Raw genomic sequence first — 72,089 nt, 5'->3', positions numbered from 1 at the left:
AAATGTAAGATTCTAGCACAAGGTGTGTGATTAACCTTTAAAGTTCTAAATTCTTATGGTTTTTATATGATCTAGGTCCAAAAGGAAGAGACTTTTAGCAAAAGGAGGTGATATCACACATTCTAATTTTAACCTTGATTTGAGCAAGACTTATGTTGAATGAATTTTTGCATGTTTGTATATGATGGTATGAGAGAATTATTGGCTGTTTTTGATGTTTGATGATGCACAATTTCAAGCCATGAGAAGTAATGTATGATTATGTGTTGAATTGGTGGAATTATGGAAGATTAGTGATGAACTTTTGAAGTGTAGAGAATTGTTGAACTTGGCTAGGTTAGTGAGTTCTTGGCTCACATTTTGGTGGAATTAAAGAGATGTGGAAGTGTAGCCAACATGGTAGTTTCATGTGCATATGAATTGTTTGATGAAAATCTAAAGAGAAAATGCATGCATGAGTTGGCTAAACCCTAATGAAGAAAGGGTTAGAGAAAGGCAGAATTGAAGTAAGAGATTATGGTTGGGTTTAAACCAATTTGTAATTTAGTGCCAAAGAGTTCAGATTGTTATGCCAAAATTTAATATAACACTTGGTCATGTTGTTCCATGAGAGAAATGGCCCTTAGTGCTTGGTTCTAGTTACTTGAACCTTTACTACTTCTTGAAATGCACATGGAAGTGTTAGAGAAGAATTGCAAGTTAAAGTGTTACTTTGATATGGAAGTTGTGATAGTAGAGGATGGTAGAATATGTCATGACATACCATTATGCCATAATGAATTTTCAAGTTTGTATATGTGAACTTGGAAAGCATATTAAAGAATGGGCTTGATCATGCATATATTGTGCACATGGTTAGATATATAGCCTTGATTTAGTAAATGAGAATATGAAAGAATATGTTAGCAAAGAATGAGAAAGAAAGAAAAGAATATGGCTAGTAATTTTCTTTTAAGCTAACATGCAAGTATGTATATTTTCTCATTTACTAACGAATGCAAGTATAGAATTTCCATAGCTTGGAAATTCATGTTGAAATGTATATAGTATCTCTTTCTATTCTCTTTCTATAGCATGCTATGTTATAAGGTTTTTGCGATGGGGAACCTGTGAGTGACAGGGATGCCCACATACATGCCGCCACGAGCGAGCGACATTTGCAAAGAGATACAATATTTGTACAGTTTGTTAGTAGTGTATGTGGATGAGGACTGTACCCAGCAAAGCATACCTACATGCACACCGCCATGAGCAAGTGGGCATAACAGAGAGATACAGTATTTGCACAGTTCGTTAGCAGTGCATGCAGATGAGGATTGTACTCACTCACATGGCCATGGTTCCAAATCCATGCATCAACCTAGTCTGATCGGCAAACTAGAATAGAAGAAAGAAAAGAAAGTTCTTTTCTCAGGAAAGTGTATTATTCTGCATATGTATTATGCTACTTACATGATTCAATATTTCTTATGTGCTCAACGATGTACAATTTTATCTATTGTCTTTGCACGTTGATAAGTAGCAAATTAGAATATCAGAAAAGAATGCAGAATATCAGAAAAGAATAAATAATATTATCAAATAACAAAGTGAGAAAAGGAAATCAGAACATGAGTAACCGAGAAAACACAGTAGTGTAGTTTGGTTTACTTACTGAGCAATTAGTGTTCACTCCATTATTTTACTGTTTTGCAGTTACTAGATGATTTATGACTGGGTAGGACATCAAGAAGCAAAGGAGTTTGGCGACACTGTCTAAGACTACCTTGTACTTATTAAAGTATAACAGCTATTTTGTGTATATATTTAAATGAATTAAAATTAGAATTTTTGGATTTTACATTATGTATATATGTTTATAAAAGTTATTTACTGGATTTTATCAAATATTTCTCAAAGAATTACTAGCTATACAGTATATTACATTTTTGGTATCAAAGCGTCGATTTTGGGAACTTGACAGTGTGCCTCTCCTGCCGCGTTGACGTACCGTGGCCGATCGTTGTAAGTTATTTCCTTTTTCTCACTTGTATTAGCTGACTATTGGTATTGATGCTATGTGTTTTAGATGAGACGGACGACTCGATCCGGTAATAAGAATGCATTGAGTACGGGTGAGCTATCCAACCCGTCCAGATCTACTCCCCCTGTCCTCAATGAAGCGAGGATTCGTAACATTATTCAGCAAGTATTGGCAGAGAGCCAGGGGAGACCTATAACGGAGAGAGTTGAGACCCTATTTGTAGTACTGACCACTAGAGAAGAGAGAGAAAGGTCGGTACCTCTGATAGTATAGAGTCGTCTTGAGCCTATTTATGGGTTACTTAGTTAGCATCAGCCGTTAGAATTTAGGGGTACAACTGATCCATTAGTGGTAGAAGAATGGATTAGATATGTGGAGCGTACAACAACACTTTTTCCTATGACAGATTAGGAGAAGATTCAGTATGCGAGTTTCTTGTTTAAGAGTGATGCCCGGATATGGTGGGAGCTGATGAAGGAGACTCATGATGTAGCCACTATGACATGGGGAGATTTCAGACGACTTTTTGAGGCAGAATATAGGACAGCTGACAGAATGCATGAAAAGATACAGGAATTTATTAGCCTACGACAGGGAATCAGTTTAGTGAAAGAATACTCCCTTAGATTTAATTATTTGGCAAGGTTTGCACCAGGTATAGTAAGCATACCAAAATTGATGATGAACAAGTTTGTGCATGGGCTGAATCCAGAAATAGTTGGAGATGTGATGGCGGGTGCGCAGCCCCCTCAGACTTATAGTGACGCTTTGGAGTGAGCTTTACGAGTTGAAGTATTTGTGAATAAGTTAACTCCATTTACTCCATCAGCAACAATGCCCAATGTTCCACCTCCTGCTCCATAGAGAGACAGATTTGATGCCCCCAGCAATAGAGAAGGGAAGAATAAGAAAAGATTTCAGTCAAAGAGGAACAAGAAGGATGGGAAGAATAAAAGGCCAAGGACTAGTGAGTTTCCCCAATGTCAGAAATGTGGGAAACATCATCCGGGAGAGTGTCTCAAGGGTGTGTGTTTTAGATGCCGACAGCTCAGACATATGATGAAAGACTCTAAGGCCCCTCCTGCACCCACAACGCAGACATCCAAAGGTACTAATGCTCGGGTATTTACAGTTACATAGAGTGAAGCTAAGGCCAGCCCATCTACAGTTACTGGTAAGTTATTATTTCATTCAGTTCCCCTTTATGCATTAGTTGATTTTGGAGCCACACACTCATTTATTACACATGGGATTATAGAGAGTTTGGGTTTGAAACCTATTATAGTAGATCAACCCGTTAAGATATAATTTCTAGATGGTGATAGTGTGGTAACTCGGGAGATGCTTTCAAGGGAGTCCGTAGTGATCCATGGAAGGATGTTAACAGTGGATTTGATTGTATTTGATATGCCTAACTTTGATGTTATTTTGGGCATGGATTTTCTAGGGAGATATGGAGTAGAGATTGATTGCTGAAAGAAGAAAGCAAAGTTTAATCTTGATGATGGTGATAAGTTCAGTTTCGGAGAGGGCCATCAGCTTAGTATGTTAATCAACAGTGTAAAAGCCAGAAAAATGTTAATGATGTGCTGTCGTAGGCAACCAAGATTAAAACCTAAAAACACATGTAGTAGTGTGAGTAAGGATCATTCAAAATCTGGTATGCTGTCGTAGGCAACCAAGATTAAAACCTAAAAACACATGTAGTAGTGTGAGTAAGGATCATTCCCACAGAGAGTGTCTAGTCGAGTTTTATGTTACGTGAACAAGGCTGGGGGGGTTTGAGTAAAACAGAAACAATTTCAGGAAAAAAAAAAAAAAAACAGAATAACAAACCTTGGTCTAAGTCAACATCCACCATCGGAATTTTACAACTGATCATCAATGCAATAATAAATCAATTCATACTTTGAATATTCACCGTTGGAACTATTTCCCCATCTCTCCTTAGTTGTAGTTAATTAGGAAACAAGCGATCTAATTAATCTTACTACTAAACAACCCAAGACAAGCGCTAAAGGTTTAATCTAGTGGCAGCTTTAAGAACTAGAGAGATCGATAAAGATGAACAACACAAACACAAGCGGTTGTATTTAATTCAGTCGAATGTTCTCCTTAAGATTTAACAATTCCTAACGCAGCAAATTCTTAACTCTTATTTACTCACAAATTAGAAGGATCAAACAATTACGGATTTGATATCTAATTAAGCAATAGATTGCAACAAATAATAAACTAGTAGGCCTCCTAGTAATTAAATGAAACAATCATGAAAATAGGCACAGAAGAAAATCCAATACTCAAAGCATATATTGAACACTAAAAACATATTAGATCTCACAGTTTTATTGATTCTGAGGCCTCCGTTTCCTTCGACCAAGTTATAAATGTTTTAGCCGCTCATGGCTATAATCAAAACTCAAAAGAGAAATTTTAGAAGAGAAGAAGGAGAGGCGTGTGTAATTCCCCTAATCTGATCTCTCTCCCTTTTAAAAATATACAATTCAAGTCTTTGAATTCTACTCAATCTCCTAAAAATATTCTAATATCCTAAAATAACATTTATCCTAATCTGATTAATTGAAAGTAAAATAAAGTCTTTAATATAAAATAGGAAAGTGGTGTTTCTAGCTGTAACTTGTGTGCACCAGGTCTTCAAAACTCCCAATAATAAACTGCCTATTTGACTTGCATGACAAGGCGGAATGTTCCAGAACGTCAGCAATACAGGTGCGTCAACTTCAAGCCCGATTAACACCTTGATGCAGAGATTATCTCTCCAAACTCAAAACATGGAAGTTGTAGATCTCTTTCTTAGGTTTCTAAACCATTTTGAATCATCTCAATCGGAGCTCGAATGAGAGAGTTATGCTCAGATTACAAAGCAATGTTGAAATTGTCTGAATTCACCTAATTTGTTCCATTTCACATTTAACGCCTCCATTTGCATCCTAAATCAAAATAGAATAATAATGAGTACATTTAAGCAACAAATAAGTATAAAAGACGAGACATTAGGGGGGGTTAAATATGAAATTTTGCATTCTCATCAGTTAAGAAAAGGGTGCTTCGGGTATATTGCCCATGTGGTGAAAAGCAGTGATGTCCCTCGATCAGAGATCCATAATGTGCCAATAGTTCGGGAGTTTCCAGATGTATTTTCGAATGATTTGCCAGGTTTACCTTTAGAAAGAAAAATGGAGTTTAACATTAAGTTGGCACTAGGGATAGCACCGATTTCTAAAGCCCCTTATTATATGGCCCCTGCCGAGCTCTAGGAATTGAAAAAGCAGCTCTAAGAGCTCTTAGACAAGGGTTTTATTCAACCCAGGTGCTCCAATTCTATTTGTGAAAAAGAAAGATGGGTCGCTACGGATGTGCATAGATTACAGAGAGTTGAATAAAATGACAGTGAAGAATAAATACCCGTTACTTAGCATAAATGATTTATTTGATCAACTAAAAGGAGCAGCAGTGTTTTCAAAGATTGATCTGAGGTCGGGTTATCATCAAGTAAGAGTTGCAGAGCAAGATATTGCCAAGACTACATTTTGGACCAGATATGGGCATTATGAGTTTGTAGTGATGCCTTTCAGGTTAACCAATGCCCCAATAGTCTTTATGGATTTAATGAACCAAGTGTTTCATGACTGTCTTGATCGATTTATAGTGGTATTTATTGATGACATCCTGGTTTATTCTAAGACAAGAAAAGAGCATGAAGAACATCTAAGATTTATGCTACAGCGATTGAGAGATAAGAAGTTGTATGCCGAATTTTCTAAATGTGAGTTCTGGCTGGATCAAGTTTCTTGTTTGGGCCACACTGTCTCAAAAGAAGGTGTGTCGGTAGATCCCAGTAAGGTAAAGGCAATCCTAGAGTGGCATAGTCCAAAGTCAGTGAAAGAGGTTAGAGGTTTCTTGGGCCTTGCAAGTTATTACAGGCGGTTTGTAGCAGGATTTGCCCAATTGGCTAAGCCATTACATCTCTTACCAAATAGGGAACTCCTTTCATATGGTCAGATGCGTGTGAAGAGAGTTTCCTAGAGTTAAAAGAAAGACTCACCACAGCTCTTATTCTGGTGTTACCACAGGAGCGTGTAGACTATGATATTTATACAGATGCCTTACTTCAAGTACTTGATGCTGTGTTGATGTAGTTGGGTAGGGTAATAACTTATGCTTCTTGACAGTTGAAAGAGTATGAGACAAGATACCCTACGCATGATTTAGAGTTAGCAGCCGTAGTCTTTGCATTAAAGATATGGAGGCGTTACTTGTATGGGGCAAAAAGTAATATTTATACTGATCATAAAAGTTTGAAGTATTTCTTCACCCAAAAGGAGTTGAATATGAGACAAAGGAGATGGTTGGAGTTAGTAAAAGATTACGATTGTGAAATCAAGTATCAATCTGGAAAAGCCAATGTGGTAGCTAATGCCTTGAGTAGGAAGACCTTTTTGTCTTAGCTCACAGTGCAGAAAGAACTATTGAAAGAATTTCTCAAGAGCAGATAGAGATGATACCAGGAAGAATTGCCAGGTTCGAAATTCAATCTACTTTATTGGAAGAGATTAAAGAAAAGCAAGTTGTCGACGAGTGGTGTCAAAAAATGAGTCAACAAGTATTGGAGGGCAAGATATCAGAGTATCAGATTTTCTTCCAGTAAAGCACAATACCACCTCAGATCAGTTGGCCCAAATCTACATCAGAGAGATAATTAGATTTATGGGGTGCCCAAGACAATAGTATCAGATAGAGATTCCAATTTTGTTTCAGCTTTCTGGACTAGTCTATAGAGAAACTTAGGTACCGGGTTAGTATTTAGTACAGCTTACCACCCACAGACAGATGGCCAAATTGAAAGAACTAATCAGGTGCTTGTGGACATGCTGAGAGCATGTTGTATGGATGATAAAATGACCTGGCATGAGATGCTCCCATTGATAGAGTTTGCTTATAACAACAGTTATCAGTCTACAATTAAGATGGCTCCTTATGAAGCTCTATATGGTAGATGATGTAGATCCCCACTACACTAGAATGAAGTAGGAGAGAAAGATGCTTTGAATGCAGCTCTTTGACCAGAGATAACTCAGAAAATGATGGAAGACATTAAGTTGATCAAGAACAGAATGAAGCAAGTTCAAGACAGACAAAAGAGCTATGCGGATTTAAAGAGAAAGGATGTAGAATTTGAAGTGGGTGATAAAGTGTTTATTAAGATTTCCCTTTACAAGCGGGTAATGCGGTTTGGTGGTAAAGGAAAACTTGCCCTAGATACATTGGCCCCTTTGAAGTATTGCAACGAGTAGGAAAAGTAGCCTACCAGTTAGCGGTACCACCAAATATGGATAGAGTGCATAATGTTTTCCATGTATCAATGCTTCGAAGGTATGTTAGCAATCCCTCCCATATATTGAAAGCAGAAGAAGTGGAATTAGAAGAGAATCTTGTTTATGAGGAGCGCCCAGTTCAGATACTGGACAGAAAAGTTAAGGAGCTCCGAAATGAGAGTATTCCATTAGTAAAAGTTCTATGAAGGAATCATACAATAGAAGAAGCTACATGGGAAGTAGAGCAAGATGTACATAACCGCTATCCTGAGTAGTTCAGTTGAATTTCGAGGACGAAATTCTTTTACGGGGGGAGAATTGTAACACCTACATCAAGGTACGTAATTTTATTTATGCCCTAATACCCTTAGTTGGATTTCTTTGAAGTTACCTTAGACAAATGTGAAGAAAATTCCCTAAAACTTCATTAGGGGTAAAATGGTCTTTTCACTCATAATTAGATGAAAAAGTGGGAAGTGAAAGGAAGCAAAATAATGTGAAAAAGATAATAAAAATGAGGGTATTTTAGTAATTAACTAAAGGACATAGATGGAATTTCATAGAAAGTGCGAGGGTAAAATGGGAATAAATTCTTATATCTTTTGATATAAGGCTTCATTTGAAGAAACCCTAACATACATTCGGCCCTTGTTCATGCCACCTTCACCCCTTTTTCTCTCAATTTTCTTCATGAAATTTCAAAGGGAAATAATAGGATTTGGCTTGGATTTTTTGAGATTTTCAATCCTAAAGCATCCTAAGGTAAGATTCTTGCAAAATGAGTGTGATTAAACTTTAAAGTTTTAAATTCTTATGGTTTTTATATGATCTAGGTCCAAGAGGAAGGGACGTTTTAGCAAAAGGAAGTGATCTCACACATTCAAGGTAAGTAAACTTAATTTTAGCCTTGATTTGAGCAAGACTTGTGTTGAATGAATTTTTGCATGTTGTATATGATGGTATGAAGAATTATTGGCTGTTTTTGATGTTTAATGATGCATAATTTCCAGGCATAAGAAGTAGTGTATGGTTATGTGATGATTTGGTGAAGTTATGGAAGAACTTGTGTTGAAATTTTTGAAGTGTAGAGAAGTGTTGAAATTAGCCAGGTTTGATACTAAAGTTAGTGAGTTTTTGGCTCACAATTTGGTGGAATTAGAGAGATGTGGTAGTGTAGCCAACATGGTAGTTGCATGTGTATATGAAGTGTTTGATAAAAAATCCAAAGAGAAAATGCATGCATGAGTTGGCTAAACCCTAATGAAGAAATGGTTAGAGAAAGGCAAGAATTGAAGTACGAAGATTATGTTTGGGCTTAACCAAGTGTAAATGTTAGTATTCAAGAGTGCATATTGTTATGCCAAAATTTAATATAACACTTGGTCATGTTGTTCCATGAGAGAAATGGCCCTTAGTGCTTGGTTCTAGTTACTTGAATCTTTACTACTTCTTGAAATGCACATGAAAGTGTTAGAGAAGAATTGCAAGTTAAAGTGTTACTTTGATATGGAAATTGTGATAGTAGAGGATGGTAGAATATGTCATGACATACCATTATGCCATAATGAATTTTCAAGTTTGTATATGTGAACTTGGAAAGCATATTAAAGAATGGGCTTGATCATGCATATATTGTGCACATGGTTAGATATATAGCCTTGATTTAGTAAATGAGAATATGAAAGAATATGTTAGCAAAGAATGAGAAAGAAAGAAAAGAATATGGCTAGTAATTTTCTTTTAAGCTAACATGCAAGTATGTATATTTTCTTATTTACTAAAGAATGCAAGTGTAGAATTTCCATAGCTTGGAAATTCATGTTGAAATGTGTATAGTATCTCTTTCTATTCTCTTTCTACAGCATGCTATGTTATAAGGTTTTTGCAATGGTGAACCTGTGAGTGATAGAAATGCCCACATACACGTCGCCACGAGCGAGCGGCATCTGTAGAGAGATACAATATTTGTATAATCTGTTAGTAGTGTATGTGGATGAGGATTGTACCCAGCAGAGCATACCTACATGCACGCCGCCACGAGCGAGTGGCCACAACAGAGAGATACAGTATTTGTATAGTCCGTCAACAGTGTATGTAGATGAGGACTGTACCCACTGACATGGCCAGGATTCCAAATCCATGCATCAACCTAGTCCGTTCGGCAAACCAGAATGGAAGAAAGAAAAGAAAGAGAAAAAGAAAAGAAAAGAAAGAGATACAGCATAAGAGACAGAAAACAAAAAAGAAAAAGAAAGTTTTTTTTTCTAAGGAAAGTGTATTATTCTGCATATGTATTATGCTACTTACATGATTCAGTATTTCTTATGTGCTCGACGATGTACAATTTTATTTATTGTCTTTTGTTGTTGATTTTCGCAAGTGTACGAAATCGTGCAAGTAATAAAGTGTAAAATTACGGATATCGAACCCAAGGGAATTACTATTATCAATTACCAAGTAAACTATCCTATTAGTATTTGATCAATCAGATTTTCAGAATGATTCAATGAAAAATAAAACAACTTAGAAACAAAACAAAAACAGACTTTTATTAACACTTTAGTAGGAAATCAATATGACTAAACCTAGGGCATAGATTTCACACCAATTTAATCCTATGCATTGACAATTATCGTTAACCCAATTAAGCTTATTCTAAAGACCAAACTCCCTAATATTTCGCTAACTTTCTCTCGAACAATTAAAAAATTAACTCCTAATTACTAACCCGAATTATCTCTAATCAGATTTAAGCAATTGGAGATCATTAAGTTCTATGGAATTTACCAGAGCCTCACAGATCGCGGTAACCTATCTCTAGCGTTCGCTCAATCTATGGTTTTATTACCTTAGACTAATTAGGTTTCATCTCTCGATCTCAACCTAACCCATAAAATCATTCAACTCTAGGGCCCTTAAGAATTGAAAGCTTTAAGCGCAATAATAAAACTTAAAACAAAACTTAATAGAAATTAGTAACAAATAATTCAATGCATATTCATAAAATTGGGCTACATCTTAGCCCTAGAAAATAAAATTAGTTCATACTTTCAATAATAAAAAACATTGTATTCATAAACATGAGTATAAGAAAGAGTAGAAAAACTTCTCTAATTGATGACTCAAAATTGCAGAAATTTCCAATCTCCAAAGAGCAGCTGAACTTCTCCCCCTTTCTCTCCACCAAAAAATCAGTTAAAGACATCTATTTATACTCCCAGGGTTTTAGGGATATGATTCCCAGTATCCTAATCACTTTAGAACTCTTAAAACAGGAAATACACGTCATAAATTTAATCTAAAAAAGCCCAGATTCGCAGTTGTGCCATGGCACTGTGCCTAGGCACAGTTGATTCTGCCCCAAAACGCGAAATCTTGACAAGATGGTGGTTTTTGAGCATGATAACGTTTGAATCTTTCCAAGTGGTACATATGAATTGTAGCCCTTTGAATCATCTTTCCAACAGTTCAAGATTCATCTCAATCAAAAATCTACAGCTCAAGTTATTGTCGAATTACTGTCGCATGTTCAAAATTGGAGCGTTTTCTAGGATTTTCACTTTAACTTCAAATCTCCCTAACTTCTTCGTTTCAGCTCCAAATCACAAACCATTTGATTCTTGTTGTCCACATTCCATCATCGATATAACCTTCATCTGAATATCATCTTTAAGAACCTGAAAACACTCGAAACATACCCGTGATCCCATAAAAGACATTTATGAAATAATTAAGTTAAATTTCACAAATTAAACACATTTTTCCACAAATAATCCAATTGAATCACTAACAAAATATGTATTTTCAAGCTTTTATCATCTTTGCACGTTGATAAGTAGCAAATTAGAATATCAGAAAAGAATGAAGAATATTATCAAAGAATAACGTGAGAAAAGGAAATCAGAACATGAGTAACGGAGAAAACACAATAGTGCAGTTTGGTTTACTTACTGAGCAATTAGTGCTCACTCCATTATTTTACTATTTTGCAGTTACTATATGATTTACGACTGGGTGGGACGTCAAGAAGCGGTGGAGTTTGGCAGCACTGTCCAAGACTACCTTGTACTTATTAAAGTATAACAGCTATTTTTTGTATATATTTAAATGAATTAAAATTAGAATTTTTGGATTTTACATTATGTATATATGTTTATAAAAGTTATTTACTAGATTTTATCATATATTTCTCAAAGAATTACTAGCTATACAGTATATTACAGTTGCACTACAGCCAATCATTCATGTATTTAACATCGAATGACCCTAAGCGCCCATCAAGCTTCTATTGCAACAAAAACTTTAACTATGTGTTAGTAGGTATTCTGCAAATCCGCACATCCCCTTTCTGTTCGATTTCTTTGATCAAATTGAATTAACTAAGTAAGTGTTTGGATTACTGGTGAGACCGTGGATCTTTAGCCATAGCAATGGCTCAATTATTGTCGTAGTAGATCTTTATTGGATCAGTAATGCTTGGAACCACATTAAGTTTAGTAATGAACTTCTTGATCCCAACCGCCTCCAGGACTGCATTAGATAATGTGATATACTTAGCATTAATTGTAGAATCCGCTACAACACTTTGTTTTGAGTTTTTCTAGCTCACTACAGCTCTATTGAGACAAAATATAAATTCGGATTGCAAGCGAAAATCATCTTTATCCATTTGGAAACTAGCATCACTGTATCTCGTTACAGTGAGCTTATCTTCCCCTCAGTAGACCAAGAACATATCCTTAGTCCTTTTTCAAGTACTTAAGGATGTTCTTGACACCCATCCAGTGTCGCTCACTAGGATCTAATTGATATCTTCTACAAGTGCTTAATGCATATAAGACATCAATCTGAGTACACAACATCACATCGCTCACTTGGATCCGATTGATATCTTCTACACGTGCTTAATGCACATGAGACATTAATCCGAGCATACAACATGGCGTACATGATGGATCTAATTACTAACGCATATGAGATCCTCTTCATTCTATCTCTCTCATCGTGTGTTTTAGGACACGTATCCTTGGAGAGATAGATACCATGTGGCATTGGAAGAAATCGCTTCTTGGATTCTTCCATATTGAATCTCTTCAGTGCCTTGTGTATGTATGTACTTTGACTTAGGCTATGCAACCTATATGTTCTATCATGATAGATCTTTATTCCAAGGATGTAAGCTGTTTCTCCTAAGTCCTTCATGGAGGACTTGGATAACCAAGTCTTTACTGACTGCAAGTTTGGTATATCATTCCCGATAAGAAGTATGTTGTCGACATACAACACCAAGAATGCCACTGCGTTCCTACTTACTTTCGTAAACACAAGGCTCATATTCGTTCTTGATAAAATCGAATTCTTTTACAGCTTCATCAAAACAAATGTTCCAGCTCCTTGAAGCTTGCTTGAGTCCATAAATGGACCTTTGCAACTTGCATACCTTATCAGCTTATCCATCAAGAACGAAACCATCGGGTTGTGTCGTATACACATCCTCTTCAAGGTTTCCGTTCAGGATAGCCATTTTGACATCCATTTGCCAAATTCCACAATCGTGATATGCAATAATCGCAAGCATAATCCGAATGGACTTAATCATGGAAACCAGCGAAAAGGTTTCTTCAAAGTTAATACCATGAATTTGTTTGAAACCTTTGGCAACCAGTCATGGCTTATAGGTATGTACCTTGCCATCCATGTCTGTCTTCTTCTTGAAGACCCATTTACATCCTATGGGTTTTACCTCTTAAGATGGATCCACCAAAAACCATAACTGGTTTTGGTACATAGAGTCCATCTCAGATTTCATGGCTTCAAGCCATTTAATGGAATCTGAATCCAATATAGCATCTTCGTAAGTCATGGATTTGTTGTCTTGTTAGACCAGTACATTGCCATGTTAAGTCACAAGAAAAGTATCTCTCTCGGGCTCATGACGTACTCTTCCAGACCTACGTTGCTCCTTTGCTGCTTGAAGTGGTTCACTTTGATCCATGGATTGTGGAGTGACCTCCTCACGATGTTCAACCACTTTGTAACACCCCACTTGAGGTACGTACTTAAGATTTGTTGTATTACTTAAACATTCATTGTTTTAGCTTCAAATGAGTTTGGATGTTCTCATGGTTGGTTGGTGAGTCCTTAATTGAGATGGTATGTTGAGTTGGTTGAATGGTTGCCTTGAAATTGGTTGAGTTTTGGTGAAGTTTGGAAATCCAATCTTCGCCGGGGCGAAGAAGAATCTTCACCGTGGCGAGGACGAGCTTCAACCACGGGTAGGTTCTGCCCTGTTTCGCCGAGGCGACGGAAAGTTCTTCGCCGCGGCGACGAGCCTAACAAAAAGTTTCTTGAGTTTTCTAGAGAATTCTTCCTTTAGGGCATAATGACCATTCTACCCCTAATTAGTAGGAATAGTGGGGAGTAAAGTGTAAGGAAATTAAGTAGAGAATGTGTTGGTAATAAGGGTGTATTTGCAAAGAATCAAAGGATATGGATGGAATTTCCAAGGAAGGACAAGGGCAAAATGGGAAATGATGGTTATAATATGAGCTAAAAAGAGTTAAAGTGTAGAGAAACCCTTTATTCATTCATTTCCACCGCCATATCCATTCTCTATTTCTCTCAATCTTCCATTCAACCTTCCAAGATTTCTAAGGAGTTTTAAGGAGCTTTTGGAATTTTTGAGTAGAGATTTCATCTAAAGCATCCTAAGGTAAGGATTCATGCTTTAGATGTGAGTTTGCTTATATTATAGAGAAGTCTTATTGGGTTGTTATTGTTCTTGTTGTTGTTTTGTTGTAGAGAGGAGACAAGATAACAAAGGAAAGGAAAAGTGCTAGGAAGTCACTTTTTCACAAGGTAAGTAATCCTAACTAAATTGAGATTTGAGAATTTAGTTAGTAGAGTTTGAGTTGTATATGTATGTTCTATATTTTTTAAGATGAGATATATGAGATTTGTGTTATGTATGATTGTTAATATATTGGATATGGAAGTGTTTTAATGTGTGTTGAGAAATGGAACTTAGATGAGTTTGAGAGATTTGTGTAAACAGATTTGGAAGTGCTTTTCTGACAGGGATTTTGGTTATATGAGGGAGTTTTCTCCATTTTTGAATGGCTAGAGAATGAAGTATAGTAGTAATTTTAGTAGAGTGTTTATATGCACATGAGTTGCTTGATGAAATGCCTAGGTGAAATCTGCCCTGTCACTGCCATGACTTTATAGTGATTTTTGGGAATTTTACGGATTCAACTGGGCTGAGACCAAACATCAAAGTTGTATCCCTGTTTTTAAGCTTTAAAATGAGACCAAAACCGTAGCAATCCGATGTGTATAACGCAAGTTATGCCCTTTTTAGTGCGCCCTATGCGAATGATTGTTTTGTGCAATATTGCTTTGGCATTTCATAAGTGCATTAGTAGCATGAGTTGTCCATACACATTTTTCTTATGCACTTAAGAAGTGCTTGAGACATAGTAGAAATGTACGTATAAGCTACTTTAAGATATAAGAGAGAGAAAGAAGAATGAGCACTAGAGAGCGAAGAGAAGGAATAGAGTAGGTTATGCGATGGGGAACCCGTGATAATGTAGAGTTTCCCGCATGTATGCCGCATTGAGAGAGCGCATGATATGAGAGAGAAAAATTGGTGTAGCCCGTGAGAGTGCATGCGAAGGGCTATACCCAGAGTACCCGAGAGAGAGATTTTATACTCACAGGCCAAGGGTTCCGAATCCATGCATAACCGAGTCCGATCGGCTAGAATGATTAGAAGTCACGTAGAGTGGAGCGAGTCCCGGACGTGCCTCTGTTAAGATGAGGCCGTGACTACTAGAGATAGTTAAAAAGAGTTTGAGAAAGAGAAAGTAGTGAGAAGTATAAAGAGAGAGTAAATGAAAATTGTAAGGAAAATTAGAGAGAAGAGTTATGGGGATAGATGAGTAGAGGATTTACTTACTGAGCATTAGTTGTGCTCACCCCGTTTTTTTTCATTTTTTGCAGGATCAGGTGAGGACACGGTCGTGGGGCGTCGGCAAGCGAAGGGAAATGGCTACACTGTCCACCTTGTTTTGATGTTTTGTACATGATACAACTTTTTGTATTTAAAGAATGTATATATTAATAAGAAAAATTTGGGCCCAACCTTTTATACTACTTTATGTATTTTATTTGTACATGTTTTATGAGTATTTGAGTAGAAACGGCTATTACACACTTCCTATGGCACATCCTTCCGTCCTTTTACTACTGCATTTTATGATTCTAGAACTTCATTAAGTTATACTTTTCTCCCACTAGTACTTCTTAGGAAAATTCCTTTTAAGAAGACACCAGTACGAGTGACAAAAATTTTGCGCTCTCTGGGTGGTAGAAATAGTATCCTTTGGTTTCCTTAAGATACCCCACAAATATACATTTGTTAGATTTTGGGCCCAGCTTGTTCGAGTCATTTCTTGACATAAGCTTCGCAACCCCAAATCTTCAATAAGACAAGTTGGGATTTTGCCTACTCCATGTTCAATGGAGTCTTATCACAAACTTTGACGGCACACAGTTCAGTATGTGAGTCGTAGTCTTTAGGGCATAACCTTAGAATGATGTGGGCAAATCACTAAAATTCATTATGGACCTAACTATTTCAGATAGGTCCTATTCCTCCTTTGTAACGCCCCACTTGAGGTACGTAGCTAAGTTATGGTGTTTGCTTGAATGTTTACTGTTTTGCTTTTATTTGGGTTGATATATTGTTAATATTGTTGTTTGGCCCTTAGTTGAATTTTTGTTAAAGTTATTTGAGAAAAATATGAAGAAATCCCTTAAACTTTCATTGGGGTAAAATGGTCTTTTCACTCAAAATCATTTTGAAATTGTGGGAGTGGAAAGAGATAGAATTTCATGAGAATGTAATAAAATGAGGGCATTATGTATCTTGATTAAGGGACATACATGAATTTTCAAGAAAGCAAGGGCAAAATGGGAACATGTGTTAATTGTGAGTTAATAAGGGTTTGGGTCCAGAAAACCTTCATTCTTCTTCTCACCACTTCCTCTCAACTCTTTTTTTCAATATTTCAAGATATTTCAAGAATTTTAGAGAGCTTTTTGATTAGTTTGGGATAGAAACTTAATCTAAAGCACCCTAAGGTAAGGATTTTTGCTTTAGATGTGAAGTTTTGCTTATAAATATATATATTGAAGTCTTAGGGTTTTATTGTTTAAAGGTGTAGAGAAGAGACAAGCTATCAAAGGAAAGGAAAAGTGTTAGTGAAATCTCTCCATTCAAGGTAAGTAAATCCAACCAAGTTGAGTTTTGAATAAGCTTTGAGTAGAGATTTAGAGATTGAGTAGAGATTTAGAGATTGAGTAGAGATGTTGCTGTATAACTATGTATTATGCTTGTTGAGAATTGAGTTGAGATGAGTAGCTAATGGGTGGTGTTGGATACACTTCATGTATGAAAGTGTTTTATGTTGTATTGAGACATGGAAATTGAGATGAAGTTTGGAGAGATGTTGTGTAAACCTATTTGGAAGTGCTTTTCTGACAGATTATGATTATATGAGGGAGTTTCTCCCATTTTGGATGGCTAGAGAATGAAGTAGAGTAGTAATTATAGTAGAGTGTTTATATGCACATTTTGCTTATAAAATGCCTAAGTGAAAACATGTTACTAAACTGCCTGTCACATCTGTGACTTTCTGAGTAATTTTTGGGTATCTTACTATTGAACTGGGTTAGACCAAAACATAAAAGTTTAGCCCTGTCTCTAAGCTTTAAGCGAGACACAAATCGTAGCAATCTGATGTGTATAACTCAAGTTATGCCTTATTGAGTGTCATGCACAAAATGACTGTCTTTGATGCAACATTGCATTTGTTCTTTCATGAATGCATTAATGGCATGAATCATCCATATGCATTAATTATGCATTAGAGAAAGATAGAAAAAGAGTAGATAACTTTGAGTATGAGCTTTATAAGAGAAAAGAGAGAAAAAAGAATAGATTAGGTTGTGCGATGGGGAACCCGTGAGTAATGGGTAAGTATTCCCGCATGTACGCGCATGAGAGAGCGCATGATATGAGAGAGAGAAGTGGTGTAGCCGTGAGAGTGCATGCGGATGAGGGCTATACACGAGAGTACCCAGAGAGAGTTTATACGCTCACATGGCCAAGGGTTCCGAATCCATGCATAACCGTCCGCCGGATAGAATTAGAAGTCACGGAGAGCGGGAGCGAGTCCCGGCCGTGCCTCCGTAAGATGAGGCCGTGACTAAAAGAGATTTAGTAAAAAGTTAAGAGAAAGAGGAAAATGAAATATAAAAGAGAGAGTAAATGAGAATTGTAAAGAAAGAATTAGAGAGAGAGTTACGGGGATAGATGGTAGAGAATTTACTTACTGAGCATTAGTGCCACCCCGTTTTCCTATGTTTTGCAGATCTAAGTGAGGATCGGGATGGGCGTCGGCAAGCGAAGGGAAATGCTACCCTGTCACCTTGTTTTTGATGCTGTACAGTACAACTTTTGATAAATATATAAAAAAGAAAAAGGGCCCATCTTTTATGCTACTTACATGTATTTTACTAGTATATTAAAACAATATGAGTAGAATGGAGGTTACAGGTACAGAGCCGAGATGGGATGACAGTGTACCATCCACACCACGACGTCCGATGCCACATGAATAATTATTCCCTATAAGTGTTCCTTGAATGGATCAAGATGGTTGTTTTGTAGATGAGACGTAGTAAAGGAGGAAGGGTAAGGGTGTGATGAACGAGGGAGAATCCTCTAACTGTAAACCCCACGTTTTATTCCGATGCCAAGGTATGAAATTTACCTTTTCAAGTAATTTTCTTTTGAATAGAAGGGTAAAATGGTCAATTTACATGTATTTCGAGATGTGGCCATTATAAAGTGTAAAGGATGATGTCATTGAAGAGAATGAGGTAGAATGTTATAAAATTGATTGATAAGGTTAAATGGCAAAAACGGTGACCAAGGGTATAATGGTCTTTCATACAAAACCATATGATTTAAGTGTCCATAAAAGTGCACCAAGGGTAAATTAGTCATTTACCTAGTAGAATTACTTAATGGTTAAGTGTTTTAAAGAAGTCAAATGGCATTAAATGAGTACTTATCTTTATGTTGCGGTAGAAATGACTAAAACGCCCTTATATGAAAAATTTATGCCAAATGACCTTTAATCTAACTTTTATTGACCAATCACATTAGAGTATCAATGGCTGAATATTTACAAATTTAAAGAGAGAGTAGTCGGCCTTGGAGACCCCAATATATCATCTTCTCTTCATCTCTCAAATCCACCATAAAAGCCACTAATCCAAGCTTTTATTCTCAAATTTTCTTAGGTTTCAAGTTGATTTTTAAAGGTGATCACCATCCCCCCTTAAAGAACTTCAATTTCAGGGTTAAAGGTTTTTCAAAACCCTAGTTTTTCTGGATTTTTTAGTTAAAAGAGAATTCATAAGTGGTTATGTGTGTAAGGTAGAAAGGTAAACTTTGGAGCCAAGGAGGAGTACCTTTGTGCTTTGAATACTAAGGTAAGGAAAAAAATCTCCCTTATGACTACAATTGATAACACCTAGGTTTTATAAACTTACATTTATTTGTTAATATGAGTGGGATGCTATGTTTTGGTTAGAGTTGTCTAAATGGGTGTTGATTGGTGTAGTGTGCATAGGGAGGATGATTATGCCAATTAAGAGATTTGTAGTTGGACGATGTTTTGGCACTTTTTGGTTCTGTAAAAAGGGAGTTTTTTATGGCCTTTTATACTTAGAATGATAGGGCAAATAATATGATTTGCAAATAAAGTGACATGGTTAAAATGAATAGAATTCGGATTTGGCTATTTTAAGACTTATACTGACAGATTCACTGAATCAGTCATAACTGAAGTTATAGAAGTCAGATGAGTTGATTCTTGAAGTGTTAAAATTTAAGAAACAGACCTAAAACTTTTGTTTTTAGGCAAGAACCATTCTAATTGGAAGATAAGGTAAAAATTTGCTGAAAAGTGATGAACTATATGGCATCCAACTTCTTAATGGAAATCCCATTTGTTTCTAATTCTAATAAACCCCTGATAAACTTAATACCAAAATCCTTGAATTGTATGAGAAATTAAATGATTAAGTTAAGAAGTTTAGTAGAGAATATATGATATCCCACTTGAGTATGTATTTAAGATTTGCTGTATTGTTAAAAGTTTATTGTTTCACCTTTAATTGAGTTTGTATGTTGAGTTGGTTGAATTGTTGTCTTGAAATTGGTTGAGTTTTGGTGAAGTTGGAAATCCAATCTTCGCTGGGCGAAGAATAAGTTTCGCCGCGGCGAGGAGGAAGGGTTGCACCACTGGTAGTTTCTGCCTTGTTTCGCCGGGGCGACGCAAAGTTCTTCGCCGCGGCGACGAGCCAAAGCAAATTTCTTGAGTTTTCTAGAAAATTCTTCTTTTGGGCACAATACCATTCTACCCCTAATTAGTAGGAAAAGTGGGAGTAAAATGAAATGAATTTTAGTAGAGATTGTGTTTGGATGGGGTGTATTTGTAAAGAATCAAAGGATATAGATGAATTTCCAAGGAAGAGCAAGGGCAAAATGGGAAAGGATGCTTATAATATGAACTAAAAAGGGTTAAGTGTGAGAAACCCTTATTTTCTCATCCACCGCCTCTTCCATTTGCCCACTTCTCTCAATTTCTCTCATCCATCTTCCAATTTTCTAAGGGATTTAAGAGGGTTTTGAGTAGAGATTTCATCTAAGGCATCCTAAGGTAAGGATTCAGGCTTTAGATGTGAGTTTCTTTATAATTGTAGTGAAGTCTTATTTGGTTATTGCTGTCCTTGTGGTTGTTTTGGGTTGTAGAGAGGAGACAATACCACAAAGGGAAGGAAAAGTGCTAAAGATTCATCTTTGCACAAGGTAAGTAAATCCAACCAACTTGAGTTTTAAACAAGCTTTTGTGTAGAGATGTATGCATGATCATTATGTAGTATGATTAGAGAAAATTGAATTGAGATGATAGCTATTTTTGTAGTTGTTGGATAGATTCCATGTATGAGAAGTGCTTTATGTGTATTGAGAATGGAATTTGAGATGAAGTTTGTGAGATGTTGTGTGAACCTTTTTGGAAGTGCTTTTCTTGACAGGGAATTATGGTTGTTGGAGGGAGTTTTCCCCCATTTTGATGGCTAGAGAAAGAAGTATAGTAGTAATTGTAGTAGAGTGTTTCTATGCACATGAGTTGTTTGATGAAATGCCTAAGTGAAATCTGCCCTGTCATTGCTGTAACTTTCTAAGTAATTTTTGGACATCTTACGGTTTGAACTGGGCTGAGACCAAAACAAAAGATGTCCCCCTGTTTCTAAGCTTTAAAAGAGACCAAAACCGTAGCAATTCGAGTGTATAGCACAGTTATGGCCGTTTTAGTGTACCTGTGCAGAATGACGGTTTTGAGGAATATCTTGTATTGCACTTCATTAGTGCTTAGGGAGCATGAGCTGCTCTACACCTTTTATACCTTGAAGTAGCTTGAGATTAGTAGAGAATTGAGTAAGTTCCTTAAAGAGTAAGAGAATAGAGTAGATTGTGCGATGGGGAACCCGTGAGTAATGGGTAGAGTATTCCCCATGTATGCCGCATTGAGAGAGCGGCATGAGTATCAGATAGAGAAGTGGTGAGCCCGTGAGAGTGCATGCGGATGAGGGCTATACCCGGTACCCGAGAGAGAGATTATAGACTCACATGGCCAAGGGTTCCGAATCCATGCATAACCGAGTCCGATCGGCTAGAATGAGTGATTCACGTAGAGTGAAGCGAGGCGCCGCCGTCCCCCGGTAAGATGGGGTCTGACTTGCTAAGAGGTAATAAGAGTCTACGAGAAAGAAGAAAAGAAGAAGTACCCAAGAGAAATTGATGAGAAGTTGTAAGGAAAGATTAGAAAAGTTACGGGGTAGATGAGTAGAGGATTTACTTACTGGACATTGTTGTTTTAGTGCTCACCCCGTATTTTCTTATGTTTTGCAGGACCTGGTAGGAGGACACTGTCGATGGATGTCGGCGTTCGAGAAGAACGGTTACACTGTCCCTTATGTTTTGATGACTTTCGTATATGTTATACATTTTGTGTAAAAATGTATATGTTTGTAAAGATATGTTATATTTTAATAAAAGAAAATTTTGCCCCAATTCTTATATATTTTATATGTATTTTATTATGAAATTTGATTAGTATGGGCTATTACAATATAGTTATTGAGCATGGAGATGTTAGTCCTATGTTTGCATTCATAATGGTAATGCATAAGCTTATTTAGTTGTCTTATGAAAAAAATGAAATGTTAATGAATGAATTCCATGAGTCTCTGAGGTGTAAACCAAGATCAAAGGAATGACTTATGGAAACCATCAGTCCTTTGAGGTGACAACCAGAACAAGGTAATGGTTCAATGAATCCGATCGGATAACAAAGACTAGTGAATCGTCAAGTATATAGACAAATCAAATAAGCATGCCATGACATGAATATTTCATATGTCATTTATGTTCTATGTTATATTATGTAGGTTATTTATGACTTATGTTTGAGAAAGTCCAAAATGTATGATTGTTTTATGAACTTGTTATGTCAAAGAATAAGGTCATGTTTTGTAGGTAGGTAAAGTCCTAAGTAATTTACTTGTATAATGAACCCTAATAGTTTAAAATGCCATATTCCTTACTGAGCGATTAGCGCTCACCCACGAAATGTTTTAAAATTGTCTTGCAGGTACGGATTAAGGCATGAAGCTGGGAGAGGATTCCAAGGGACGCTATGAGCATCAGGGGTGCTTTAATGATGACTATTGAATGGTTTTGCTAATTTAGTGTAGTAATTATGTTCATATCTCATAATGTAGTAATTGTCCATGTTCTATAATGGAGTAAAATGTTGTATTATAAGGAAATCAAATTGCTAGTAATTTTATAAAAGTGTGATGTTCTAGTAATATTACTATGGATTTCATATTTACCCTCCAAGAAAGGAAATTATATTTTTTGATTATACAATGAACTTATTATAGTTAAGAAAAAAAAAATTAAACACATATATCTATATATATGTTTTAAACTACAAGTTTATTCTTTAAATAGGATTTTAAAATAAACTTCTTTCCTAGGTGTGCGTTTTCTAGGTTCTCAATGGCCAAGGGATACTTAGGAAATACCCGGCTAGGGAGGGGTTTTACACTAACCCACCAGAACCAACTCCCCTTACCCTTGATGAGACGATGATTCGGACCATTGTACAGCAAGTACTAGCGGAGAGTCACGGGAAAGTTGTTCAGGAGAGAACCGAGACTCCTACTAGAGTACCGCCCGCAAGACAAGAGCGAGAAAGGCCGGTGCCTCAGACAGTACACACTCGGGTTGATCCTATTCAAGGGCTTGCAAGCCAGCACCAGCCGTAAGAGTTTAAGGGTACTAGGGACCCGCTAGAGGCAGAGGAGTGGTTTAAGTCAGTAGAGCGGACGGCGACACTGTTTCCCATGAATGACAGAGAGAGGATCAGATATGCCAGTTTCTTATTTTGGGGAGATGCCCGAATTTGGTGGGAATTAATGGAGGAAACTCATGACATGGCCTCGATGACTTGGGAGGAATTCAGGAGATTGTTTGAGGCCGAGTATCGAACAGAAGATCGAGTACATGAGAAAGTCCAAGAGTTCATTAACTTGAAGTAGGAGTCTAGTACTGTTAAGGAGTATTAAGTAAGATTCAACTCCCTTGCTCGCTTTGCATCTGGAATAGTGTATACTCTGGTGTTAAGGAGAGATAAGTTTGTACAAGGGTTGAGATCAGATATTGCCCGAGATGTAATGACAGGAGCCGAGCCTCCTCATACCTACAGTGAGGCTTTGACAAGGGCTTTGAGGGCAGAGATTTATGTAAATAAGCATATTGCAGAAGGGTTATCTTCAGCGGTACCCCGTGAACCATCCACTACTTTACAGAGGGAGATAGTAGATACAACAAGGAACAGAGAAGTAAGGGCCAAGAAGAAGTTCCAACCAAGGAAGAATATAGGAGATTTGCAGAATAAACGGCCCAGGATAGAAGGGTTTCCTTCTTGTGCTAAATGCGGGAGGAACCATTCAGGAGAGTGTTTGAGGGACAGAAATGTATGTTACAAGTGCCAACAGCCAGGGCATCTGAAGAAGGATTGTAAAGCTCCTCTTCCACCGGCAGCTCAGACTTCTAGAGGTACCACTGCCAGAGTATTTATAGTAGCATAGGGTGAGGCCGAGGCCAGTCCATCAGCCATAACTAGTCAGTTGTTATTCCATGATGTTTCCTTATATGTTTTAATTGATTCTGGGGCTACCCATTCTTTTATATCTCATGGGATGATAGAGAGATTAGGTTTGAAACCTATTAGAGTGAGTCAACCCATTAAGATAGAGTTACCTGATGGGGTGAGTGTGTTGGCTCAGGAGATATTGTTAGAAGAGTCTGTAGTGATCCATGGACGAGAGTTAGCAGTTGATTTAATAGTTTTTGATATGCCCGACTTTGATGTGATATTGGGCATGGATTTCCTAGGGAGATATGGAGTAGAAATTGATTGTCGGAAGCAGAAAGCGAGATTTAATCTGATAGTGGAGATAAATTTAGTTTGGAGAGGGCCCCAGTTGAGCATGTTGATTAGTAATATGAAGGCTAGAAAGATGTTGAGAAAGGGGTGTTCCGGATATATTGCCCATGTAGTACAAAGTGGTGATGTTTCACAGTCAGATATTCAGAGGGTGCCGATAGTCGAGAATTTTAGATGTGTTTCGGAAGACTTACCAGGTGTGCCACTGGAAAGAGAAGTGAGTTGAGTATCGAACTAGCACCAGGAACAGCACCATATCTAAAGCCCCTTACAGATGGCCCCAGCAGAGCTTTAGGAATAAAGAAGCAACTCCAAGAGCTTTTGATAAAGGCTTTATCCGACCGAGTCATTCTCTCGGGAACTCCATCCTATTTGTAAAGAGAAGGACGGATCACTACGGATGGTATTGATTACAGAGAGCTGAATAAGATGACAGTGAAGAATAAGTACCCGCTACCTCGAATAGATGATTTGTTTGATCAGTTGAAGGGAGCAGTAGTATTCTCCCGATTGATTTGAGGTCAGGGTATCATCAGGTAAGAGTGGGTGAGCAGGATATAGCTAAGACTGCTTTTCGTACAAGGTATGGGCATTATGAGTTTGTAGTGATGCCGTTTGGCTTGACTAATGCCCCAGCGGTTTTTATGGATTTGATGAACAGAATCCATGACATTTAGATCAGTTTATAGTGGTGTTCATGATGATATTCTGGTGTATTCCAAATCGAGAGAAGAGCATGAGGAACATTTGAGAATAGTGCTACAACGGTTGAGAGAAAAGCAATTGTATGCAATTTCTAAGTGTGAGTTTTGGCTCGACCAAGTAATATTCGGGCCACAGTGTCTAAGGAAGGGATTTCAGTAGATCCGAGTAAGGTGAAGGCAATCCTTGAATGGCAGAGGCCAAAGCCAGTAAAAAAGGTTAGAAGTTTTTTAGGCCTGACAGGTTACTACAGATGATTTGTTTAAGGGTTCGCCCAGTTGGCTAAACCATTGACATCTTAAAAACAGAAAACTCCTTTTATCTGGTCAGAAGCGTGTGAGGAATGTTTCCAGAGTTGAAGAAGAGGTTAACGTCAGCTCCAGTGTTAGTGCTACCACATGAGGGTGTAGATTACGACATTTATACAAATGCCTCTTTGCAAGGACTTGGGGCGGTGTTAATGCAGTTAGGTAGGGTGATAGCATATGCCTCTCGCAATTGAAAGAGTATGAGACAAGATACCCTACGATGATTTAGAGTTGGCAGCCGTGTCTTTGCCTTAAAGATTGGAGGCATTACCTTAGGTGCCAAGAGTAATATCTACACCGATCATAGAGTTTAAAGTACTTATTCACTCAGAAGGAGATGCATATGAGATAGAAAAGATGGTTAGAGTGGTTAGATTATGAATGTGAGATCAAGCACCAACCAGGGAAAGCCAATGTAGTGGCCGATGCCCTGAGTAGAAAAGCCTATTATCCGACTCACCAAGCAGAAAGAACTAATAGAAGAGTTATGTAGAGAACAGATCGAAGTGATTCTGGGAAGGATTGCCAGATTAGAGATTCAGTCTACTTTATGGAGGAAGTTAAAGAAAGCAAGTGGCCGATGAGGGGTATCAGAGATTAGTGCAACAAGTGCTTGAGGGCAAGACAACGGAGTTCCACTTAGTTGATGGTGTCTCTATTTCAGAAATCGGTTGTGCATTCCTCCGAACGACAAGTTGAGAAAAATAATTCTTTTAGAGGCTTATGACACACCGTACACTGCTCATCCTGGAGCAACCAAGATATATCAAGATGTAAAGACAGGTTACTGGTGGCCAGGTATGAAGAGAGAATATGCAGAGTTTGAGCTAAATGTCTGACTTGTTAACAGGTGAAAGTAGAACACCAAAGGCGTTAGGGTTACTTCAGCCACTAGTATTCCGGAATGGAAATGGGAGAGCATTTCGATAGATTTATCACAGGTCTTCCTAGAGTACAGGAGGGATAATGCTATATGGGTGATGTGGATCGATTAACTAAGTCCGCCATTTCCTTCCAGAAAGGAGAGTACCACCTCAGATCAGTTGGCTCAAATCTACATGAAAGAGTGAGTCAGGTTACATGGTGTGCCAAGATCATAGTGTGCAGACAGGGATTCGAGATTGTCTAGCTTTCTGGACTAGTTTACGAAAAATTGGGTACCTATTTGGCATTCAGTACTGCCTATCATCCTCAAACGGATGGCCAAATGAGAGAAAACAAATAAGTGCTTGAGGATATGTTGAGAGCCTTGCATGGATTATAGAATGTCATGGCATGAAATGTACCTTGGTGGAGTTTGGTAAAATAACAGTATCGGTCTACGATTAAGATGGCACCTTACGAAGCTTTGTATGGTAGACGATACAGGTCTCCACTACATTGGATGAGATAGGGGGAAAGATGAGTTGAGTACCGCTCTTGGGCAGAGTGACTCAAAAATGATAGAAGATGTAAGATTAATCAGAAAAAGAATGAAGCAAGCCAAGATCGACAGAAAAGTATTGCCGATTGAAGAGAAAAGAAGTTGAATTTCAAGTGGGTGATAAATGTTTCTAGAGAGTTCCCTTACAAGCGAGTGATGCGCTTTGGGAACAAAGGGAATTAGCACCGAGATTCATAGGTCCATTCAGTTAGATATGTAAAAAGTGGGAAAGGTTGCCTACAGTTGGCACTACCACCTAGTATGGACAAGGTGCATGTGTTTTCCATGTCTCGATGCCGCGGAAGTATGTAAGTGATCCCTCCCAATCCTGAGTGTAGAGGACATTGAGATAGCAGAGAACCTCGTGTATGAGGAACGTCCAGTACATATCTAGATCGAAGGATTAAAGAGCTCCGGACAAGAGCTCACTAGTGAAAGTCCTTGGAGAAATCACAAGGTAGAAGAAGCGACATGGTAGGTAGAACGAGACATACAGATCGCTTTCCGGAGTTATTCGTGTGAATTTCGGGGACGAAATTCTTTTAGGGGGGGAGAATTGTAACACCACTGAGGTACCTAGCTAAGTTATGGTGTATTGCTTGAATGTTTATTGTTTTGCTTTTATTTGGGTTGATATATTGTTAATATTGGTTGGTTGAGCCCTTAGTGAATTTTGTTAAAGTTATTTTGAGAAAAATATAGAAGAAAATCACTTAAACTTTCATTAGGGGTAAAATGGTCTTTTCACTCAATCAGTTGAAATGTGGGGAGTGGAAAGAGAAGAATTTCATGGAGAAGTAATAAAAATGAGGGCATTATTGTACTTGATTAGGGACATAGATGGAATTTTCAAGAAAGAGCAAGGGCAAATGGGAAGACATGTGTAATTGTGAGTTAATAAGGGTTTGGGTCAGAAAACCCTCATTCTTCTTCTCACCACTTCCTCTCAACTCTTTTTTTCAATATTTCAGATATTTCAAGAATTTTAGAGAGCTTTTGAGTAGTTTGTGATAGAAACTTAACTAAAGCACCTAAGGTAAGGATTTTTGCTTTAGATGTGAATGTTTGCTTATACATATTGAAGTCTTAGGTTTTTATTGTTTAAAGGTGTAGAGAAGAGACAAGCTATCAAAGGAAAGGAAAAGTGTTAGTGAAATCTCTCCATTACAAGGTAAGTAATCTAACCAGTTGAGTTTTGAATAAGCTTTTGAGTAGAGATTTAGAGATTGAGTATAGATGTATGCAGTATAAATATGTATTTGCTTGTTGAGGAATTGAGTTGAGATGAGTAGCTAATTGGTGGTTGTTGGATTACACGTCATGTATGAGAAGTGTTTTAATGTGTGTTGAGAAATGGAACTTGAGATGAAGTTTGAGAGATGTTGTGTAAACAGATTTGGAAGTGCTTTTCTTGACAGGGATTTTGGTTATATGAGGGAGTTTTCTCCCATTTTTGAATGGCTAGAGAATGAAGTATAGTAGTAATTTTAGTAGAGTGTTTATATGCACATGAGTTGCTTGATGAAATGCCTAGGTGAAATCTGCCCTGTCACTGCCATGACTTTATAAGTGATTTTTGGGAATTTTACGGATTCAACTGGGCTGAGACCAAAACATCAAAGTTGTATCCCTGTTTTTAAGCTTTAAAATGAGACCAAAACCGTAGCAATCCGATGTGTATAACGCAAGTTATGCCCTTTTTAGTGCGACCTATGCAGAATGATTGTTTTGATGCAATATTGCATTTGGCATTTCATAAGTGCATTAGTGAGCATGAGTTGTCCATACACATTTTTCTTATGCACTTAAGAAGTAGCTTGAGACATAGTAGAGAATGTACGTATAAGCTACTTTAAGAGTAAAGAGAGAGAAAGAGAGAATGAGCACTAGAGAGCGAAGAGAAAAGAGAATAGAGTAGGTTATGCGATGGGGAACCCGTGAGTAATGGGTAGAGTTTCCCGCATGTATGCCGCATTGAGAGAGCGGCATGAGTATGAGAGAGAGAAAATTGGTGTAGCCCGTGAGAGTGCATGCGAATGAGGGCTATACCCGAGAGTACCCGAGAGAGAGATTTTATACTCACATGGCCAAGGGTTCCGAATCCATGCATAACCGAGTCCGATCGGCTAGAATGATTAGAAGTCACGTAGAGTGGGAGCGAGTCCCGGACGTGCCTCTGGTAAGATGAGGCCGTGACTACTAGAGAGAGTTAGTAAAAAGAGTTATGAGAAAGAGAAAGTAGTGAGAAGTATAAAGAGAGAGTAAATGAAAATTGTAAGGAAAGAATTAGAGAGAAAGAGTTATGGGGATAGATGAGTAGAGGATTTACTTACTGAGCATTAGTTGTGCTCACCCCGTTGTTTTTCATGTTTTGCAGGATCTAGGTGAGGACACGGTCGGATGGGCGTCGGCAAGCGAAGGGAAATGGCTACACTGTCCACCTTGTTTTGATGTTTTGTACATGATACAACTTTTTGTATTTAAAGAATGTATATATTTAATAAAAGAAAAATTTGGGCCCAACCTTTTATACTACTTTATATGTATTTTATTATGTACATGTTTTATGAGTATTTGAGTAGAAAGCGGCTATTACACACTTCCTATGGCACATCCTTCCGTCCTTTTACTACTGCATTTTATGATTCTAGAACTTCATTAAGTTATACTTTTCTCCCACTAGTACTTCTTAGGAGAAATTCCTTTTAAGAAGACACCAGTACGAGTGACAAAAATTTTGCGCTCTTCTGGGTGGTAGAAATAGTATCCTTTGGTTTCCTTAAGATACCCCACAAATATACATTTGTTAGATTTTGGGCCCAGCTTGTTCGAAGTCAATTTCTTGACATAAGCTTCGCAACCCCAAATCTTCAGATAAGACAAGTTGGGATTTTGCCTACTCCATTGTTCATATGGAGTCTTATCACAAACTTTGACGGCACACAGTTCAGTATGTGAGTCGTAGTCTTTAGGGCATAACCTTAGAATGATGTGGGCAAATCACTAAAATTCATTATGGACCTAACTATTTCAGATAAGGTCCTATTCCTCCTTTGTAACGCCCCACTTGAGGTACGTAGCTAAGTTATGGTGTATTGCTTGAATGTTTACTGTTTTGCTTTTATTTGGGTTGATATATTGTTAATATTGGTTGGTTGGCCCTTAGTTGAATTTTTGTTAAAGTTATTTTGAGAAAAATATGAAGAAAATCCCTTAAACTTTCATTAGGGGTAAAATGGTCTTTTCACTCAAAATCAGTTGAAATTGTGGGGAGTGGAAAGAGATAGAATTTCATGAAAATGTAATAAAATGAGGGCATTATTGTACTTGATTAGGGACATACATGGAATTTTCAAGAAGAGCAAGGGCAAAATGGGAAGACATGTGTAATTGTGAGTTAATGGGTTTGGGTCCAGAAAAACCCTTCATTCTTCTTCTCACCACTTCCTCTCAACTCTTTTTTTCAATATTTCAAGATATTTCAAGAATTTTAGAGAGCTTTTTGGTAGTTTGGGATAGAAACTTAATCTAAAGCACCCTAAGGTAAGGATTTTTGCTTTAGATGTGAAGTTTTGCTTATATATATATATATATATTGAAGTCTTAGGGTTTTATTGTTTAAGGTGTAGAGAAGAGACAAGCTATCAAAGGAAGGAAAAGTGTTAGTGAAATCTCTCCATTCCAAGGTAAGTAAATCCAACCAAGTTGGTTTTGAATAAGCTTTTGAGTAGAGATTTAGAGTTGGTAGAGATTTAGAGATTGAGTAGAGATGTATGCAGTATACTATGTATTATGCTTGTTGAGGAATTGAGTTGAGATGATAGCTAATTGGTGGTTGTTGGATACACTTCATGTATGAGAAGTGTTTTAATGTGTATTGAGACATGGAAATTGAGATGAAGTTTGAGAGATGTTGTGTAACCTATTTGGAAGTGCTTTTCTTGACAGGATTATATTATGAGGGAGTTTTCTCCCATTTTGGATGGCTAGAGAATGAAGTAGGTAGTAATTATATAGAGTGTTTATATGCACATGAGTTGCTTGATAAAATGCCTAGTGAAAACATGTTACTAAACTGCCCTGTCACATCTGTGACTTTCTGAGTAATTTTTGGGTATCTAAGTATTGACTGGTTTAGACCAAAACAATAAGTTAGCCCGGTCTCATAATAAAGCGAGACACAAATCGTAGCAATCTGATTGTATAACTCAGTATGCCTTATTGAGTGTGACATGCACAAATGACGTCTTGATGCAACATTGCATTTGTGCTTTTCATGAATGCATTAATGAGCATGAATCATCCATAGCTTAATTATGCATTAGAGAAAGAGTAGAAAAAGTAGATAACTTTGATATGAGCTTTATTAAGAGAAAGAGAGAAAAGAGAATAGATTAGGTTGTGCGTGGGGAACCCGTGAGTAATGGTAGAGTATTCCCGCATGTACGCCGCATTGAGAGAGCGGCATAGTATGAGAGAGAGAAGTGGTGTAGCCGTGGAGTGCATGCGGATGAGGCTATACACGAGAGTACCCGAGAGAGAGTTTATACGCTCACATGGCCAAGGTTTCCGAATCCATGCATAACCGAGTCCGCCCGATAGAATGAGTAGAAGTCACGGAGAGCGGGAGCGAGTCCCGCCGTGCCTCCGGTAAGATGAGGCCGTGACTTACAAAGAGAGTTGTAAAAAGAGTTAAGAGAAAGAGGAAATAGAGAGAAGTATAAAAGAGAGAGTAAATGAGATTAAAGAAAGAATTAGAGAGAGAGTTACGGGATAGATGAGTAGAGAATTTACTTACTGAGCATTAGTTGTGCTCACCCCGTTGTTTCCTATGTTTTTGCAGATCTAAGTGAGGATACAGTTGTGGGCGCGGCAAGCGAGGGAAATGTCTACCCTGTCTACCTTGTTTTTGATGCTTTTGTACATGATACAACTTTTTGTATAAATATGTATATGTTTATAAAGAAAAAATTTGGGCCCTCTTTTTATGCTATCTTACATGTATTTTTACTATGTATATTTAAACAATATGAGTAGATTGAGTTGTTACATTTTTGGTATCGAGCCGGATTTTGGGATTTGACAGTGTACCATTCCCTCACCACGCTCCGATAGCCGACATGTAAGTTAATTATTTCTTAGTTAAGTTGCTCTTGAATTGATCAAGTATGGTTGTTTTGTAGATGAGACGTAGTAATAGGAGGAAGGGTAGGGTGGATGACGAGGGAGAATCCTCTAACTGTACCCCACGTTATATTCCGATGCCCTAAGGTATGAATTACCTTTTCAAGTAATTTTCTTTTTTGAATAGAAGGGTAAAATGGTCAATTTACATGTATTTCGAGATGTGGCCATTATAAAGTGTAAAGGATGATGTCATTGAAGAGAAATGAGGGTAGAATGGTTATAAATTGATTGATAAGGTAAATGGCATAAACGGTGACCAAGGGTATAATGGTCTTTTCATACAAAACCATATGATTTAAGTGTCCATAAGTGCACCAAGGGTAAATTAGTCATTTACCTAGTAGAATTACTTAATGTTTAGTGTTTTAAAGAAGTCAAATGGCATTAAATGATGTACTTATCTTTATGTTGCGGTAGAAATGACTAAAACGCCCTATATGAAAAATTTATGCCAAATGACCTTTATTCTAACTTTTATTGACCATCACATTAGAGTATCAATGGCATGAATATTTACAAGATTTAAAGAGAGAGTAGTCGGCCTTGGAGACCCCAAATATCATCTTCTTCTTCATCTCTCAAATCCACCATAAAAGCCACTAATCCAAGCTTTTATTCTCAAATTTTCTTAGGATTTCAAGTTGATTTTTAAAGGTGATCACCATCCCCCTTAAAGAACTTCAATTTCAGGGTTAAAGGTGAGTTTCAAAACCCTAGTTTTTCTGGATTTTTTAGTTAAAAGAAATTCATAAGTGGTTATGTGTGTAAGGTAGAAAGGTGAAACTTGAGGCCAAGGAGGATTACCTTTGTGCTTTGAATACTAAGGTAAGGAAAAAAATCTCCCTTATGACTACAGATAACACCTAGGGTTTATGAAACTTACATTTATTTATGTTAATATGAGTGTGATGCATGTTTTGGTTAGAGTTGTCTAAATGGGTGTGTTGATTGGTGTATGTGTGCATATGGAGGATGATTATGCCAATTAAGAGATTTGTAGTTGGACGATGTTTTGGCACTTTTTGGTTCTGTAAAAGGGAGTTTTTTATGGCCTTTTATACTTAGAATGATATGGCAAATATATGAATGTGCAAATAAAGGTGACTTGGTTAAAATGAATAGAATTCGGATTTGGCTATTTTAAGACTTATACTGTACAGATTCACTGAATCAGTCATAACTGAAGTTATAGAAGTCAGATTGAGTTGATTCTTGAAGTGTTAAAATTTAAGAAACAACCTAAACTTTTTGTTTTAGGCAAGAACCAGTTCTAATTGGAAGATAAGGTAAAATGCTTGAAAAGTGATGAACTATATGGCATCCAACTTCTTAATGGAAATTCCCATTTGTTTCTAATTCAATAAACCCCTGAATAAACTTAATACCAAAATTCCTTGATTGTATGAGAAATTAAATGAATTAAGTTAAGAGTTTAGTAGGAGAATATATGTATATCCACTTGGGTATGTATTTAGATTTGCTTTTTAGTTAAAGTTTATTGTTTCAACTTTATTGAGTTTGTATGTTGAGTTGGTTGAATTGTTGTCTTGAAATTGGTTGAGTTTTGGTGAAGTTGGAAATCCAATCTTCGCTGGGGCGAAGAATAAGTTTGCCGCGGCGAGGAGGAAGGTTGCACCACTGGTAGGTTCTGCCTTGTTTCGCGCGGGCGACGCAAAGTTCTTCGCCGCGGCGCCGACTAAACAAAGTTTCTTGAGTTTTCTAGAAAATTCTTCTTTTGGGGCACAATGACCATTCTACCCCTATTAGTAGAAAAGTGGGAGTAAATGAAATGAATTTAGTAGAGATTGTGTTTGGATGGGGGTGTATTTGTAAAGAATCAAAGGATATAGATGGAATTTCCAAGGAAGGCAAGGGCAAAATGGGAAGGATGCTTATAATATGAACTAAAAAGGGTTAAGTGTAGAGAACCCTTTTTTTCTTCATCCCACCGCCTCTTCCATTTGCCCACTTTCTCTCAATTTCTCCATCCAATCTTCCAAGATTTCTAAGGGATTTAAGAGGGTTTTTGAGTAAGATTTCATCTAAGGCATCCTAGGTAAGGATTCATGCTTTAGATGTGAGTTTTCTTATAATTGTAGTGAAGTCTTATTTGGTTATTGCTGTCCTTGTGGTTGTTTTGGGTTGTAGAGAGGAGACAATACCACAAAGGGAAGGAAAAGTGCTAAAAGTCATCTTTGCACAAGGTAAGTAAATCCAACCAACTTGAGTTTTAAACAAGCTTTTTGTGTAGAGATGTATGCATGATCAGTTGTAGTATGATTAATGAGAAATTGAATTGAGATGATACTATTTTTGTAGTTGTTGATAGATTCCATGTATGAGAAGTGCTTAATGTGTATTGAGAATGGAATTTGAGATGAAGTTTGTGGATGTTGTGTGAACCTTTTTGGAAGTGCTTTTCTTGACAGGGAATTATGGTGTTGGAGGGAGTTTTCCCCCATTTTGATGGCTAGAGAAAGAAGTATGTAGTATTGTATTAGAGTGTTTCTATGCACATGAGTTGTTGATGAATAAGTGAAATCTGCCCTGTCATTGCTGTAACTTTCTAATTAATTTTTGGACATCTTACGGTTTGAACTGGGCTGAGACCAAAACATAAAAGATGTACCCCTGTTCTAAGCTTTAAAAAGGACCAAAACCGTAGCAATTCGAGGTGTATAGCACAAGTTATGCCGTTTTAGTGTGCCCTGTGCAGAATGACGGTTTTGGGAAATCTTGTAATTGGCACTTCATTAGTGCATTAGGGAGCATGAGCTAGCTCTACACCTTTGTTTATACACTTGAGAGTAGCTTGAGATTTATAAGAGATTTGAGTATAAGTTCCTTAGAGTAAGAGAATAGAGTAGATTGTGCGATGGGGAACCCGTGAGTAATGGTAGAGTATTCCCGCATGTATGCCGCATGGAGAGAGCGGCATGAGTATCAGATAGAGATGTTTACCCGTGAGAGTGCATCGGATGAGGGCTATACCCGTTACCCGAGAGAGAGATTATAGACTCACATGGCCAAGGTTTCCGAATCCATGCAACCGAGTCCGTCGCTAGAATAGTAGAGGTCACGTAGAGTGAGCGAGGCCGGCCGTGCCCCCGGTAAGATGGGGTCATGACTTGCAAAGAGGTAATAGAAGAGTTCTACGAGAAAGAAGAAAAGAGAGAGAAGTACCCAAAAGAAATTGAATGAGAGTTGTAAGAAGAATTGAGAAGAGTTCGGGTTAGATGAGTAGAGGATTTACTTACTGGACATTGTTTTAGTGCTCACCCCGTTATTTTCTTATGTTTTGGCAGGACCTAGGTGAGGACACTGTCGGATGGTGTCGGCGTTCGAGAAGAAGCGGTTACACTGTCCCTTATGTTTTTGATGACTTTCGTATATGTTATACATTTTGTGTAAAATGTATATGTTTGTAAAGAATATGTTATATGTTTAATAAAAGAAAATTTTGGGCCCAATTTCTTATTTATTTATATGTATTTTATTATGAGAATTTGAGTATTAGTGGCTATTACAATATAGTATATGGAGCATGGGAGATGTTAGTCCATTGTTTGCATTCATAATGGTAATGCATAAGCTTATTTATTTGTCTATGAAAAAAATTATGAAATGTTAATGAATGAATTCCATGAGTCTCTTGAGGTGTAAACCAAGATCAAAGGAATGGAATTCTTATGGAAACCATCAGTCTTTGAGTGACAACCAAGAACGTAATGGTTCAAATGAATCCGATCGGATAACAAAGACTATGAAATCGTCAAGTATATAGACAAATCAAATAAGCATGCCATGTACATGAATATTTCATATGTCATTTATGTTCTATGTTTATATTATGTATGGTTATGTTATGACTTATGTTTATGAGAAAGTCCAAAATGTATGATATGTTTTATGAACTTGTTATGTCAAAGATGAAGGTCATGTTTTGTAGGTAGGTAAAGTCCTAAGTAATTACTGTATAATGAACCCTAATAGTTTATAAATGGCCATATCCTTACTGCGTTTAGCGCTCACCCCCGAAATGTTTTTAAAATGTCTTGCAGTACGGATTAAGGCATGAAGCTGGGAGAGGATTCCAAGGGACGCTATGACATCAGGGGTGCTTTAATGATGACTATTGATATGGTTTGTGCTAATATTTAGTGTAGTAATTATGTTCATATCTCATAATGTAGTAATTTGTCCATGTTCTATAATGGAGTAAATATGTTGTATTAATAAGGAAATCAAATTGCTAGTATTTTATAAATTGTATAGTTTCTGTAGTATTACTATGGATTTCATAATTTACTCCAGAAAGGAAATTATATTTTTTGATTATACATGAACTTATTATAGTTAAGAAAAAAAATTAAACACATATATCTATATATATTTTTAAACTACAAGTTTATTCTTTAATGATTTTAAATAAACTTCTTTCCAGTGTGCGTTTTCTAGGTTCTCATGGCCAAGGGATACTTAGGAAATACCCGGCTAGGGAGGGGTTTTACACTAACCCCCCAGAACCAACTCCCCTTACCCTTGATGAGACGATGATTCGGACCATTGTACAGCAAGTACTAGCGGAGAGTCACGGAAAGTTGTTCAGGAGAGAACCGAGACTCCTACTAGAGTACCGCCCGCAAGACAGAGCGAGAAAGGCCGGTGCCTCAGACATACACACTCGGGTTGATCCTATTCAAGGGCTTGCAAGCCAGCACCAGCCGTAAGAGTTTAAGGGTACTAGGGACCCGCTGAGGCAGAGTGGTTTAGTCAGTAGAGCGGACGGCGACACTGTTTCCCATGAATGACAGAGAGAGGATCAGATATGCCAGTTTCTTTTTTGGGAGATGGCCCGAATTGGTGGGAATTAATGGAGGAATCATGCCATGGGCCTCGATGACTTGGAGGAATTCAGGAGATTGTTTAGGCCGAGTATCGAACAGAAGATCGAGTACATAGAAAGTCCAAGAGTTCATTTTGAATAGAGGAGTCAGTACTGTTAAGGAGTTTAAGTAAGATTCAACTCCCTTGCTCGCTTTGCATCTGGAATATGTTATACTCTGGTGTTAGGAAGATAAGTTTGTACAAGGGTTGAGATCAGATATTGCCCGAGATGTAATGACAGGAGCCGAGCCTCCTCATACCTACAGTGAGGCTTTGCAAGGCTTTGAGGGCAGAGATTTATGTAAATAGCATATTGCAGAAGTTATCTTCAGCGGTACCCCGTGAACCTCCACTACTTTACAGAGGAGATATAGATACAACAAGGAACAGAGAAGTAGGGCCAAGAAAAGTTCCACCAAGGAAGAATATAGGAGATTTGCAGAATAAACGGCCCAGGATAGAAGGGTTTCCTTCTTGTGCTAATGCAAGGGAGGACCCATTCAGGAGAGTGTTTGAGGGACGAAATGTATGTTACAAGTGCCAACAGCCAGGGCATCTGAAGAAGGATTGTAAAGCTCCTCTTCCACCGCAGCTCAGACTTCTAGGGTACACTGCCAAGTATTTAAGTAGCATAGGGTGAGGCCGAGGCCAGTCCATCACCATAACTAGTCAGTTGTTATTCCATGATGTTTCCTTATATGTTTATTGATCTGGGGCTACCCATTCTTTTATATCTCATGGGATGATAGAGAGATTAGGTTTACCTATTAGGTGAGTCAACCCATTAAGATGAGTTACCTGATGGGGTGAGTGTGTTGGCTCAGAGATTTTGTTAGAAGAGTCTGTAGTGATCCTGGACGAGAGTTAGCAGTTGTTTTAATAGTTTTTGATATGCCCGACTTTGATTGGATATTGGGCATGGATTTCCTAGGAGTATGGAGTAGAAATTGATTGTCGGAAGAGAAAGCGAGATTTAATCTTGATAGGGGAGATAAATTTAGTTTTGGAGAGGGCCACCAGTTGAGCATGTTGATTAGTATATGATAGAAAGATGTTGGAAAGGGGTGTTCCGGATATATTGCCCATGTATTACAAGTGGTGATGTTCCCCAGTCAGATATTCAGAGGGTGCCGATAGTTCGAAATTTTTAGATTGTTTCCGGAAGACTTACCAGTGTGCCACTGGAAGAGAGGTTGAGTTTAGTATCGAACTAGCACCAGGAACAGCACCCATCTAAAGCCCCTTACCGAATGGCCCAGCAGAGCTTTAGGAATTAAAGAAGCAACTCCAAGAGCTTTTAGATAAAGGCTTTATCCACCGAGTCATTCTCTCTGGGGAACTCCAATCCTATTTGTAAAGAGAAGGACGGATCACTACGGATGGTATTGATACAGAGAGCTGAATAAGATGACAGTGAAGAATAAGTACCCGCTACTCGAATAGATGATTGTTTGATCATTGAAGGGCAGTAGTATTCTCCAAATTGATTTAGGTCGGGTATCATCAGGTAAGAGTGGCTGAGCAGGATATAGCTAAGACTGCTTTTCGTACAAGGTATGGCATTATGAGTTTGTAGTGATGCCGTTTGGCTTGACTAATGCCCCAGCGGTTTTTATGGATTTGATAGCAGAGTATTCCAGACTATTTAGATCAGTTTATAGTGGTGTTCATGATGTATTCTGGTTTATTCCAAATCGAGAGAAGAGCATGAGAACATTTGAGAATAGTGCTACAACGTGGAGAGAAAAGCAATTGTATGCTAAATTTTCTAAGTGTGGTTTTGGCTCGACCAAGTAATATTTCTGGGCCATACAGTGTCTAAGAAGGATTTCAGTAGATCCGTAAGGTGAAGGCAATCCTTGATGGCAGAGCCAAAGCCAGTAAAAAAGGTTAGAAGTTTCTTAGGCCTGACAGGTTACTACAGATGATTGTTTAAGGTTCGCCCAGTTGGCTAAACCATTGACAGCTCTTACCAAACAGAAAACTCCTTTTATCTGGTCAGAAGCGTGTGAGGAATGTTTCCAAGAGTTGAAAGAGGTTACAGTCAGCTCAGTGTTAGTGCTACCACATGAGGGTGTAGATTACGACATTTATACAAATGCCTCTTTGCAAGGACTTGGGGCGGTGTTAATGCAGTTAGGTAGGGTGATAGCATATGCCTCTCGGCAATTGAAAGAGTATGAGACAAGATACCCTACGCATGATTTAGAGTTGGCAGCCGTGGTCTTTGCCTTAAAGATTTGGAGGCATTACCTTTATGGTGCCAAGAGTAATATCTACACCGATCATAAGAGTTTAAAGTACTTATTCACTCAGAAGGAGATGCATATGAGATAGAAAAGATGGTTAGAGTTGGTTAAGGATTATGAATGTGAGATCAAGCACCAACCAGGGAAAGCCAATGTAGTGGCCGATGCCCTGAGTAGAAAAGCCTATTTATCCCGACTCACCAAGCAGAAAGAACTAATAGAAGAGTTATGTAGAGAACAGATCGAAGTGATTCTGGGAAGGATTGCCAGATTAGAGATTCAGTCTACTTTATTGGAGGAAGTTAAAGAAAAGCAAGTGGCCGATGAGGGGTATCAGAGATTAGTGCAACAAGTGCTTGAGGGCAAGACAACGGAGTTCCACTTAGTTGATGGTGTCCTCTATTTCAGAAATCGGTTGTGCATTCCTCCGAACGACAAGTTGAGAAAAATAATTCTTTTAGAGGCTTATGACACACCGTACACTGCTCATCCTGGAGCAACCAAGATATATCAAGATGTAAAGACAGGTTACTGGTGGCCAGGTATGAAGAGAGATATTGCAGAGTTTGTAGCTAAATGTCTGACTTGTTAACAGGTGAAAGTAGAACACCAAAGGCCGTTAGGGTTACTTCAGCCACTTAGTATTCCGGAATGGAAATGGGAGAGCATTTCGATAGATTTTATCACAGGTCTTCCTAGAGTACAGAGAGGTTATAATGCTATATGGGTGATTGTGGATCGATTAACTAAGTCCGCCCATTTCCTTCCAGTAAAGGAGAGTACCACCTCAGATCAGTTGGCTCAAATCTACATGAAAGAGATAGTCAGGTTACATGGTGTGCCCAAGATCATAGTGTCAGACAGGGATTCGAGATTTGTCTCAGCTTTCTGGACTAGTTTACAGATAAATTTGGGTACCTATTTGGCATTCAGTACTGCCTATCATCCTCAAACGGATGGCCAAATAGAGAGAACAAATCAAGTGCTTGAGGATATGTTGAGAGCCTGCTGCATGGATTATAGAATGTCATGGCATGAAATGTTACCTTTGGTGGAGTTTGCCTACAATAACAGTTATTGGTCTACTATTAAGATGGCTCCTTATGATGCTTTGTATGGTAGACGATACAGGTCTCCACTACATTGGGATGAGATAGGTGAAAAGGATGAGTTGAGTACCGCTCTTGGGCCAGAGTTGACTCAAAAAATGATAGAAGATGTAAGATTAATCAGAAAAAGAATGAAGCAAGCCCAAGATCGACAGAAAAGTTATGCCGATTTGAAGAGAAAAGAAGTTGAATTTCAAGTGGGTGATAAAATGTTTCTGAGAGTTTCCCCTTACAAGCGAGTGATGCGCTTTGGGAACAAAGGGAAGTTAGCACCGAGATTCATAGGTCCATTTCAGATATTGTAAAAAGTGGGAAAGGTTGCCTACAGATTGGCACTACCACCTAGTATGGACAAGGTGCATGATGTTTTCCATGTCTCGATGCCGCGGAAGTATGTAAGTGATCCCTCCCATATCCTGAGTGTAGAGGACATTGAGATAGCAGAGAACCTCGTGTATGAGGAACGTCCAGTACATATTCTAGATCGAAGGATTAAAGAGCTCCGGAACAAGAGTATTCCACTAGTGAAAGTCCTTTGGAGAAATCACAAGGTAGAAGAAGCGACATGGTAGGTAGAACGAGACATACAGAATCGCTTTCCGGAGTTATTCGTGTGAATTTCGGGGACGAAATTCTTTTAGGGGGGGAGAATTGTAACACCCCACTTGAGGTACCTAGCTAAGTTATGGTGTATTGCTTGAATGTTTATTGTTTTGCTTTTATTTGGGTTGATATATTGTTAATATTGGTTGGTTAGCCCTTAGTTGAATTTTTGTTAAAGTTATTTTGAGAAAAATATGAAGAAAATCACTTAAACTTTCATTAGGGGTAAAATGGTCTTTTCACTCAAAATCAGTTGAAATTGTGGGGAGTGGAAAGAGATAGAATTTCATGGAGAATGTAATAAAAATGAGGGCATTATTGTACTTGATTAAGGGACATAGATGGAATTTTCAAGAAAGAGCAAGGGCAAAATGGGAAGACATGTGTTAATTGTGAGTTAATAAGGGTTTGGGTCCAGAAAACCCTTCATTCTTCTTCTCACCACTTCCTCTCAACTCTTTTTTTCAATATTTCAAGATATTTCAAGAATTTTAGAGAGCTTTTTGAGTAGTTTGGGATAGAAACTTAATCTAAAGCACCTTAAGGTAAGGATTTTTGCTTTAGATGTGAAGTTTTGCTTATATACATATTGAAGTCTTAGGTTTTTATTGTTTAAAGGTGTAGAGAAGAGACAAGCTATCAAAGGAAAGGAAAAGTGTTAGTGAAATCTCTCCATTACAAGGTAAGTAAATCTAACCAAGTTGAGTTTTGAATAAGCTTTTGAGTAGAGATTTAGAGATTGAGTATAGATGTATGCATGTATAAATATGTATTATGCTTGTTGAGGAATTGAGTTGAGATGAGTAGCTAATTGGTGGTTGTTGGATACACTTCATGCATGAGAAGTGTTTTATGTGTATTGAGAAATGGAAATTGAGATGAAGTTTGAGAGATGTTGTGTAAACCTATTTGGAAGTGCTTTTCTTGACAGGGATTATGATTATATAAGGGAGTTTTCTCCCATTTTGGTTTGGATGGCTAGAGAATGAAGTAGAGTATTAATTATAGTAGAGTGTTTATATGCACATGAGTTGCTTGATAAAATGCCTAAGTGAAAACATGTTACTACTAAACTGCCCTACCACAGCCGTAACTTTCTGAGTGATTTTTAGGCATCTTACGTATTGAACTGGGTTTAGACCAAAACATAAAAGTTATAGCCCTGTCTCTAAGCTTTAAAGCGAGACACAAATCGTAGCAATCTGATGTGTATAACTCAAGTTATGCCTTATTGAGTGTGACATGCACAAAATGACTGTCTTTGATGCAACATTGCATTTGTGCTTTTCATGAATGCATTAATGTGCATGAATCATCCATATGCATTAATTATGCATTAGAGAAAGAGTAGAAAAAGAGTAGAGAACTTTGAGTGTGAGCTTTATTAAGAGAAAAGAGAGAAAAAGATAATAGAGTAGGTTTTGCGATTGGGAACTCGTGAGTAATTGGTAGAGTATTCCTTCATTTACGCCTCATTGAGAGAGCGGCATGAGTATGAGAGAGAGAAGTGGTGTGGCCCGTGAGAGTGCATGCGGATGAGGGCTATACCCGAGAGTACCCGAGACAGAGTTTATACGCTCACATGGCCAAGGGTTCTGAATCCATGCATAACCGAGTCCGATCGAATAGAATGAGTAGAAGTCACAAAGAGCGGGAGCGAGTCTCGGCCTTGCCTCCGGTAAGATGAGGCCGTGACTTACAAAAGAGAGTTAGTAAAAAGAGTTAAGAGAAAGAGGAAATAGAGAGAAGTATAAAAGAGAGAGTAAATGAGAATTGTAAGGAAAGAATTAGAGAGAGAGTTACGGGGATAGATGAGTAGAGGATTTACTTACTGAGCATTAGTTGTGCTCACCCCGTTGTTTCCTATGTTTTTGCAAGATCTAGGTGAGGATACAGTCAGATGGGCGTCGGCAAGCGAAGGGAAATGGCTACACTGTCTACCTTGTTTTTGATGTTTTTGTACATGATACAACTTTTTGTATAAATATGTATATGTTTAATAAAAGAAAAATTTGGGGGCCTAACTTTTTATGCTATCTTACATGTATTTTTACTATGTATATTTTAAACGAATATGAGTAGAATGGAGTTGTTACATCCTTTTAGATAGTCCATTGTGTTGGGGTGTATACAGAGGGGTGAGTTTTGATATTGTTCTACATTCCTTCAGGTATGTTTAACTCAACTTGTCATACTTGGCATAGTTCTTATTTTAAGAATATCCTTATTGTCTATTAAAGAACATTTTATTATGAAACAGCTCCATAAAGAATATTATTTATACTCAAGGACAACAATCCATTAGTAAAGTAATATTCTCACTTGTCCTAAGTGGACACGGAAATATTATTTCTAGAAACTGAGGAAAGATCATAATAATCCACAAGTTCCAAGTAACAAGCCCGTAGGCAAAATCAGACGATAAGTTCCTATAGCTAATGCAGCAGCACATGCTTAATTTCCAACTGATAGGTCCACCTCTCCCTCGGTGAGCAATATGCTCTGCCATAGTTCCAACACATCAGGCGGTACACAACTTTACGTATTCCCTAATATCCTTAGTTGAATTTTGTTAAAGGTATCTTGAACAAGTGTGAAGAAAATGCCTTAAAATTTCATTAGGGGTAAAATGGTCTTTTCACTCATAATTAGTTGAAAAAGTGGGGAGTGAAAAGAGATAGAATTTCATGGAGAAGTTAATAAAAATGAGGGCATTATTGTAATTGACTAAAGGACATAGATGGAATTTCATAGAAAGTGCAAGGGCAAAATGGAAAAGTAGAAGTAATAAATGTGATATTTTGAGTTCATTCTTGAAAACTCTATCATTCTCTGCTCCCTCACACGCCACTTTCATCTCCAAATTCTCTCATTTTCTTCATCAAATTTCTAAGGCAATTTAGAGGATTTTTGGTTGGATTTTGGTAGATATTCAATCCTAAGCATCTAAAGGTAAGCGTTCTTGCAATATGATGTGAGATTAATTTTTAAAGTGTTGAATTCTTATAGTTATATGCTTAGGGTTTAAGAAGAATAGGAGATCTACCCAAAGAGAGAGTTTCTAGTGTGGAACTACCCAAGATCAAGGTAAGTAAATCCAACCCTAAGTTTGTTTTGAGTAAGTTTGTAGAGATTTGTACATGTATGTATGTGCTTATGATTTTGAGAAGTTTTGATGAGATTGATCCTTGATGATAATTAAAATTCAGCCATGAGAATGTAGACTTTGCCTATATGGTGATTGATGGAAGTTTGGTTGAATTTAGAAAGAGTTTGAGTAGACTTTCTGGAGTGTAGTTTCTTGGCCAAGTTTAGTGTTTATTTAATGGGGTTTTGCTCCAAATATTGGTGGCTTGAGAAAGAAGTAGAAGTGTAGCCAAATTGAGTTTGAGTATGCATGCAATTTGTTTGATGAAAATCCTAAGAGAAAACATGTTACCATGGTTGCCCTGTCACAGCCGTGACCTTCTAAGTGATTTTTGGGCATCTTACCGATTGAACTGGGTTGAGACCTAAACACAAACGTTGTAGCCCTATCTCTAAGATTTAAAACAAGACCAAGATCCTAGCAATCCGATGTGTATAACTCGAGATATGCCTTCTTGAATATGACCTGTGCAAAATGACTACCTCAAAATATTTTTTTTAGTCTAATAATCTATGATTGATTTCAAGTATGAGAATGTTGTTGGTAGAAAATACTAGTTCTCTAATGATATTTTTATATGCCATAATACATTCTCACATTCTCACATTTACATTTAGAAAGAATAGCAAAGAATGAGCATAGTTCCATGCACATACACATGGATGAGAATAGTAAAGAATAAAGAAAAAGAAAGAAAAGAATTAATTGTAAAAAGATAATAGAAGAGAAGGTTGTTGCGATGGGGAACCCGTGAGTGATAGAGAAGAATAGTCCTACATACACGCCGCCTTCAGTGAATGGCCTCAGAATCAGAAAGAAGTAAGTGTACAGTTCATTAGTAGTGTATGTGGATGAGAACTGTACCAACAGAATTTACCTACATGCACGCCGCCTTTAGTGAGCGGCCTCAGAATCAGATAGAAGAGTTGTACAGTCCGATAAAAGTGCATGTAGATGAGGACTGTACCCACTCACATGGCCAGGGTTCCAAATCCATGCCTCAACCGAGTCCGATCGGCATAGAAAGAAAGAAAAGAAAGAAAGAAAGAATAGAAAGAAAGAACATAATAGAAAGAAAGAAAGAATAGAAAGAAAGAAAGAAAGAATGGAGAGAAAGAATAGAACACAGAAAGAAAGAACATAACAGAAAGAAAGAAAGAATAGAACACAGAAAGAAAGAACATAACAGAAAGAAAGAAAGAAAAGAACACAGAAAGAAAGAACATAACAGAAAGAAAGAAAGAAAGAAAGAAAGAATAGAACACAGAAAGAAAGAATAGAACAGAAAGAAAGAACAGAACAAAAAGAAAGAAAGAATAGAACACAGAAAGAAAGAATAGAATAGAAAGAAAGAAGAGAAACAGAAAACAAAAAAGAAATTGCATTCTTGATGCATTTATGCACATGCATCATGGCATTCATATTATTCAGAATTAGTTTCTCCAATTGTGCTTACATGTTAGTAAGTTAGAAACAAGAATAGAGAAAGAATAGAGAGAAAGAATAGAAAAAAAATAGAGAAAGAACAGAGAGATAGAATAGAAAAAGAATAGAGAAAGAATAGAAAAGAACAGAGAAGAAGAGAGAAGTGTGATGTAAGGAAAGAATTCAGAATATGAGCAATAGAGATAGAAGGGTAGCATAGCGGGTTTACTCACTGAGCAATTAGTGCTCATCCCGTTGTTTTTAATGTTTTTGTAGGTAGTAGATGAGATGCGGTCGCTTGGAATGTCAAGATGTGGAAGGGTTGGGCAACACTGTCAAGCTTCTTAAGAAATTTATTTACACTATGTATAATGTTGTATATATAAAGAAAAATTGGGCCCATTATTTTATACTCATCTACATGTATATTTTCGTAATATATATATTTAGTGAGTTTTACTGTTTATTTTACGAGTATACTAGCTAGAGAGAGAGTCATTACAATGAACGTACCTGATGAAGAAGTAGCATTCTTCTTCCTTTTTGCTAGGAAAGCCTTGCAATGTTTCCTCTAGTGGGTGGGATTCCTACAGTGAGGACAAACGCCCTTTCTATCTACAATAGTTCCTTCAAATGACTTTTGGGCCTTTTCCTTCTCACTTGAGTTGGCTTCAACCAATGTCAATGTTTCTAACATTTCCAAACCTGACTTAGTAGCCTTCAAGATATCCAAAAGCTCAGAAAGGGTATTCTTCTTATCATCCTCAATGAAGTCATAGACAAATTAAGAGTAAGAATCTGACAAAGACTGTAATGTTAGGTCTATTGCTAAACTCTCTTTAAATCTACATCCCAAAATCTCAAGTTTGCTCATATACTCGGTCAACTTGAGTATATGATCGCCAATTTTGGTACCCTCTTCCATCTTGCATCTGAACAGTGACCAACACACCATATGCTTCTCATTTCTCTAAAGAATAAAAGCTAAATCCATATTCTGGCACTACTATTGCAGTAATGGTGTCATTGATGCAAGGACAATGTATCTTGCCATTTCTGTTTTTGCATCATGTGTATGCTTCATATATACATACCCAGACTGATGGATAGAACTATCAACATGCTCTGATGACAAAGCTTGCTCAATGGTGTATAATCTACTGCTTGACTGAAGTATATTGTTTATACTTCTATACCAATCAACGAAATTCTCACCATTCCATTTGTCTCCTAGTTTGATGATTTATCGCAGTGATGATGGGATCATATTGCTCAATTTTAAGTGAATATAAAAGTGTAGAATAAGTAAACATTATTGCAATGTTCATTATTATTATTTAATAAGGCCTTTTATTAAATAATTGCTCCCACTATTTTTCTCAAGCCAATAGCCCTCACTATTAACTCAGGAAAGCCTGTTGGCTTTCCTAGTGGGTTGAGATCCCATCTAGCCCATTTCAAACCTTTGCTTTGGCAAACAAGCCAAAATGGGTTGATTAGGTAGGCCAATAAACTTAATCCATATCAGTTAATAGCTTCCACTACCAACCTCAAACGCAAAGTAAGCCAACAAACCAATCACACAATACAATGACCGAAGCCATTGTCCTCAAGTGTGATTCTTAGTATCAGTAGAGTGGACACTACATGTCACCACGTACACACAACAAGTGTACTTCTCAACTATGCCTATGACGAGCTTATCAACCTTCGTTTTGGCGAATAAGCAAAACTCATCATTTTAAGTCGACCTATTACCATTAAGGAAAAATCCAATGAAATTCAAACTCCCACTGGTAGAAGTGTACCCTTCGCTTTGGCAAAAAAGGTTTCAACGAACAGTGGTTTGATTAAACTCATGGTGATGGAAGATATTTCAATTTTGACTTAATATACTTTAGTTGAGGGGTTTTTATTTTATGTCTCACCAATTTTATCTTTCTTAGCATGTTATAGTCATAACATACACCCTTAGCATGCATACTAAGCATAAAATAAACGTGTTGGTGCATAGTCTTAACTAAAACCGATTTCCTCAAGTCAAGAGGAATCGGTAGGTCAACCTAGGTTTAAAAGGAGATGGATTCTTTAAGTAATTTCACCTTCTTCCCTTCCATCGCTTCTTCTTCTCGAACATTACACAACTTTCAAAAAGAAAATTACATTTTACATTATTGAAAAGAAACCTCGAGTTACATTTGAGGGGAGTGAGATGCGAGAAAGAAGTTACATAGGAGGTTTAGAGAAAGGAAAGCACGTAGGCCCAATTTTAAATTACATAACCCAAAACAATTAAACTAGGTTTGTAGGCTTATGCACCAAGCACCATGCATATTCACAAACAAGAATCATGCATAAACAATCAAAATTTAATTTTGATTAGGGTGGTAAATTACAAGTTACCCCTTGAATTTCGACAGTGCTAATTTAAGTCCAACAAGTTTTAAAATTTTCATTTTAGTCCCTTGTTATCGGGCCTCACTCAATTGGGCCTCCAGAATGTTTCTAACATACAGAAATATTTATTTAGAAAATTATGGATTAAAAAATATCACACAACAATGCGATCACAGCCCAAAATTTAGCCCATAGCATCTTTATGTGGGCTGCCCAAAAAATCCAAATTTTGTACACGTTAAACATTCAAAAATATTTTTTTAGAAAATTATGGATTAAAAAATATCACACAACAGTGCGATCACAGCCCAAAATTCAGCCCATTGCATCTTTACGTGGGCTGCCCAAAAAATCCAGATTTGACGTGCACCAGACCAGGCCCTTGGCAGAAAAACCAAGTGCCAACCAAGGCCAAGTGCTGGGAGCACTTGGCCACCACGGGGCAGCCCCAAACCAACAGCCAATCAAGAGGACAGTAGTGACGCATTCGCATGTAGTCGCACAAGGCTACTACTGTGTCGTTTGTGGTGGCACAGCCCAAGGCCACATGCTGGAGCATGTGGCCAGAACTCCTCCATGCACGGCAGCGTGCAATAGCTTTTCGCATGCAATCTGTGAAGCAGCAGTGCGCGTTTGCGCGCTGTCGCTGCTGTTTCTTATTGCTGCCATGCGCGGCAGCACACAACAACAACACGCCACCCTACAAGGCAGCATCCTCCTCTGATCGGAATCAAGTTTAATTTGATTTCAATCCCCAAAAAGAGATGCAAAAAATCAGATTAGCAACACATCAACTGTAGCAGATTTTTAACACAAAAAATCAGTTTTTACACATCATGCAATAACATAATTGCTACATATCGAAATCAATTCAACCAAACGTCGAATAACAACGTAAAAGGTATAAGAAAGGCTTTGATACCACTATAAGTTGCTGGTGGGGTTTATGCAGTGGAGAACGAAAATAAAGTCCCCAACAACAACATTGAACCTAAGAACCTTATACCCGATTTACGTTATTTACATATGAAATAATATTGAATATAAAACTTCCTGATTTCATACAAGTGTTTGGAGGCTCCTTCAATGGATACGAATCACTCCCACTCTAAGATAAAGTGAACTCTCGGTATCCACACGAAGACAGGATGGTGATCGACTTGCGGTCTCAAGTACTAGCGAAAACGTGAGAGAGAGTGAGGTGAGTGGCTTGGATTTAATGTGTTCTCTCCTTTTATTTTAATTTTAAGTTGCCTTTTATATGCAACAAAAATTAAAATCTTAATCTAGTTAGGAATAAATTTATTCCATGACTAGAGTAGTAAATCCTCATTACCAAACAAGGTAATAATCCACATGGCATCTTATTCAAATTCAAATATGAATTTCGTATTCATATATTATCTTTATTAACATCATCAAATATTAATATTGAATATATATTTAAATTCAAATATGAACTTCATATTTCATATATATTATGTCCACAAATATTACTATTGTAATATACTCTCTAGCTAGTAATTCTTTAAGAAAAATATAACAAAATCCACCAAATAACTTTTATAAACATATATACATAATGTAAATCCGAAAATTCTAATTTTAATTCATTTAAATATATACACAAAATAGTTGTTATACTTTAATAAGTACAAGGTAGTCTTGGATAGTGCTGCCAAACTCCTTCGCTTCTTGACGTCCCACCTGAACGTAAAACATCTAGTACCTACAAAATGGTAAAATAACGGAGTGAGCACTAATTGCTCAATAAGTAAACCATACTGCACGACTGTTCTTCCTCTGTTACTCATGTTTTGATTTTCCTTCTCTCACTTTAATCTTTGCTAATATTCTTCATTCCTTTCTGATATTCTGCATTCTTTTATGATATTCTGCATTCTTTTATGATATTCTGATTTGCTACTTATCAACGTGCAAAGACAATGAATAAAAATGTACATTGTCGAGCGCATAAGAAATACTGAATCATGTAAGTTGCATAATACATATGCAGAATAATACACTTTCCTAAGAAAAGAACTTTCTTTTCTTTTCTGTTATCTGTCTCTCATGCTGTATCTCTTTCTTTTCTTCTCTGTTTCTCTTTCTTTTCTTTCTTCTGTTCTGATTTGCCGATCGGACTACGTAGATGCATGGATTTGGAACCCTGGCCATGTGAGTGGATACAATCCTCATCTACATGCACTGTTGACAGACTGTACAAATACTGTATCTCTCTACTGTGGCTGCTCACTCGTGGCGGTGTTCATGTAGGTATGCTCTGCTGGGTGTAGTCCTCATCCACATACACTACTGACGGATTGTACAAATACTATATCTCTCTATTGTGGCCGCTCACTCGTGGCGGCATGTATGTGGGCATCTCTGTCACTCACAGGTTCCCCATCGCAAAAATCTTATAACATAGAATGTTGTAGAAAGAGAATAGAAAGAGATACTATACACATTTCAACATGAATTTCCAAGCTAGGAAATTCTACACTTGCATTCTTTAGTAAATGAGAAAATATACATACTTGCGTGTTAGCATAAAAGAAAATTACTAGCCATTTTCTTTTTCTTTCTTTCTCTTTCTTTGCTAACATATTCTTTCATATTCTCATTTACCAAATCAAGGCTATGTATATATAATCATGTGCACGATACATGCATGATCAAGCCCATTCTTTAATATGCTTTCCAAGTTCACATATACAAACTTGCAAATTCATTATGGCATAATGGTATGTCATGACATATTCTACCATTCTCTACTATCTCAAGTGTCATATCAATGTAACACTTTAACTTGCAGTTCTTCTCTAACCTATTACACACTCCGAGTTGGCCATCCTTTCCGTCCTTTTACTACGGTTGACATTTGATGAATTCAGAACTTCATTAAGCTTATACCATTTTCCTCACACAGTATTACTAAGGAAGAAAATTCCTTTAAGAAGACACCAGTACGATGACCAAAATTTTGCGCTATCTCTTGGTGGTAGAAATGTATCCTTTGTATTCCCTTAAGATACCCGCACAAACTATACCTTTTTGTAGATTTGGGCCCTTGTTCGAAGGTCAATTTCGTTGACATAAGCCTTCGAAACCCCAATCTTAGATAAACAACGTTGATTGCCGTACTCCATGTTCATATGAGTCTTACACAAACTTGACGACACACAGTTCAAGTTATGTGAGGTCGTAGTCTTTAGGACATAACCTTAGAATGATGTGGCAAATCCTAAAATTCATTAGGACCTACTATTTCAGATAAGGTCCTATTCCCTCCTTTGTAACGCCCCACTTGAGTACGTAGCTAAGTTATGGTGTATTGCTTGAATGTTTACTGTTTTGCTTTATTTGGGTTATATATTGTTAATATTGGTTGGTTGCCCTTAGTTGATTTTTGTTAAAGTTATTTGAGAAAATATAACGAAAAAATCCCTTAACTTTCATTAGGGGTAAAATGGTCTTTCACTCAAAATCAGTTGAAATTTGTGGGAGTGGAAGAAATAGAATTTCATAAGAAGTAATTAAAGAGGGCATTATTTGTACATTGATTAAGGGACATACATGGAATTTTCCAAAAGCAAGGGCCAAATGGAAGACATGTGTTAATTGTGAGTTAATAAGGGTTTGGGTCCAGAAACCCTTCATTCTTCTTCTCACCTCACTTCCTCTCAACTCTTTTTTTTTTTCAATATTTCAAGATATTTCAAGAATTTTAGAGAGCTTTTGAGTAGTTTGGGATAGAAACTATATCTAAAGCACCCTAAGGTAGGATTTTTGCTTTAGTGTGAAGTTTTGCTTATATATATATATATATTGAAGTCTTGGGTTTATGTTTAAAGGTGTAGAGAAGAACAAGCTATCAAAGGAAAGGAAAAGTGTTAGTGAAATCTCTCCATTACAAGGTAAGTAAATCCAACCAAGTTGAGTTTTGAATAACTTTTGAGTAGAGATTAGAGATTGGTAGAGATTAGAGATGAGTGAGATGTATGCATGTATACTATGTATTATGCGCTGTTGAGGAATGGAGTTGAGATGAATACTAATGGTGGTTGTTGTACACTTCATGTATGAGAGTGTTTTTAATGTGTTTGAGACATGGAAATTGAGATGAAGTTTGAGAGATGTTGTTAACCTATTTGGAAGTGCTTTTCTTGACAGGGATTATGATTAATGAGGGAGTTTTCTCCCATTTTGGATGGCTAGAGATGATGTAAGTAGTAGTATTATAGTAGATGTTTATAGCACATGAGTGCTTGATAAAATGCCTAAGTGAAAACATGTTACTAACTGCCTGTCACATCTGTGACTTTCTGTATAATTTTTGGGTATCTTACGTATTGAACTGGGTTTAGACCAAAACATAAAAGTAGCCCTGTCTCTAAGCTTTAAAGCGAGACACAATCGTAGCAACTTGTGTATAACTCAAGTTATGCCTTATGATGTGACTGCACAAAATGACTGTCTTTGATGCAACATGCATTTGTGCTTTTCATGATGCATTAATGAGCATGTAATCATCCATATGCATTATTATGCATTAGAGAAAGAGTAGAAAAAGAGTAGATAACTGTTGAGTAGAGCTTTATTAAGAGAAAAGAGAGAAAAAGAGAAAATGAGAAGAGATTAGGTTGTGCGATGGGGAACCGTGAGTATGTGGTAGGTATCCCGCATGTACGCCGCATGAGAGAGCGGCATGAGTATGAGTAGAGAGAATTGTTTGCCCGTGAGAGTGCATGCGGATGAGGGCTAACACGTAGAGTAACGAGAGAGCTTTTCGTCCTCATGGCCAAGGGTTCGAATCCATGCTAACAGTCGACCGATAGAATGAGTAGAAGTCACGGAGAGCGTTAGCGCTCCGGCCGTGCCTGGTAGATGAGCCGTGACTTACAAAAGTAAGTTAGTAAAAAGAGTGTAGAGAAAGAGGAATAGAGAGAAGTATAAAAGAGAGAGGTAATATGAGATTGCAAAGAAAAGAATTAAGAGAGAGAGTTACGGGGATAGATGAGTAGAAATTTACTTACTAGGCATTAGTTGTGCTCACCCCGTTGTTTCTACTGTTTTTGGCAGGATCTAAGTGAGGATTACATTGGAGGCGGTCAAGCGAAGGGAAATGTCTACCCTGTCTACCTGTTTTGATGCTTTTGTACATGATACAACTTTTTGTATAATATGTATATGTTTATAAAAAAAATTTGGGCCCATCTTTTTATGCTATCTTACATGTATTTTACTATGTATATTTAAAACGAATATGAGTAGATTGAGTTTTTACATTTTTGGTATCAGAGCCGAGATTTTGGATTTGACAGTGTACCCATTCTCATCACCACGACGTCCGATAGCCGACTATGTAAGTTAATTATTCCTTATGTAAGTGTTCTCTTGAATGATCAAGTAGGGTTGTTTTGTGATGAGACGAGTAATAGGAGGAAGGGTAGGGTGTGATGAACGAGGGAGAATCCTCAACTGTAAACCCCACGTTATTATCCGATGCCCTAAGGTATGAATTTACCTTTTCAAGTTATTTCTTTTTTGAATAGAAGGGTAAAATGGTCAATTTACATGTATTTCGAGATGTGGCCATTATAAAGTGTAAAGGATGATGTCATGAAGAGGAAATGAGGGTAGAGAATGGTATAAATTGATTGATAAGGTTAATGGCATAAACGGTACCAAGGGTATAATGGTCTTTTCATACAAACCATAATGATTTAAGTGTCATAAAAGTGGCACCAGGGTAAATTAGTCATTTACCTAGTAGAATTACTTAATGGTTAAGTGTTTTAAAGAATTCAAATGGCTTAAATGAGTACTATCTTATGTTGCGGTAGAAATGACTAAAACGCCCTTATATGAAAAATTATGTCCAAATGACCTTTATATCTACTTTTATGACCAATCACATTAGAGTATCAATGGCATGAATATTTACAAGATTTAAAGAGGAGTAGTCGGCCTTGGGACCCCAAATATATCATCTTCTTCTCTCTCTCACCTCAATCCCATAAGCCACTAATCCAAGCTTTATTCTCAATTTTCTTAGGATTTCAATGTGATTTTAAAGGTGATCACCATCCACCTAAAGACTTCAATTTCAGGGTTAAAGGTGAGTTTCAAAACCCTAGTTTTTTGTATTTTTAGTTAAAGAGAAATTCATAAGTGGTTATGTGTGTAAGGTAGAAAGGTGAAACTTGAGCCAAGGAGGAGTACCTTTGTGCTTTGAATTAAGGTAAGGAAAAAAAATCTCCCTATGACACATTGATAACACCTAGGTTTAGAACTTACATTTATTATGTTAATATGAGTGTGATGCTATGTTTTTGAGTTGTCTAAATGGTGTGTTGATTGGTGTGTGTGGCATATGGAGGTGATTATGCCAATTAAGAGATTTTTAGTTGGACGATGTTTTGGCACTTTTTGGTTCTAAAAGGGAGTTTTTTATGGCCTTTTATACTTAGAATGATATGGCAAATAATATGAATGTGCAAATAAAGTGACATGGTTTAAAATGATAGAATTCGGATTTGCTATTTTAAGACTTATACTGTACTGATTCACTGATCATCATAACTGAAGTTATTAGAATCGATTGAGTGATTCTTGAAGTGTTAAAAATTTAAGAAACAGACCTAAACTTTTGTGTTTTAGGCAAGAACCATTTCTATTGAAGATAAGGTAAATTGCTTGAAAAGTGATGAACTATAGCCATCCAACTCTCTAATGGAAATTCCCATTTGTTTCTAATTCTAATAACCCCTGAATAAACTTAATACCAAAATTCCTTGAATTGATTGAGAAATTAAATATTAAGTTAAGAAGTTTAGTAGGAGAATATAGGTTAATATCCCACTTGAGGTATGATTTATTTGCTGTATTATAGTTTTTGTTTCAACTTTATTGAGTTTGTATGTTAGTTGGTTGAATTGTTGTCTTGAATTGTTGGTTGTTTGGTGAGTTGGAAATCCAATCTGGCTGGGCGAAGAATAAGTTTCGCCGCGGCGAGAGAAGGGTTGCACCACTGTTAGGTTCTGCCTTGTTTCGCCGGGCGACGCAAAGTTCTTCGCCGCGGCGACGAGCCTAAAGACAAAGTTGTTTCTTGAGTTTTCTAGAAAATTCTTCTTTTGACAATGACCATTCTACCCCTAATTAGTAGAAAAGTGGGAGTAAATGAAATGAATTTAGTAGAGATTGTGTTTGGATGGGGGTGTATTTGTAAAGAATCAAGGATATAGATGAATTTCCAAGGAGAGCAAGGGCAAAAGGGAAAGGATGCTTATAATATGAACTAAAAAGGGTTAAGTGTAGAGAAACCTTTATTTCTTCATCCCACCGCCTCTTCCATTTGCCCACTTCTCTCAATTTCTCCATCCAATCTTCCAAGATTTCTAAGGGATTTAAGAGGGGTTTTGAGTAGAGATTTCATCTAACATCCTAAGGTAAGATTCATGCTTTAGATGTGAGTTTTCTTATAATTGTAGTGAAGTCTTATTTGGTATTGCTGTCCTTGTGGTTGTTTTGGGTGTAGAGAGGAGACAATACCACAAAGGGAAGGAAAAGTGCTAAAGAATCATCTTTGCCAAGGTAAGATAATCCAACCAACTTGAGTTTTAAACAGCTTTTGTGTAGAGATGTATGCATGATCATAGTAGTATGATTAATGAGAAATGAATTGAGATGAGTAGCTATTTTTGTAGTTTGTGGATAGGATTCCATGTATGAGAAGTGCTTATGTGTATTGAGAATGGAATTGAGATGAAGTTTGTGAGATGTTGTGTGAACCTTTTTGAAGTGCTTTCTTTGACAGGGAATTATGGTTGTTGGAGGGAGTTTTCCCCCATTTTGATGGCTAGAGAAAGAGTATAGTAGTAATTGTAGAGAGTGTTTCTATGCACATGAGTTGTTTGAGAATGCCTAAGTGAAATCTGCCCTGTCATTGCTGTAACTTTCTAAGAATTTTGGACATCTTACGGTTTGAACTGGGCTGAGACCAAAACAAAAAGATGACCCCTGTTTCTAAGCTTTAAAAAAGAGACCAAACCTGTAGCATTCGAGGTGTATACACAAGTTATGGCCGTTTAGTGTGACCGTTGCAGAAGAGCGGTTTTGAGGAAAATCTTGTAATTGCACTTCATTAGTGCATTAGGGAGCATGAGCTAGCTCTACACCTTTGTTTACACTTAGAAGTAGCTTAGTTTAGTAGAGAATTGAGTATAAGTTCCTTAAGAGTTAGAGATAGAGTAGTATTGTGCGATGGGAACCCGTGAGTAATGGTAGTTATTCCCGCATGATGCCGCATTGAGAGAGCGGCATGAGTATCAGATAGAGAAGTGGTGTAGCCCGTGAGAGTGCATCGGATGGGGCTAACCCGAGTACCCGAGAGAGAGATTATAGACTCACTGGCCAAGGGTTCCAATCCATGCATAACCGATAGTCCGATCGGCTAGAATGAGTAGAGGTCACGTAGAGTGAGAGCGAGGCCGGCCGTGCCCCGGTAAGATGGGGTCAATGACTTGCTAAGAGGTATAGAAAAGGATCTACAGAGAAGAAAAGAGAGAGAAGTACCCAAAAGAAATTGAATGAGAAGTTGTAAGGAAAGAATTAGAAAGAGTTACGGGGATAGATGAGTAAGGATTTCTACTGGACATTGTTTTAGTCTCACCCGTTATTTTCTTATGTTTTGCAGGACCTAGTGTGAGGACACCTGGCGATGTATGTCGGCGTTCGGAGAAGCGTTACACTGTCCCTTATTTTTTTTGATGACTCGTATATTTTACATTTTGTGTAAAAATGTATATGTTTGTAAAGAATATGTATATATGTTTAATAAAGAAATTTTGGCCCAATTTCTTTATATTATTTTATATGTATTTTATATGAGAATTGAGTAGTAGTGGCTATTACAATATAGTATGATTGAGCATGGAGATGTTAGTCCATATGTTTGCATTCATAATGGTAATGCAGCTACTTATTAGTTGTCTTATGAAAAAATTATGAAATTTAATGAATGAATTCCATGAGTCTCTTGAGGTGTAAACCAAGATCAAAGGAATGGAATTCTTATGGACCACAGTCCTTTGAGGTGACAACCAAGAACAGGTAATGGTTCAAATGAACCGATCGGATAACAAAGACTAGTGAAATCGTCAAGTATATAGACAAATCAAATAAGCATGCCATGTACGAATATTTCATATGTCATTTAGTTCTATGTTATAATTTGTAGGGTTATGTTATGACTTATTTTTGAGAAAAGTCCAAAATGTATGATATGTTTATGAACTTGTTATGTCAAAGAATGAAGGTCATGTTTTGTAGGTAGGTAAAGTCCTAAGTAATTTACTTGATAATGAACCAATAGTTTTATAAATGCCATATTCCTTACTGAGCGATAGCGCTCACCCCACCAGAAATGTTTAAAATTCTTGCAGGTACGGATTAGGCTGAAGCTGGGAGAGGATTCCAAGGGACGCTATGAGCATCAGGGGATGCTTTAATGAGGACTATGATGTTTTGCTAATATTAGTGTAGTAATTATGTTCATATCTCTAATGTAGTATTATGTCCTTTGCTATAATGGAGTAAATATGTTGTATTAATAAAGGAAATCAAATTGCTAGTAAATTTATAAAGTGTGTATGTTCTAGTAATATTACTATGGATTTCATAATTTACTCCAAGAAAGGAAATTATATTTTTTGATTATACAATACTTATTATAGTTAAGAAAAAAAAAATTAAAACACTATATCTATATTATGTTTTAACCTACAAGTTTATTCTTTAAATAGATTTTAAATAACTCTTTCCTAGTTGCGTTTTCTAGGTTCTCAATGGCCAAGGGATACTTAGGAAATACCCGGCTAGGGAGGGTTTTACACTAACCCACCAGAACCAACTCCCCTACCCTTGATGAGACGATGATTCGACCATTGTACAGCAAGTACTAGCGGAGAGTCACGGGAAAGTTGTTCAGGAGAGAACCGAGACTCCTACTAGAGTACCGCCGCAAGACAAGAGCGAGAAAGGCCGGTGCCTCAGACAGTACACACTCGGTTGATCCTATTCAAGGCTTGCAAGCCACACCCAGCCGTAAGAGTTTAGGGGTACTAGGGACCCGCTAGAGGCAGAGAGTGGTTTAAGTCCGTAGACGGACGGCGACACTGTTTCCCATGAATGAAAAGAGGATCATATGCCAGTTTCTTATTTGGGGAGATGCCCGAATTGTGGGAATTAATGAGGAAACTCATGACATGGCCTCGATGACTGGGAGGAATTCAGGATTGTGTAGGCCGAGTATCGACAGAAGATCAGTACATGAGAAAGTCCAAGAGTTCATTACTTGAAGCGGGTCTAGTACTTTAAGGAGTATTAAGTAAGATTAACCCCCTTGTCGCTTTGCACGAATAGTGTATACTCTGGTGTTAAGGAGAGATAAGTTTGTACGGGGTTGAATCAGATATTGCCCGAGATGTAATGACAGGAGCCGAGCCTCCTCATCCCTACATTGAGGCTTTGACAAGGGCTTTGAGGGCAGAGATTTATGTAAATAAGCATATTGCAAAGGGTTATCTTCAGGTACCCCTTAACCATCCACTACTTTACAGAGGGAGAGTAGATACAACAGGAACAGAGAAGTAAGGGCCAGAAGAAGTTCCAACCAAGGAAGAATAAGAGATTGCAGAATAAACGGCCCGGATAGAAGGGTTTCCTCTTGTGCTAAATCGGGAGGAACCATTCAGAGGTGTTTGAGGGACAAAATGTATGTTACAAGTGCCACAGCCAGGGCATTGAAAAGGATTGTAAAGCTCCTCTTCCACCGCAGTCCAGACTTCTAGAGGTACCACTGCCAGAGTATTTATAGTAGCAGGGTGAGGCCGAGCCAGTCCATCAGCCATAACTTGAGTTGTTATTCCATGTTGTTTCCTTAATGTTTTAATTGATTCTGGGCTACCCATTCTTTATATCTCATGGGATGATAGAGAGATTAGGTTTGAAACCTATTAGAGTGAGTCAACCCATTAAGTAGAGTTACTGATGGTGAGTGTGTTGGACTAGGAGATATTGTTGAAAGGTCTGTAGTGATCTGGACGAGAGTTAGCAGTTTATTAATATTTTTTTGATATGCCCGACTTTGATGTGATATTGGGCATGGATTTCTCTAGGGAGATATGGAGTAGAAATTGATTGTCGGAAGAAAAAGCGAATTTAATCTTGATATGAGATAAATTTAGTTTTGAGAGGGCCACCAGTTGAGCATGTTGATTAGTAATATGAAGGCTAGAAAGATGTTGAGAAAGGGGTGTTCCGGATATATTGCCCATGTAGTACAAAGTGTGATGTTCCACAGTCAGATATTCAAGGGTGCCGATAGTTCGAGAATTTTTAGATGTGTTTTCCGGAAGACTTACCAGTTGTGCCACGGAAGAGAGGTTGAGTTTAGTATCGAACTAGCACAGGAAAGCACCCATATCTAAAGCCCCTTACCGAAGCCCCAGCAAGCTTAGAATTAAAGAAGCAACTCCAAGACTTTTAGATAAAGCTTTATCCACGAGGTCATTCTCTCTGGAACTCCAATCTTTGTAAAGAAGAAGGACGGATCACTACGATGTGTATTGATTACAGAAGCTGAATAAGATGACAGTGAAGAATAAGTACCCGCTACCTCGAATAGATGTTTGTTTATCAGTTGAAGGAGCAGTAGTATTCTCCAAGATTGATTTGAGGTCAGGTATCATCAGTAAGAGTGGCTAGCAGGATTTAAAACTGCTTTTCGTACAAGGTATGGGCATTATGATTTTGTAGTGATGCCGTTTGGCTTGACTAATGCCCCAGCGGTTTTTATGGATTTGATGAACAGAGTATCCATGACTATGTAGATCAGTTTATAGTGGTGTTCATTGATGATATTCTGGTTTATTCCAATCGAGAGAAGACATGAGGACATTGAGAATAGTGCTAAACGTTTGAGAGAAAAGCTTGTATGCTAAATTTTCTAAGTGGTAGTTTTGGCTCACAAAGTATATTTCTGGCCATACGTGTCTAAGGAAGGGATTTCAGTAGATCCGAGTAAGGTGAAGGCAATCTTTGAATGGCAGAGGCCAGCCAGTAAAAAGTTAGAAGTTTCTTAGGCCTGACAGGTTACTACAGATGATTTGTTTAAAGGGTTCGCCCGTTGGCTAAACCATTGACAGCTCTTACCAAACAGAAAAACTCCTTTACTTGGTCAACGTGTGAGGAATGTTTCCAAAGTTGAAGAAGAGGTTAGTCAGCTCCGTGTTTAGTGCTACCACATGAGGGTGTAGATTACGACATTTATACAAATGCCTCTTTGCAAGGACTTGGGCGGTGTTAATGCATTTAGGTAGGGTGATAGCATATGCCTCTCGCATTGAAAGAGTATGAGACAAGATACCCTACGCATGTTTAGAGTTGGCGCCGTGGTCTTTGCCTTAAAGATTTGGAGGCATTACCTTTATGGTGCCAAAGTATATCTACACCGATCATAAGAGTTTAAAGTACTTATTCACTCAGAAGAGATGCATATGAGATAGAAAGATGTTAGAGTTGGTTAAGGATTATGAATGTGAGACAAGCACCAACCAGGGAAAGCAATGTAGTGGCCGAGCCCTGAGTAGAAAAGCCTATTTATCCCGACTCACCAGCAGAAAACTATAGAAGTTATGTAAGAACAGATCGAAGTGATCTGGGAAGGATTGCCAGATTAGAGATTCAGTCTACTTTATTGAGGAAGTTAAAGAAAGCAAGTGGCCGATGAGGTGTTCAGAGATTAGTGCAACAAGTGCTTGAGGGCAGAACGGAGTTCCACTTAGTTGATGGTGTCCTCTATTTCAGAAATCGGTTGTGCATTCCTCCGAACGACAAGTGAGAAAAATAATTCTTTTAGAGGCTTATGACACCCGTACACTGCTCATCCTGGAACACCAAGATATATCAAGATGTAGACGTTACGGGTGCCAGGTATGAAGAGAGATATTGCAGAGTTTGTAGCTAAATGTCTGACTTGTTACAGGTGAAAGTAGAACACCAAAGGCCGTTAGGGTTACTTCAGCCACTTAGTATTCCGAATGGAAATGGGAGAGCATTTCGATAGATTTTATCACAGGTCTTCCTAGAGTACGAGAGGTTATAGCTATATGGGTGATTGTGGATCGATTAACTAAGTCCGCCCATTTCCTTCCAGTAAAGGAGAGTACCACCTCAGATCAGTTGGCTCAAATCTACATGAAAGAGATAGTCAGGTTACATGGTGTGCCCAAGATCATAGTGTCAGACAGGGATTCGAGATTTGTCTCAGCTTTCTGGACTAGTTTACAGATAAATTTGGGTACCTATTTGGCATTCAGTACTGCCTATCATCCTCAAACGGATGGCCAAATAGAGAGAACAAATCAAGTGCTTGAGGATATGTTGAGAGCCTGCTGCATGGATTATAGAATGTCATGGCATGAAAGTTACCTTTGGTGGAGTTTGCCTACAATACAGTTTAGTCTACGATTAAGATGGCACCTTACGAAGCTTTGTATGGTAGACGATACAGGTCTCCACTACATTGGGATGATAAGGTGAAAGGATGAGTTGAGTACGCTCTTGGCCAGAGTGACTCAAAATGATAGAAGATGTAAGATTAATCAGAAAAAGAATGAAGCAAGCCCAAGATCGACAGAAAAGTTATGCCGATTTGAGAGAAAAGAAGTTGAATTTCAAGTGGGTGATAAAATGTTTCTGAGAGTTTCCCTTACAAGCGAGTGATGCGCTTTGGGAACAAAGGAAGTTAGCACCGAGATTCATAGGTCCATTTCAGATATTGTAAAAGTGGGAAAGTTGCCTACAGATTGGCAACTCACCTAGTATGGACAAGGTGCATGATGTTTTCCATGTCTCGATGCCGCGGAAGTATGTAAGTGATCCCCCCATATCCTGAGTGTAGAGGACATTGAGATAGCAGAACCTCGTGTATGAGGAACTCCAGTACATTCTAGATCGAAGGATTAAAGAGCTCCGGAACAAGAGTATTCCACTAGTGAAAGTCCTTTGGAGAAATCACAAGGTAGAAGAAGCGACATGGTAGGTAGAACGAGACATACAGAATCGCTTTCCGGAGTTATTCGTGTGAATTTCGGGGACGAAATTCTTTTAAGGGGGAGAATTGTAACACCCACTTGAGGTACCTAGCTAAGTTTATGGTGTATTGCTTGAATGTTTATTGTTTTGCTTTTATTTGGGTTGATATTTGTTAATATTGGTGGTTACCCTTAGTTGAATTTTGTTAAAGTTATTTTGAGAAAAATATGAAGAAAATCACTTAAACTTTCATTAGGGGTAAAATGGTCTTTTCACTCAAATCAGTTGAAATTGTGGGGAGTGGAAAGAGATAGAATTTCATGGAGAATGTAATAAAAATGAGGGCATTATTGTATTGATTAAGGGACATAGATGGAATTTCAAGAAAGAGCAAGGGCAAAATGGGAAGACATGTGTTAATTGTGAGTTAATAAGGGTTTGGGTCCAGAAAACCCTTCATTCTTCTTCTCACCACTTCCTCTCAACTCTTTTTTTCAATATTTCAAGATATTTCAAGAATTTTAAAGAGCTTTTTGAGTAGTTTGTGATAGAAACTTAATCTAAAGCACCTTAAGGTAGGATTTTTGCTTTAGATGTGAAGTTTTGCTTATATACATATTGAAGTCTTAGGTTTTATTGTTTAAAGGTGTAGAGAAGAGACAAGCTATCAAAGGAAAGGAAAAGTGTTAGTGAAATCTCTCCATTACAAGGTAAGTAAATCTAACCAAGTTAGTTTTGAATAAGCTTTTGAGTAAGTTTAGATTGATAGAGATGTTGCATGTATAATATGTTTATGCTTGTTGAGGAATTGAGTTGAGATGAGTAGCTAATGGTGGTTGTTGGATACACTTCATGTATGAGAAGTGTTTATGTGTATTGAGAACATGGAAATTGAGATGAAGTTTGAGAGATGTTGTGTAAACCTATTTGGAAGTGCTTTCTTGACAGGGATTATGATTATATGAGAGTTTTCTTCCATTTTGGATGGCTAGAGAATGAAGTAGAGTATAATTATAGTAGAGTGTTTATATGCACATGAGTTGCTTGATAAAATGCCTAAGTGAAAACATGTTACTAAACTGCCCTCCACAGCCGTAACTTTTGAGTGATTTTTAGGCTCTTACGTATTACTGGGTTTAGACCAAAACATAAAAGTTATAGCCCTGTCTCTAAGATTTAAAGCAAGAAACAAATCGTAGCAATCTGATGTGTATAACTCAAGTTATCCTTATTGAGTGTGACATGCACAATGACTGTCTTTGATGCAACATTGCATTTGTGCTTTTCATGAATGATTTGTGCATGAACATCCATATGCATTATTATGCATTAGAGAAAGAGTAGAAAAAGAGTAGAGAACTTTGAGTGTGCTTTATTAAGAGAAAAGAGAGAAAAGAGAATAGAGTAGGTTGTGCGATGGGGAACGCTGAGTAATAGGTAGAGTATTCCCGCATGACGCCGCATTGAGAGAGCGGCAGAGTATGAGAGAGAGAAGTGGTGTGCCCGTGAGAGTGCATGCGTGTGAGGGCTATACCCAGAGTACCCAAGAGAGAGTTTTACGCTCACATGGCCAAGGTTCGATCCATGCATAACCGAGTCCGATCGAATAGAATGAGTAGAAGTCAGAGCAGACGAGTCCGCCGGTTGCCCCGGTAAGATGGGCCGTGACTTACAAAAGAGATTAGTAAAAAGATTAAGAGAAAGAGGAAATAGAGAGAAGATAAAAGAAGAGTAAATGAGAATTGTAAGGAAAGAATTAGAGAGAGAGTTACGGGATAGATGAAGAGATTTACTTACTGAGCATTAGTTGTGCTCACCCCGTTGTTTCCTATGTTTTGCAAGATCTAGGTGAGGATACAGTCAGATGGGCGTCGGCAAGCGAAGGGAATCATACACTGTCTACCTTGTTTTTGATGTTTTTGTACATGATACAACTTTTTGTATAAATATGTATATGTTTAATAAAAGAAAAATTTGGGGGCCTAACTTTTTATGCTATCTTACATGTATTTTTACTATGTATATTTTAAACGAATATGAGTAGAATGAGTTGTTACTCCTTTTAGATAGTCCATTGTGTTGGGTGTATACAGAGGGGTGAGTTTTGATATTGTTCTACATTCCTTCAGGTATGTTTAACTCAACTTGTCATACTTGGCATAGTTCTTATTTTAGAATATCTTATCTATTGTCTATTAAAGAACTTTTATTATGAAACAGCTCCATAAAGAATATTATTTATACTCAAACAACAATCCATAGTAAAGTAATATTCTCACTTGTCCTAAGTGGACACGGAAATATTATTTCTAGAAACTGAGGAAAGATCATAATTCCACAAGTTCCAAGTAACAAGCCCGTAGGCAAAATCAGACGATAAGTTCCTATAGCTAATGCAGCGCACATGCTTATTTCCAACTGATAGGTCCACCTCTCCCTCGGTGAGCAATATGCTCTGCCATAGTTCCAACAATCAGGCGGTACACAACTTGTATTCCCTAATATCCTTAGTTGAATTTTGTTAAAGGTATCTTGAACAAGTGTGAAAAATGCCTTAAAATTTCATTAGGGGTAAATGGTCTTTTCACTCATAATTAGTTGAAAAAGTGGGGAGTGAAAAGAGATAGAATTTCATGGAGAAGTTAATAAAAATGAGGGCATTTTGTAATTGACTAAAGGACATAGATGGAATTTCATAGAAAGTGCAAGGGCAAATGGAAGTAGAAGTAATAAATGTGATATTTTGAGTTCATTCTTGAAAACTCTATCTCTCTCTCTCCCTCACACAGCCACCTTCATCTCCAAATTCTCTCATTCTTCATCAATTTCTAAGGCAATTTAGAGGATTTTTGGTTGGATTTTGGTAGATTCAATCCTAAGCATCTAAAGGTAAGCGTTCTTGCAATATGATGTGAGATAATTTTTAAAGTTTGAATTCTTATAGTTATAGGCTAGTTTAAGAATAGGAGATTCTACCCAAAGAGAGTTTCTAGTGTGGGACTACCCAAATCAAGGTAAGTAAATCCAACCCTAAGTTTTGTTTGAGTAAGTTTGTAGAGATTTGTACATGTATGTATGTGCTTATGATTTTGAGAAGTTTTGATGAATTGATCCTGATGATAATTAAAATTCAGCCATGAGAATGTAGACTTTGCCTATATGGTGATTGATGGATTTGGTTGAATTTAGAAAGAGTTTAGAGCTTTCTGGAGTGTAGTTTCTTGGCCAAGTTTAGTGTTTATTAATGGGGTTTTGCTCCAATATTGTGGCTTGAGAAAGAAGTAGAAGTGTAGCCAAATTGAGTTTGAGTATATGCAATTTGTTGATGAAATCCTAAGAGAAAACATGTTACCATGGTTGCCCTGTCACAGCCGTGACCTTCTAAGTATTTTTGGGCATCTTACCGATTGAACTGGGTTGAGACCTAAACACAAACTTGTAGCCCTATCTCTAAGATTTAAAACAAGACCAAGATCCTAGCAATCCGATGTGTATAACTCGAGATATCCTTCTTGAATATGACCTGTGCAAAATGACTACCTCAAATATTTTTTTTAGTCTAATAATCTATGATTGATTCAAGTATGAGAATGTTGTTGGTAGAAAATACTAGTTCTCTATGAATTTTTATATATGCCATAATACATTCTCACATTCTCACATTTACATTTAGAAAGAATAGCAAAGAATGAGCATATTCCTGCACATACACATGGATGAGATAGTAAGAATAAAGAAAAAGAAAGAAAAGAATTAATTGTAAAAAGATAATAGAAAGAAGGTTGTGCGATGGGGAACCCGTGAGTGATAGAGAAGAATATCCTACATACACGCCGCCTTCAGTGAATGGCCTCAGAATCAGAAAGAAGTAAGTGTACATGTCATTAGTAGTGTATGTGGATGAGAACTGTACCAACAGAATTACCTACATGCACCCGCCTTTAGTGAGCGGCCTCAGAATCAGATAGAAAGGTTGTACAGTCCGATAAAAGTGCATGTAGATGAGGACTGTACCCACTCACATGGCCAGGGTTCCAAATCCATGCCTCAACCGAGTCCGATGCGCATAGAAAGAAAGAAAAGAAGAAAGAAGAGAATAGAAAAGAACATAAAAAAAGAAAGAATGAAAGAAGAAAGAAAGAATGGAAGAAAATAGACCAGAAAGAAAGAACATAAACAGAAAGAAAAAATAGAACACGAAAGAAAGACTACAGAAAGAAAGAGAAAAAGAAAGAATAGAACACAGAAAGAAAGATAGAACAGAAAGAAAGAACAGAACAAAAAAAAGAAAGAATAGAACCAGAAAGAAAAATAGAATAGAAAGAAAAGAGAGAAACAGAAAACAAAAGATTGCATTCTTGATCATTTATGCACATGCACATCGCATTCATTATTCAGAATTAGTTTCTCCAATTGTGCTTACATGTTAGTAAGTTAGAAACAAGAATAGAGAAAGAATAGAGAGAAGAATAGAAAAAAAATAGAGAAAGAACAGAGAGAGAGATAAAAAGAATAGAGAAAGAATAGAAAAACAGAGAAGAAGAAGAAGTGTGATGTAAGAAAGAATTCAGAATATGAGCATAGAGTAGAAGTAGCATAGCGGGTTTACTCACTGAGCAATTAGTGCTCTCCCGTTGTTTTTAATGTTTTTGTAGGTAGTAGATAGATGGTCGCTTGGAATGTCAAGATGTGGAAGGGTTGGCAACACTGTCAAGCTTCTTAAGAAATTTATTTACACTATGTATAATGTTGTATATATAAAGAAAATTGGGCCCTTATTTTATACTCATCTACATGTATATTTTCGTAATATATAATTGAGTATTTTACTGTTTTTTACGAGTATACTAGCTAGAGAGAGGAGTCATTACAATGAACGTACCTGTGAAGAAGTAGCATTCTTCTCCTTTTGCTAGGAAAGCCTTGCAATGTTTCCTCTAGTGGGTGGATTCCTACAGTGAGGACAAACGCCCTTCTATCTACAATAGTTCCTTCAAATGACTTTGGGCCTTTTCCTTCTCACTTGAGTTGGCTTCAACCAATGTCAATGTTTCTAACATTTCCAAACCTGACTTAGTAGCCTTCAAGATATCCAAAGCTCAGAAAGGGTATTCTTCTTATCATCCTCAATGAAGTCATAGACAAATTAAGATAAGATCTGACAAAGACTGTAATGTTAGGTCTATTGCTAAACTCTCTTTAATCTACACTCCAAAATCTCAAGTTTGCTCATATACTCGGTACTTGAGTATATGATCGCCATTTTGGTACCCCTTCCACTTGCATCTGAACAGTGACCAAAACACCATATGCTTCTCATTTCTCTAAAGAATAAAGCTAATCCATATTCTGGCACTACTATTGCAGTAATGGTGTCATTGATGCAAGGACAATGTATCTTGCCATTTCTGTTTTTGCATCATGTGTATGCTTCATATATCATACCCAGACTGATGGTAGAACTATCAACATGCTCTGATGACAAAGCTTGCTCAATGGTGTATAATCTACTGCTTGACTGAAGTATATTGTTTATACTTCTATACCAATCAACGAAATTCTCACCATTCCATTTGTCTCCTAGTTTGATGATTTTCGCAGTGATGATGGGATCATATTGCCAATTTTAAGTGAATATAAAAGTGTAGAATAAGTAAACATTATTGCAATGTTCATTATTATTATTTAATAGAGCCTTTTATTAAATAATTGCTCCCACTATTTTCTCAAGCCAATAGCCCTCACTATTAACTCAGGAAAGCCTGTTGGCTTTCCTAGTGGGTTGAGATCCATCTAGCCCATTTCAAACCTTTGCTTTGGCAAACAAGCCAAGGGGTTGATTAGGTAGGCCAATAAACTTAATCCATATCAGTTATAGCTTCCACTCCAACCTCAAACGCAAAGTAAGCCAACAAACCATCACACAATACAATGACCGAAGCCATTGTCCTCAAGTGTGATTCTTAGTATCAGTAGGTGACACTACATGTCACCACGTACACCAACAAGTGTACTTCTCAACTATGCCTATGACGAGCTTATCAACCTTCGTTTTGGCGAATAAGCAAAACTCATCATTTTAGTCGACCTTTACCATTAAGGAAAAATCCAATGAATTCAAACTCCCACTGGTAGAAGTGTACCCTTCCTTTGCAAAAAGGTTTCAACGAACAGTGGTTTGATTAAACTCATGGTGATGGAAGATATTTAATTTTGACTTAATATACTTTAGTTAGGGTTTTTATTTATGTCTCACCAATTTTATCTTTCTTAGCATGTTATAGTCATAACATACACCCTTAGCATGCATACTAAGCATAAATAAACGTGTTGGTGCATAGTCTTAACTAAACCGATTTCCTCAAGTCAGGAATCGGTAGGTCAACCTAGGTTTAAAAGGAGATGGATTCTTTAAGTAATTTCACCTTCTTCCCTTCCATCGCTTCTTCTTCTCGAACATTACACAACTTTCAAAAGAAAATTACTTTACATTATTGAAAAGAACCTCGAGTTACATTTGAGGGAGTGGATGCGAGAAAGAAGTTACATAGGGGTTTAGAGAAAGGAAAGCACGTAGGCCCAATTTTAAATTACATAACCCAAAAAATTAAACGTGTTTGTAGGCTTATCACCAAGCACCATGCATATTCACAAACAAGAATCATGCATAAACAATCAAAATTTAATTTTGATTGGGTGGTAATTACAAGTTACCCCTTGAATTTCGACAGTGCTAATTTAAGTCCAACAAGTTTTAAAATTTTCATTTTAGTCCCTTGTTATCGGGCCTCACTCAATTGGCCTCCATGGTTTCTAACATACAGAAATATTTATTTAGAAAATTATGGATTAAAAAATATCACACAACAATGCGATCACAGCCCAATTTAGCCCATAGCATCTTTAGTGTCTGCCCAAAAATCCAAATTTTGTACACGTTAAACATTCAAAAATATTTTTTTAGAAAATTATGGATTAAAAATATCACACACATGGCGATCACAGCCCAAATTCAGCCCATTGCATCTTTATTACCAAATGCCTAAGTAAAATCTGCCCTGTCAAAGCCGTGACTTTATAAGTGAATTTTGGGCATCTTACGGATTGAACTGGGCTGAGACGAAAACATGAAAGTTGTAGCCCTGTTCTTAAAATTTAAAACGAGACCAAAACCATAGCAATCCGATATGTATAACGCAAGTTATGCCCTTTTTAGTGAGACCTGTGCAGAATGACTGTTTTGATGCAATATTGCATTTGGCATTTCATAAGTGCATTAGTGAGCATGAGCTGTCCATATGCATTTTTTTTATGCACTTAAGAAGTAGCTTGGGACATAGTAGAGAGTTTGAGCATAAGCTACCTTAAGAGTAAAGAGAAAGAGAGAATGAGTACTAGAGAACAAAGAGAAAAGAGAATACAGTAGGTTGTGCGATGGGGAACCCGTGAGTTATGGGTAGAGTATTCCCGCATGTACGCCGCATTGAGAGAGCGGCATGAGTATGAGAGAGAGAGAGAAAAGTGGTGTAGCCCGTGAGAGTGCATGCGGATGAGGGCTATACCCGAGAGAGAGATTATACACTCACATGGCCAAGGGTTCTGAATCCATGCATAACCGAGTCTGATCGGCTAGAATGAGTAGAAGTCACATATAGTGGGGGTGAGTCCCGGCCGTGCCTCCGGTAAGATGAGGCCGTGACTACTAAAGAGAGTTAGTAGAAAAGAGTTATGAGAAAGAGAAAGTAGAGAAAAGTATAAATAGAGAGTAATTGAGAACTGTAAGGAAAGAATTAGAGAGAGAGGGTTACGGGGATAGATGAGTAGAGGATTTACTTACTGAGCATTAGTTGTGCTCACCCCGTTGTTTTCTATGTTTTGCAGGACCTAGGTGAGGATACAGTCGGAAGGGCGTCGGCAAGCGAAGAGATATGGCTACACTGTCCACCTTGTTTTGATGTTTTGTACATGATACAACTTTTTGTATAAAGAATGTATATATTTAATAAAAGAAAAATTTGGGCCCAACTTTTATACTACTTTATATGTATTTTATTATGTACATGTTTTATGAGTATTTGAGTAGAAAGCGGCCATTACAAGAGTGTTTATATGCACATGAGTTGCTTGATAAAATGCCCAAGTGAAAACATGTTACTAAACTGCCCTGTCACAGCCGTGACTTTCTGAGTGATTTTTGGGCATTTTACGAAATGAACTGGGTTTAGACCAAAACATAAAAGTTATAGCCCTGTCTCTAAGCTTTAAAACGAGATAAAAATCGTAGCAATCCGATATATATAACTCAATTTATGCCTTCTTGAGTGTGACCTGCGCAGAATGATTGTCTTTAATGCAATAATGCATTTGTGCTTTTCATGAGTACATTAATGAGCATGAACCATCCATATGCATTAATTATGAATTATAGAAAGAGTAGAGAACTTTGAGTGTGAGCTTTATTAAGAGAGAAAAAGAGAATAGAGTAGGTTGTGCGATGGGGAACCCGTGAGTAATGGGTAGAGTATTCCCGCATGTACGCCGCATTGAGAGAGCGGCATGAGTATGAGAGAGAGAAGTGGTGTAGCCCGTGAGAGTGCATGCGGATGAGGGCTATACCCTTGTTTACCCGAGAGAGAGATTATACACTCACATGGCCAAGGGTTCCGAATCCATGCATAACCGAGTCCGATCGGCTAGAATGAGTAGAAGTCACATATAGTGGGGGTGAGTCCCGGCCGTGCCTCCGGTAAGATGAGGCCGTGACTTACAATAAGAGAGTTTGTAAGAGTTAAGAGAAAGAGGAAATAGAGAGAAGTTTAAAAGAGAGAGTAAATGAGAATTGTAAGGAAAGAATTAGAGAGAGAGTTATGGGGATAGATGAGTAGAGGATTTACTTACTGAGCATTAGTTGTGCTCACCCCGTTGTTTCCTATGTTTTTGCAGGATCTAGGTGAGGATACAGTCGGATGGGCGTCGACAAGCGAAGGGAAATGGCTACACTGTCTACCTTGTTTTTGATGCTTTTGTACATGATACAATTTTTTGTATAAAGAATGTATATGTTTAATAAAAGAAAAATTTGGGCCCAACTTTTTATGCTATCTTACATGTATTTTTACTATGTATATTTTAAACGAATATGAGTAGAATGGAGTTGTTACATTTTTGGTATCAGAGCCGAGATTTTGGGATTTGACAGTGTACCATTCTCATCGCCACGACGTCCGATAGCCGACTGTGTAAGTTAATTCTTTCCTTATGTTAAGTGTTCTCTTGAATTGATCAAGTATGGTTGTTTTGTAGATGAGACGTAGTAACAGGAGGAAGGGTAAGGGTGTGATGAACGAGGGAGAATCCTCTAACCCACCAGAACCAACTCCCCATACCCTTGATGAGACGATGATTCAGACCATTATACAGCAGGTACTAGCGGAGAGTCAGGGGAGAGTTGTTTAGGAGAGAATCGAGACTCCCAGTAGAGTACCGCCCGCGAGACAAGAGCGAGAAAGGCCGGTACCTCAGACAGTACAGACTCGGGTTGATCCTATTCAGGGGCTTGCAAGCCAACACCAACCGCCAGAGTTTAGGGGTACTAGGGACCCGCTAGAGGCAGAAGAATGGTTTAAGTCCATAGAGCGGACGGCGGCACTGTTTCCCATGAATGATAGAGAGAGGATCAGATATGCCAGTTTCTTATTTCGGGGAGATGCCCGAATTTGGTGGGAATTAATGGAGGAAACTCATGACATGGCCTCAATGACTTGGGAGGAATTCAGGAGATTGTTTGAGACCGAGTATCGAACAGAAGATCAAGTACATGAGAAAGTCCAAGAGTTCATTAACTTGAAGCAGGGGTCTAGTACTATTAAGGAGTATTCAGTAAGATTTAACTCCCTTGTCGCTTTGCACCCGGAATAGTGTATACTCCGGTGTTAAGGAGAGATAAGTTTGTACAAGGGTTGAGATCAGATATTGCCCGAGATGCAATGACAGGAGCCGAGCCTCCTCATACCTACAGTGAGGCTTTGACAAGGGCTTTAAGGGCAGAGATTTATGTAAATAAGCATATTGCAAAAGGTTTATCTTCAATGGTACCCCGTAAACCATCCACTACTTTACAGAGGAAGAGAGTAGATACAACAAGGAACAGAGAAGTAAGGGCCAAGAAGAAGTTCCAACCAAGGAAGAATAGAGGAGATTGGCAGAATAAACGACCGAGGACATAAGGGTTTCGCCCTTGTGCTAAATGCGGGAGGAACCATTCAGGAGAGTGTTTGAGGGACAGAAATGTATGTTACAAGTGCCGACAGCCAGGGCATTTGAAAAAGGATTGTAAAGCTCCTCTTTCACCGGCAGCTCAGACTTCTAGAGGTACCACTGCCAGAGTATTTACAGTAGCACAGGGTGAGGCCGAGGCCAGTCCATCAGCCGTAACTGGTCAGTTGTTATTCCATGTTGTTTCCTTATATGCTTTAATTGATTCTGGGGCTACCCATTCTTTTATATCTCATGGGATGATAGAGAGATT

The sequence above is a fragment of the Pistacia vera genome, unplaced genomic scaffold (genome assembly GCF_008641045.1).
Source record: "Pistacia vera cultivar Batoury unplaced genomic scaffold, PisVer_v2 Contig503, whole genome shotgun sequence".
Taxonomy (NCBI): Eukaryota; Viridiplantae; Streptophyta; class Magnoliopsida; order Sapindales; family Anacardiaceae; genus Pistacia; species Pistacia vera.
Note: the sequence above shows the minus strand (reverse complement) of the source record.